Source organism: Lontra canadensis, unplaced genomic scaffold (genome assembly GCF_010015895.1).
Source record: "Lontra canadensis isolate GAN:19392208 unplaced genomic scaffold, GSC_riverotter_1.0 scaffold56, whole genome shotgun sequence".
NCBI lineage: Eukaryota > Metazoa > Chordata > Mammalia > Carnivora > Mustelidae > Lontra > Lontra canadensis.
The window spans coordinates 5,760,923-5,821,870 of record NW_022631050.1 but is presented as its reverse complement, the minus strand read 5'-3'; the positions used below and the strand labels follow the sequence as shown (position 1 = coordinate 5,821,870).

Below are 60,948 nucleotides of genomic sequence, written 5' to 3'. Positions count from 1 at the left end.
AGAGAGCCATTAGATGCTAAAATCAAGTGAAGGGAAGAGGGAAAGAAGGTTGGATAGGAACATCCCGCATTAGCATGTAGTTTAATAAAGGTTGGACAAAGTAGAATGGGAGTCATGGAGCCAAAATCCACCGTCAGGAGAGATCTGTCTTGGGACTCCTGGGTGGCTCAGTAGGTTAGGCCTCCAACTCTTAATTTCAGCTCTGAGATCAAGCCCTGTATTAGGCTCCGTGCTGGGCAGGGAGCCTGCCTAAGACTCTCTCTCTCTCTCTCTGCCTATCACCCCCCTATCCTTCTTAAAAAAGAAAGAAAGAAAAAAAAAAAAGAAGAGAAAAGAAAAGAAAAGGAAAAACCTATCTTTCAGGAACACATGTGCCTTAAGTAGCCCTACCACAAGACATTGGCTGGGAGCAGCTGGTGTGAGGTGTGGCCTCAGTGCAAATGTAAGACAGATTTCAAAGCCACCAGCTGGGGCCTTATTTGGTCAGTTATGCTCCTTGTAGTTGGAGGCTGGCCAGGCCCATTTCCATGGCTGCCATACCATACAAGAAAGCTTTTTGAAGGGTTGCTTTTGCTTTCTCTTTGGTTTTACTTCTTTTGTTCACAGGGGACCCTGAATTCCTGTAAAGCCCTACCATCTTTGGTATCATCCACCAAATCCCAGCAGGATGGAGTGTGTGTGTGAACAAATACATTTGACCAACGAACACACCTTCCTTCCTTCCTTCCTCCCTCCTTTTCTTCCTTCCCCCCTTCCTTCTTCCCTCCCTCTCTTCCTTCCTTTCCCCTCCCCCTCCTTTCTTCCCTTCCTGAGAGAGAGAGTGGGAGGAGAGGCAGAGGGAGAGAATCTTCAGACTCCCTGCTGACAGCAGAGCCTGACTCTGAGTCAGGGGTTGATTCCATGACCCGACAGATCATGACCTGAGCCAAAACCAAGTCAAGGCTTAACCTACTGTACCACCCAGACACCCCTAAATGTGAACTTTTAAAGTCTTTTCTTCCCCCATTTGGACAAGATGCCTCCCTTTATCATACTGTCTCTTAATAAAAGGGTATCAGCACTCAAAGCCTAAACTCTTTGGACTGATTCCTCTTTAGCTCTTTGGTTACAGTACACATGCACTGATTATTATGTTTATCAAACTATGACTCAAAAATCCTGTTTTAAGGTCTACTATTCTGAACAGGATCTTGTATTACCATAAAAAACAGAATTAATTGGTGCTTTTACTCACTAATACATTAAGTCCCTCTGTGCTTTGTGAGTCTTAGGTGACTAACAATACAAAGAGATAAATACTACTGAGATAAAAGTTTAAATGTTACTCATAGTTTCTCTAGAAACAAGAGGCACAGTATGTCATGCAGAGCCATGGAGAAAGCACCCGTGTCAGGAGGCAGAAAGAAATGAGGGGAGAGCTTAGGTTGGAGGTTTTATTGGCGTTTCCATGAAAAAGTCACGGCAGGGCAGGGTAAACAGTTTAAGATTGACTAGTTTTAATAATTCCAGTAGGCTTCAGGACAGAGCAGCTGTTCTTAGTTGTTTGGTACCTGACCCTGGAGTGACTCAGAGTAGGGGAAATATTGGCCTGGTGTGTGAGAGTTGGGGTGGAGGTGGTTGGGGGAATAGAGATTGTTTGGTTTATATATGAAAGGTAGGTTTGCTGACAAGTTGGTTACTGTTTCCAGGAATTAGCTAGTTTTAGGAAGGGCAGTTTCTCCCAGCAAAGTCCCCTAAGATGTCAAAATATCATAAAAACGCATGAAGCAAAAAATAAAGGCCTCAACAAAATTAGGAGGAAAACCATGCCTTTTTTGATTTTCTAAATCTCCATTAAAAGTTAATTACCAGGGGCGCCTGGGTGGCTCAGTGGGTTAAGCCGCTGCCTTGGGCTCAGGTCATGATCTCGGGGTCCTGGGATCGAGTCCCGTGTCGGGCTCTCTGCTCAGCAGGGATCCTGCTTCCCTCTCTCTCTCTCTCTCTGCCTTTAAAAAAAAAAAGTTAATATCAGAAAAGCAGAAGGCAGGGTTAGCCCATTTTTTCCCTCATTCCATTAAGAGTGCACGTGATTTTTTCCCTTAAAGCAAGCTCTATGTGGGGTGTCTAGGTGGCTCAGTCAGTTTAGCATCTGCCTTCAGCTCAGGTCATATCACAGATCCTGGGATTAAGGCCCCACTGGGCTCCCTGCTCAGAGGGAGTCTGCTTCTCCCTCTCCCTCTGCCCCCACCCCTGCCCCCCTGGCTCATGCTGTCTCAAATAAATAAACTCTTAAAAAAAGAAGAAATAAAGTAAGCTCTCTGTGTTCAATGTGGGGCTACAACTCACAACTCTGAGATCAAGAGTCCCATGCTCTAGCGACTGAGCCAGCCAGGCGCCTCAAGAGTGCAGGTGATTTTTTAAAGATAAAATTGAAAGTACAAGAGGCTTCTATTCTTTACCCACTGTCCAAATATTTTTATTTTTTTTCAACTCCTTCCCTGCTTCTACATATTGCATTTTTGTCCTGAACTAGCTACATGGACAAGGAACTGACATTTATGTTCTCTTGTGCCAGAACTACTCACCCTTTAACACATATCCCATTAGCTCATCTCCGTACAACAAGCCTATGAGGTAAGTATCATAGCCTTTCCTAGAATAAGGAAAGTATGGTTCAGAAGTTAAATGGCTTTATGGTAGAGCACTGGTTGGAATCAGGTCTGATGAAGCCATGTACTTTCCAGGGGTGACTACAAAGGGATTGAGCAAAGGAAAAATTAACATGGATTATTTAAGAAGCACTCTAACGTGCCATCTGATTTTGATGGCACAATTTAAAAACTAAATCTAAAAAGCTAAGCATTACATATGCCCTGTAACATACTTACAGCTTTCCAAAATTTTACTTTTGTTAATGTAAAATCAGACATTACCTATACTGTAAATAATATGTCCTTTCTTTGACATCTGAAAGAAAAAATCTTTACTCTTAATATTACTTCAGGGATACTTTTGAGAGTCAAATCAAAGAACACTAGAGTACACATGTTATGGGTAACTTTCTGGTAATTAAAAAAATTTTTTTTGAACATTTTCACTTTTTTTTTTTATTTGAGAGATAGAACACAAGTGGGGTGATGGGCAGAGGGAGAAGTAGACTCCCCGCTGAGCAGGGAGCCCAATTCAGGGCTTGATCCCAGGACTCTGGAATCATGATCTGAGCCAGAGGCAGATGCTTAATCGACGGCACCACCCAGGCATCCCTAAAATTTTTTGTGGATAGGTTAACACTTCCATGTGGTTCAGACTAAAACATTGATTACATGCATTTTTATACATAATTACATATAATTATATATAAATATGCAGTGGCATTTCCTTTTTACCTGTTCTTCAGCCACCATTTCATTTCTTCATATACACTAATGTTTTATTTATTCTTCTAATTAATTTATGGACATACCAGTAAATATTCACATATACTAATATGAATCTCCCTCCATCCCTTTTTTTTTTAAAGGTTTTATTTATTTATTTGACAGACAGAGATCACAAGTAGGCAGAGAGGTAGGCAGAGAGAGAGAGGAGGAAGCAGGCTCCCTGCTGAGCAGAGAGCCCGATGTGGGGCTCGATCCCAGCACCCTGAGATCATGACCTGAGCCGAAGGCAGAGGCTTTAACCCACTGAGCCACCCAGGCGCCCCCTTCCATCCCTTTTTATGCATAACCTTTTGGATGTATTTAAAGTAAAACAAAACAAGGTTTTGGTAAACAAAATTTAATACAACTGTATAGTCAAATAATAATGGTTAAAGGACATTTTATTAGATACAACTTAAAAAATTAAACTATGCACAAAGTATATTTAAACAAGACATGTAAGTATTAATGTGCTACAACCAAATTGAGAACAAAGTACAAAGCATTTTTTTTTTTTCCACCATGAAGATTCTTGGAGCCTCTCACTGAAAGCAAATGACAGTTGGCTACCATAGGTCTGTACAAGTTGTAAAGCATATTATGCTTTTTTTCAACTCTGTAATTGTTGTCTTAGCTCCAGAAATTCTAAAAAATTTAAATAAAGAAACTCGGGGTGGTGGGGGGGAGGATGATGAGGAAAGCAAGAGTAAGAAAAAAAATAGTGCATAAGGATGGAACAAAAGTAAATATATTTACTTTTCTGACATTAGATGCAGATACTGCAAATGATGTTTTCAAAGGTTTAATCAATGTTAGATGTTTGTCTAAATATCCTAAAAAGCACCTTGGTAACCAAAACAAAACCCTCAAATATAATAAAACTCCAAGCACTCAACAACATTTCTTAACATTCTTGTTCTGCCAAGTAATCACATGGTGCTTATTAAAACTTTTAAGAAGGGGAGTTTACTTACTCTGTAGGAAACAAATATGAAACACATCTAAGGTAAGCTTTATTTAGAATGAAAAAAAAAAAAAAAGCTGAAATAGCACTAGAGAACTTAAGGCACATAAACAAATTCCGATGCAGTTATTCTGAAAACATCAAAACAAATTTTTTCTCTTTGGAACAATATATAAAATAAGTTATGACTACTGCTGTTTTAAAAAAAAAATTATGATGATCATCTTCAGCACTAAGTAAATTTAATATCTAAGGCAACCACACAAACATAACACATTCATAAAAAACATTAAAAAATGTGAAGTCTGTTGAAAATGTCTCTGGAATTATCAATTCACACTCTGGCTCAAGTGGTTTCTGATGTCTAGCATTAAATGTGACAATGAGTAGAGCTACCTAGTCAAACCTACTTAAAGGCCAACCAAATCGCCCCCATTCTGGTTACTTGATATGGTGAATTTATTAACTAAAAAGAATAATGGGGTGAGGTGATGTAAACCTGGATTTTGATATAATGCACAAGAAATTCTAGTAAGGCCAAAATTATGTTGAGGTTAACTTGTGTCTTGAGTTTAGTAAAATAAAGGCTTCCATAGGAAACCTTTAAGAGACATTATCTTATTACTTGGCACCACATAAATAGCTATCTCTTCTCTTTGAAAATATAGTCTGGAGATGTCTTTTCCACACATAAATTTCAAGACACAAAAGGCACACACAACAATTCAAACCCTCTCTTTTCATGTATGGGTTCTCACAGCAATTTCTTCTTTTTTTTTTTAATCTATTGCCATATCCAGACAACAGGAAAACAAAACAAAACAAAACAAACAACACACACCTGGTTTGCATATTGACAAAAGTAGTATAACTGAACCTTTGTCTTTCCTGAGTTTCAAAAGGGTATATGACAGTAGAGATACATAAACAATTCGTATTCACTAAGAGAAAAATGTATCAGTCCACAAAACATTTTCATTTTTCTAAATATAAAAGAATGAATGTTCAACCACCGCCTGTGTGAAGCCCCTTTACCAAATTAAATTTACTCTAGGATCACGAACTGAAGGTTATATAGTTATGGCACTTTAAACACCCCAATAGGCCAAAATGACAAGTTAATACCCTCCCTGAGTATTTACATCACTCTTCTTAACACCTGGTTTAAATGGAGGAAAATATCTATATTTCAGTCATCTAGGAAAACAGAAGGTTACTGAAGACTCAATAAGCTACTATTTCATACCTGTGCAGTAGTCAGTGGGGAGATTAAATTTGAAAACAAAGGTCTACTGTTTTAAAAATTAGACCACTTTATAGCTCACTCATAGACAGGAAAACACACGTCCATGGACAAAAAACAACTATACTTTCTTGTTAATCTACTAAACATATGCTTGAATTCCTTTTCCCACTGAGGTATCACAGCTGGGTTTAGCAAACTCATCTCTACCTCCAATTTGTTTTCTAATCTTGTGAAACCTTACGTATTACACAGATTCTGACTGTATATAAGTCATTATACTAATACTCATCATGTACTTCAAAATTTTTTTTAAGTAATCATTATACCCAATGTGGGGCTCAAACTCATGACCCCAAGATCAAGAGTTGCATACTCCACTGACTGAGCCAGCCAAGTGGCCCTTATCATGTACTTTCAAATGTAAAAAAGTATTATAGAAATGCCCAAATAAAAATTTCTGGGATTGAAATTAAGTCAACTAATTCTTATGTGTTTTCTGATCATCACAACTGATCAAATTCTTGGTGTTTGTATATATGCATGTACATGACTATGCTATCTACCTATACATGTATATACATACATACTAATCCAAAGGCTTATATGAGCATCTCCTATCAAAAGAAAACCTGTCAACTATGTGATGACAGTATAAATATAATCTGACACAATTTGGCTGATGAATCCCTTTTGATATATACTAATTATATCCTAAAATTCTTTGATCAATGCTAACACTGTTATCAACAATCAATAAAGGAAGATAACTAGAGTATATTAAAATATCAGCTGAGTAATTTCAAAAACTGTTAATTTCATAGAATTCAAGTGAAGTTCTTGGTGGCCTACTTAATTTACACAGTTTTTAAATTATGTAGAAAAAAATGAAACAATATTGGCATGAGGTCTATGTTTAAACAAATTGTTTTATAGGATTTCATTTCAAATTTAGTACAACACACGGATAGTAAAAATAAATGTATAAAGAAATACAAGTAACTAGTTAATATTTTTACAATAGACAAAAGTACTACAATACAAGTGATCTTGAGAGTTTTTTGTGTGTGTGCGGTGTCTATTTACGTATGGGCATGATCTTATGAATACACATGAAAATAACAAGTATCATTTGTATAATCCTCAGCATTTACAAAACACTTCTCATACCTTATCCCAACTGCTGCAAAGAATCTCTGAACTAAATAGGTTCCATTATCTACAATAGGTATAATGCAGAAGTAGATGTTTACTTCAGAATTAAAACAAGTATCCCAATTGTATTTACAATTGTCTTTTCAACGAAAACAATAGAAAACTGTTTCCTGAATTGCTCTGATAATTATCAGGAAAAGGTACATGTCATTTCAAATTATGATTTGAAAAATTTAATTCCCTAAACATTTATAAGATCTTTAGAGTTTTCCTCAGAATTCAGATTCCAGCTAAATTGATGCTGATGCCATACAGTTTATTAGAAATCTCTGTATCATCCTAAGATGAGAAAACAAAATGATTTATCTATGTTAGGTTTTTTATTACGAACTTATTTTTAACAGATATCGGGTGGTACTATGATCATACATTTGCATCATCTCTCCTGTGACAAAGAGTATATAATTATGATCTGAGACAACAATAGTGCCTGGGCAGTCGAAATCCAGCAGGCTACCCGGAACACCCCTGGAATATCCCCTAAAATGTTGTAAATTATGTCTGTTCACCCAGGAATAATAGTAATCACTTATGCTACAGTTCCTGTCATTCCATTTGCCTTAGAAAACATTTTACATTCCTCACTGAAAACTAGTAAGCTTATCAACTAGAGTTGAAAAATCTAGACAAAGGCAATTTGAGAATGTTGACCAGTATTTTCCACAATGGGTACCAACTGAAAGATTTATCTTCAAAGACTGCAAATACCACTGTTAGTTTTTTTTGGATAGCTAATTTTAAAAGAAAAATGGACCCACTGACAGGTGGTCCCGCCTTTATCCTTTAAAGATAACTCAAGTGTGAAGACTCCAAGATTTTTACCTGTTCACTGGAAAGGAGGATAATGAGGGAAGAGGTCCTCTCCCAAAGCACCATACTAATGAAGTCAAACCCTACTGGGCTAGGGAGAAAATTTTTCCCTGTTTTCCATAAAATAATATTGCAAAATGGATTTCAACTCTCTTGCCAGGTTCTAAAAAGGTGTTCTTTAGAGGATTTAGAGATGATACAGAGGTATTTTGAGAGCCACAGTGGGTTGTTTTTCCCTTCAAGGTCTTACATTATTTTTCTTAGGAATTAACCTATAATTTTATTCCCCACTTTAGGGGCACTTGCTTTTCTATCTCCTACCCAATGTTCTTCCAAAAATAGGTTTAATATAAGACAGCAATTCTAAGAAGTCATGATAATTCAGTATTTTATCATATTCAAATTGTTGTCATTACATTTTTATCAGTTATTGAAAAAAACCTTCAATAAAATTTATCAGTTTGGATGTATTTTTAGTGAAAAAGATTTTTTAAACTGATTTCTCCCCTTTGTAAGCATTCTAAGCATTATGTGATTTAACCTAAATGAAGCCTAAGTCATGCAATTTTCTATACATATATGACAAAATAAGGAATATACAGGCTTACAGATAAACGCATATCAATGGAGAAACCATTCAGAAATTCCTAAAGGTTACACAGGCAGACATTATTTCCTATTCCACATGAATTTCTTACAAATACTTACAAAGTATTTTTTAACCACTATTTTATATATTATATTATATTTTAACCACTATTACCTTCAACAACAAAATTTTTTTTCCAATTACAGGAAAGACTTTATTACAGTTTGAAAGATCGATATTTCAGGGGGAAAGGCACCACAATTATTGTCTTTACTTTTTTGTGTACATGGCACAAAAGGAGATATGTCAAGTTCCCACTCTGGAGTTCTTAAAACCTCTCATCTTGGATCAGTGTGGCTTCTTGGGTGAGGTATCCTGGCTTTAGAGCTTAAAGCATTTTTCATTGTATCTATGTATAGTCACACAACCATGATAGGACACTGGCCTGGGCATTGCAGCCACCCCTGTGATGATACTTGTTGCAGGATCATAACAGAGAATAGTGTCTGTGGCTTCTCCATTTTCCCGTCTTCCACCCAGGATATATATTTTACCATTACACACAGACATACCACAGTTTTCCTGTTGAACCAAATACATAAAAAAAAAAAAAAATTAACTCTGGAAGGCAAGGGATTTAGTAGCAAGCTGAAAAGTAAAATAAGACAAGCTTTAGCAGACAAAAGTCATGAAATAAGCTCCCTTTTGTTGAACTCCTGCTCTGTGTGTGAGTGCTAGATAATTTTGCATGAATGAAATGTTAAAATAAAATGTATGTTATGATTGGGGCCAAACGCAGGAGGTGAAGTGGGGGTAGTGGACTGAAAGAAGGGTTTTAACTTAACAGTAGTTGAACAAAAATATTTTCGAAGAGTGTGGCTTGCTTCTCCTATTACAGGGAGGTCCTTTATTACAGCAAGTGGCTATTACATGACCAAGGAGTAGGAACATTATTCAGTATGTGGGATTACCCACAAGCTAAATGAATGAATGAGAGAAAGACTCAAAAACAAATTAACAAAGCACTGTTATTAGGGGCCTTGGCTGGGTTATATAAACTCCCCCAATAATATTTTACCTTTGCACAAAATGGGATTCTTAGCTGAATTTTACTCTTCTCTGTCAATAACATAATTACTATAAGAAACAAATATTCTTGCAAGGATGAGGGTGATTCTTCCAAGAAAGAAATTACACTAAAACTGTCTCCCTATCTCCTGGATCTGGTTATGCTGCAGGTCAAACATTCTATTTACATTATTATAATTACTCAATTACTTTAATTCAGAAAGTTATTGCAAATTACTATCATCCTGTTCCTATATAACTAACAATGAGATGGGTTCTACCAATCAATACAATAAACATTTTTACTTAACTAGATTTGCTGTGTATATAAGTTTTGCTTTTTTTTTTTTTTAAGATTTTATTTATTTATTTCAAAGAGTGAGCATCAGCAGGTGGGGAGGGAGTGGAGGGAGAGGGAGAAGCAGACTCTCGGGTGAGCGGGGAACCCAACATGGGGCTTGATCCCAGAACCCTGAGATCAGGACTGGAGCTGAAGGCAGATGCTTAACTGACTGAGCCACCCAGGAACCCCTAAGTTTTGCTCTTAAAGAAGAAATTAAATCTTGGTAGACTTGTATAACAGAAGGTAATATCTTCAGGTCTAAAAGAATTCATGAGTACTTGAAAGTACCTATATGAGAGTTTATACATACCCAGAATAACTTGCCCCATTATCATTAATGAATGACCAACTTTTATCTGGAATAATACCCATGAATTATACCAATTATGTGCCAAACTACATTTTTCATCTAAAGCACAGTGAGCCCTTTCTATAAACTCTAAAAAGTTCTGAATACAATAAAAAACTGCATCATCCTCAGTTTTCAGATAGAACCTAGCCTACAGTATTGAACCTTACAGTCACTTTAATGATGATTCTTAAACTATTATAATTATAGGATCTTATTACAATGTCATTTCAGGTAATAATGCTCAGAAATAAATGAAGCAAGCAACCTTGAAATCAGTTATTCCTTCATATCAGGAAATTACTTGTATTAGATACAGTAGCTTATTTCACTCTATTAGAATCTCAAAAGTTGTGACAGCTAGTAAGAAAAATAATTTATTGGGGCGTGCCTGGGTGCCTCAGTCAGTAAGCGTCTGCCTTCAACTCCCAGGGTTCTGGGATCAAGCCCCATGTCGGGCTTCCTGCTCAGCAGAGAGTCTGCTTCTCCCTCTCTCTCTGCTGCTCCCCCTGCTTGTGTGCGCTCTCTCTCTGTGTCAAATAAAGTCTTTTTTTTTTTTTTTAATGGAAAAATTGGGGCGCCTGGGTGGCTCAGTGGGTTAAACCTCTGCCTTTGGCTCAGGTCATGATCTCAGGGTCCTGGGATCGAGCCCCACATCGGGCTCTCTGCTCAGCAGGGAGCCTGCTTCCCCTTCTCTCTCTACCTGCCTCTCTGCCTACTTGTGATCTCTGTCTGCCAAATAAATAAATAAATCTTAAAAAAAAAAGAAAAAAGAAAAAAGTTTGACTCAAAAAACTGTCTAATAGGAAATTACAGTTGATTTTCCCTTTTTCACCTATAGCATTAAATGGTAGGCAAACACTTAAAGATGGTTCAATAATTACCTACCAATAATGCTTACAAAGATATTCTTCGATTCTTTTTTAAGGATTTTAAGATCTTTTTTAAGATTTTACTTACCTAATTGACAGAGAGAGAGAGTTCAAGCAGGGGAAGCAGCAGAGGGAGAAAGAGCAGCAGGCTTACTGCTGAGCAGAGAGCCCGATTCACGGGCTCGATGTGGGCCTTGGATTCCAGGACCCTCGGACCATGATCTAAGCCGAAGGCAGACGCTCAACTGACTGAGCCACCCAGGCGCCCCTACACAGATATACTTGGGGTACTGGTAGTAAGAATGGACTGAGGAGAAAAGATAATCCCAGAAATCTCAGTATTTTTTGCTTCAAGAAATTTGACGTAGAATATTTGATTTGGATTTCAATGATTTTGTCATCATAGATTTAATATACTTCTGAGCTAAGTGTTTTTCCTTTGAAATTTTCAAAGTCACTGTTATTAATTAGAAAAAAAATGTACCATTTGTCCTGTTGCTTTTTCATAGCTTTATCTCAACCATGTAGTTAGAAATATATTCATTATATGCCCTGTATTATGATAGATGCTGGAAATTATCTTCCTAAATTGTTATCATTTTCTATAGTATAGTCAAGTTCTGAATGAACAGTACTTCTTGGTGAAAATGCATTGTACTTTTGGGGCGCCTGCGTGGCTCAGTGGGTTAAAGCCTCTGCCTTCGGCTCAGGTCATGATCCCAGGGTTCTGGGATAGAGCCCCGCATTGGGCTCTCTGCTCAGCGGGGAGCCTGCCTCCTCCTCTCTTTCTCTGCCTACCTCTCCACCTACTTGTGATTTCTGTCTGTCAGATAAATAAATAAATAAATCTTAAAAAAAAAAAAAAAGAAAATGCATTGTACTTTAAAATATCCACTGTAAGGGGCACCTAGGGGATTCAGTCGTTAAATGTTTGCCTTCGGCTCAGGTCACAATCCCAGGGTCGTGGGTCCCACATCAGGCTCCTTGCTCAGTGGGAAGTCTGCTTCTCTCTCGCCCACTCCCCCTACTTGTGTTCCCTCTCTCGCTCTCTCTCTGTCAAATAAATAAATAAATAAAATCCTTTAAAAAAATACCCACTATAAGCCAATAAAGATTAGCTTTCATTAAAGAATTCAGAAATTGGGGCATCTGGCTGGCTCAGTTAGCAAAGCATGTGACTCTTGATCTCAAGGCTGGGAGTTTAAGCCCCATGTTGGGGGTACAGTTTACTTAAAAAAAATTTATAAGTGTAAACACTTGTCACACAGATGAATGTGACTATAATATGGGTTTCTATACGGTAGGGCACACCTCAGCTCTACGGACTGTTCTTTCCAGGAGAGGCCACTCAGCTAGAGAAATGTGATTCATTTTTTCTTAACTGTGATATATGAGGGATAGAAGATTATACTCCCTCTGTACCATGAAGCTGAAGGTCATATTATATTTCCTCTGTACCATGAAGGTCTTATTATGTCCCTTTCATCAGGTGAGGCAATGTTACTTTGAATACATTACTAATTAGAGATTATACCTCAATGTCAAAAACTTTAGAAAAACGGTGTTACATTCAAACCCTATTCATTTTCTTTATAGTCTATATCTCTTACACATCTTGCATATAAGACTCTTAAAATCAGGTCCCTTGTTACTGCACTGTCTCATTTGTTTACTTATTCAATAAATATTTACTGAGCACCAATTAATGCAAGATACATAGAAAATGAGTTAGAAAAAACAGTATTCTCAAGAAGATGGAATTCTGATATGGAAATAAACATTTATACCCATAACAGATTATGACTGCCATAATATAAATGCAAGTGCAGTGACAGATCAGAAAAGAAGGAGATCAATCCTGAACAGGGAAACTGCAGTTTGTTGTAACTATGAAGTGGTCCTTTGAAGAGGAGTAGAATTACAAGTAGAGAAGATAGAAAAGACATTAGAGTCTGAGAGGGCATCATGAACCAAGTCAAGAACACGTAGGCTCTATACAGCAAATGCAATTTAACAGACACTTAACATAATTGGGATGAAGTTGCAGAAAGTGAATCTGAAGAGACAAGCAGAGGTCAGACGACAGAAGGCCTAGAATGAAGTGGGGGAAACTTGGATTTTATTCAGTATGTTTCCAATCAGAGAGAAACATAGTAAGAATTATGGGAAAATAACCAGTGGCAAAATGGAGAGAGAAGCAAGACATTAAAGAACACTAATTAGAATATTATTATTTTTGTTTAGGGAAGAACTGGTAAGAACTTGAACAAAGCAGGAACTACAGGAATGGAAAAGAATAGGAAACACTCTTGAGGACACAGAACTGATATACTGAATTCAATTTAGGAGAAAGTGAGGTAACTCTAAGAAATTAAGTCTAGGTATGAAATAATAGAAAAATACATATTGGTCTTGCTCCTAGTTCCTGATATAGAGCTCCTAAATCCCTTGGAATTTCCCAAGTGGTAAGTCTTTTGTTCTAAGGAGGCGATTGTTGGTAGGCTTCTGGATGGGAGGGCTAGTCAACAAAAAGATCAAGCCATAATTATTATCTTAAAACTTTCATCCCCACTTGCCATTCTCTGGAGAGGGGAAAGGGGCTGGAAATTATATTAATAACTACATGATGAAGCCTCCATAAAAATTCCCCACATACAGGATACAAACAGCTTCTGGGTTAGTGAACATATCCATGTGCTAGGAGGGTGGTACACGTCAGCTCCAGGACAGAAGCTCCTGTGCTTGGGACTCTTTTGGACCTCACCCTATGTGCCACTTCATCTGTATCCTTTATGATATCCTTTATTATATAATAAACTGATAAACACAAGTATTTCCCTAATTTCTGTCAACTGTTCTAGCAAATTACTGAACCCAGGGAGGTGGTTGTGGGAATGTTAATTTAGAGCCAGTCAGTCAAAAGTACTGGGGGACAAGCTGGAACTAGCGGCTGGTGTCAGAAGCAATGGCAGTCTGCTGGAGAACGGAGCCCTCAACCTGTGGAATCTGGCGCTAACTCCAGGCAGATGTGTTGGAACTGAACTGAACTGTAAGACATTCAGCAGGAGATGGAGAATTAGTTGGTGTGGGAATAAATCCACATATCTAGTGCCAGAAGTGTTGTGAGAGTAAGGAAGATCAATCCTAAACAGGAAACTGCAGTTTGTTGTAACTATGAAGTGGTCCTTCAAAGGACCTTTCCATTCACTAGGTTTTCCATTAACCAGGTTGTTTGGAAACAGAAAAAGCAGGCTTGGGGAAGAAGTTGAATTCTGTTTTAAGTTTGAACTCTTGGGACACCATAAAAAATATCAAATAAGCTGGGGCACCTGGGTGGCTCAGTGGGTTGAAGCCTCTGCCTTCTGCTCAGGTCATGATCCCTGGGTCCTGGGATCAGGCCCCACATCGGGCTCTCAGCTCGGCAGGGAGCCTGCTTCCCCCTCTCTCTCTGCCTGCCTCTTTTCCTACTTGTGATCTCTGTCTGTGAAATAAATAAATAAATAAATCTTTAAAAAAAAATCAAATAAGCAGTTGGAAATTTGAGTTTGGAGCACGAGAGAGAGGCTTTAATGAAGATAAAAGATTTGAAATTAGTACTGGGCAATAAATGTGACCGCTCAGGAATGGAGTATAAACTAGGAAGCAGGCAGGGAAAAGAGACTCAAGGAATATCCATATTTAAGGGCTGGACAGAGAAAATAAGAGAATATGGATGAGACTGAGGAGATTATTAGTAATGACCTCTGAGAAAATAACTCTAGACTAGTACATTGGTAGATCTAGATTTCCAGCATTAGAGCCATCAAGCATTTTGGTGGTTAGAAGGAGGGTAGGGCCATGAATCAAAGGCTGAGCAGAGGCTTTTTGGGAGGCAAGGGGTGGAGGTGGAGTAGGGGTATAGGTAGTGTGCATGGATGAGACCTAAGTCCAGCCATTTCTTTCTTTTTTTTTTAAGATTTTACTTATTTGACAGAGAGAGGCACAGTGGGAGAGGGAACACAAGCAGGGGGAGCAGGAGAGGGAGAAGCAGGCTTCCTGCTGAGCAGGGAGCCCAATGCAGCACTCGATCCCAGGATCCTGGGATCATGACCTGATCTGAAGGCGACACTTAACGACTGAGCCCCCAGGTGCCCCCAGCCATTTCTTTCACAATAAAACCACAGAAGGAAAGAAACCAGTTTGGGAGCATTTCTTCTCTCTGAAAATACATAAGAGATAGGGATAAGGACTGGAGTAGATTCTGAAAGAGGTCAGGGGAAAAAAAAAACCGACCAGCCCAAGTACAATGGCTGCTTCACCATGGGATGGTAAAAAATAAGGTATTTCAATAAAACAATTCCCTGAAACAAGTTTAAAACAGGAATACCATATGCTTTATGTGGTTTTAAAAATTATGAAATAATTCCAGCATGCATGAATGATATTAACAGTGAAATTACAGTATATTTATAATGGTCATGTATTTGGTCCCTCCTAGATTGATTTCTCTTTTGGACTATTTTATGTCATTACCTGTCGGCTGAATGTATTCTGTACATGCATCCAGTAATCTTCAACTGGATCATAGCAGTATATTGCCTTGGTCAACCCACCAGCAACATATATCAAGTTGTTTAAGGATACAGCTGTTATACACCTCTTGGCAATTGGGATAGCTGCACGAAGTAGCCAAGAATTGGTTTCTGGATCATAAGATTGAACCTAGTAATATATAGAAATATTTTATTGAAATTTCTAAACCAAAATGCAAATTTACTTAATAAAAGTCTACTTATAGAAACACAATTAAAAATGAAATCCCATTAATTACATTAATTCACATTAATTCACAGAATTAAGAGAGGTTAGCTTGATAGAGAAATGCCTGAATTATAAAATTCTCAAAAGAAAAGCAAATTTATTACTATCAAGCAGAATAGAATAATAAACACAAGCTGTTTCCAGGATGAATGGATACTACACTATCATGATAGGTTTTCTTTACTTATTTCCACTGAACAGTCTACATTTTTTTTTAAGATTTATTTTAGAGAGAGAAAAGAGGAGAGAATGTACATGAGTTGGGGTGCAAGAGGGAAAAACAGAGGGAGAGAGAGAATCTCAAGCAGACTCCCTGCTGAACATGGAGCCCAATGTGGAGCTTGATTTCACACCCTGAGATCATGACCTGATCTGAAATCAAGAGCTGGACACTTAACTGAGCTATCCAGGTACCTCAACAGTCCAGATTTTTAAAAAATTGTGTCATACAGGATAACTATGCCTCAATCTGTATACAATTTCTTTATGCTTTTAGGAAGTCCTTTCTGCAAAAGAACACAAGAAACTTCAGTATACTCTGAATGATCACAAATTCTGAATTCTAAAATAGTAACATTTGACCACATTATATTAAATTTAATTAAAAAGATAACTGACTGGGCGCCTGGGTGGCTCAGTCAGTTAGGTGTCTGACTCCTAGTTTCAGCTCAGGTCATGATCTCAGGGTTGTGACATGGAGTCTGCGTTGGGCTTTGTGCTCAGCACAGAGTCTGCTTGTCCTTCTCCCCAGGCTCCTCCCCGTGTCCTCTCTCAAATAAATAAAATCAATAAATAATTGACAAAATTTAGTTAACAATTGCTAAACAGTTTGGCATCAGACGGTAGTTTCCAGAATAACAGTATTTTCTAAGGTGTCAGGAAGGCAAATATTCTTTTGTCCCAGGGATTCAATGAATTGCAGCAACTCTTAGCTGTCCTCTATTGACATTATAGATGTTTCTCTTCCTCTTTTTGGCTCTAAAAAATACTTATAAAGTATGCAGAAGATGACCCAGTAGAAGCAGTGTAGTTACTGTATCTTATCCTCTGCTAATTCACTTCCCAACTGTGTTTTTTGTGAGTAATGTTTTGATTCTACAGGAATCAAACTGTAGCAGGAAAAGGTTTAAAACTATTTAGTAGAATATCCCATGCTGAGATTAGTTTTGTTTCAAAAAGATTAAATAATGCTTTTTACAAAAAATTGTTAGATATATTAGGACTTCACTTCAGTAACTTGAAACTTTGTGTTTTCCCCCCAAAGTATAAAGTACTAGACAATTTTTAAAAGGCTCCTCAAACTAAGGGACCTTGCTATTTATTTGATAAGCTTTCTGTATTTTTCTTCCCGTATACATAATTGGTAATTTCTGTAAGAGAACATGGCTTACCTTATCAGAACAAGTATTATCATCAGGTCCTCCACCAATCACAAACAATTTGCCTACACAGCTAGTCACGGCAGGAGAACTCACTGCTTCCTTAAGGGGAGCAACTTCAGTCCATCGATTTGAAAAGGAATCATAACATTCTACGCTGCTAAGTCTGTTTTGTCCATCATAGCCTCCAACAACATATACCTATATGTGAAATACATGGAAAAATCTTAATTGTCAAAAATCTGAATTTTTTAACTAGTTGGCTAAGGAATTAAAGGATCTGTTCCCTTTAAAAACCCTTGGTAACTATAACTGCAATAAATTTAGCTTAGTTTTTGAAACTTTCATTAGCACCCTCTCACCACAGAGGAGACTTTTTAGACTTTTTTTTTTCATAATAGCCCCCGCCAATGAAGTTTTAATACCACCATATATTGTATATCCTTTTATGTCCTATATGTATATCTGTGTTTTACATATGGAAGAGTACAGTTTTTTTCACCCCCCAAAATAATCTTCACCCCCTTAAGGGCGATACTGCTTGCACGGAGAATTACATGATTGTTTAAATGCTCACACTCATGGATGATGAAAATGTTTGATTATTATGAAGTAATAAAGCTACAAATTTAAAATATTAGATAAGGAATGCTAGACTGTAAGACCACTGAAGGCAGTGCCTATCTTGTTTTTCATTTTAGTATCAAGTGTGCTTAGCTAAGTATCTAACACACAATTAACTCTATACTATGTATTTCAAAGGGCTTCCACAAATCTAAGGAAGGCAGACATATTAATCTTTATGTGACAGCTGAACTAATCAACAAGTCATTTATTAAATTACCTATATGTAGTTAATCCATTAATAATAATGAGATACATAAGAAACTTTTAACTTGGGGCGCCTGGGTGGCTCAGTGGGTTAAAGCCTCTGCCTTCGGCTCAGGTCATGATCCCAGAGTCCTGGGATCGAGCCCCACATGGAGCCCCGCATAGGGCTCTCTGCTCAGCAGGGAGCCTGCTTCCCCCTCTCTCTGCCCGCATCTCTGCCTACTTGTGATTTCCCTCTCTGTCAAATAAATAAATAAAATCTTTAAAAAAAAAAAAAAGAAACTTTTAACTTAAACGAGGTTCTTCAGTTTAACATCCACAATTCCTTTGACAGTCATTATCAACTATTCCCTCCATATGAAGTAACTATTAAGTCCCACTGAGTCTTCTTTCACAGCATCCCACATCTGTCCTTTTTGTTTCTCACTGCCACTATCCTACTTCAGGATCCATACCATTTTATACTTCTCAATTAATCTCCTGGTCTCCACTCTTGTGCTTCCTCAACCACAGATTAATCTTCCTAAAATACTTCATCAACTCCTTTTAATAGTTCAGCAACAGATGCCTAAGTGGTCAAGGCCAAACATTATACACCTACATTCAAGTCTGTCCACAATTTATCTTTCCGTATGCCTCCAAATTTCTAGAGCAGCCAATGCTATTTTGTATTTCAATGTTGTACTTCTCATATTATGTTAAAATGATCTCTTGGTGGGTTTGTTCTCCCAACACTAGGAAGTTCAGAGAGGTTAAGTAACAACTCAAGGTCACCTAGCTGGAAGAGTATATGGAAACTGTGGCACAATGTAGCAATTAAGGGCATGGCTTTGAAGTTAGTAGAAGCAGGGTTCAGTATCTAGTACTGCTATGAAATGTAAACCTTGGGCAGTTTACTTATCCTCTGAGAGTCAGTCTTCATTTCCTCAATAAAAGTGTAGACAGTAATAGTATCTATCACATGATATAATTTTGAGGATTAATTTTTTTTTACCATTCTCTTGCATTCATAAATTAAAAATGTATGTTGTGAGCACCAAGATGAAAGTACTCTAGATTAAGAAAATCTTGAACTTTGCTTTGCCCCTGCTTTATTACTTTCTGTGTAACCTTAGGCAAGTGACTTGATTTCTCTGAATTAGGTTTCTTTAAAAACTGAAAAAGTTATACAAAATTTTCTCTAAGATTCTTTCCTACTCTTAGATTCTCTATTCCAAATCATCTTACCTAGGTTTTCTTAATAGAGACCATTTATAAACTTAAATACTTTTATAGGTTTGAATTCAGTTTATATTGCAATTTTTTAGGATAACAGTTTCCATGACATAAGTACTTGCTTTTTAAGGTATGAAAGATTCCTTTCATGTCTTGATTTATTGCTTCTAAGTTTTAGGTAACTTCAAGTCAAGTATACTAACATTAATCTCTGCTCACCAATCCATACACGATATTTGAGACATCAATCATTCGCATTTGCCTTTGTACTTCCAGACTAAATAATTACAATTTTTTTTAGTCAGATCTCTTCTCTTTCCAACCACTTCAATATTTTAGCTGCCCTTTCAGTAATATTTTATCATTCTTAAGGGATGGCTACCAAAACTATATATAATATAGTAATTACTGACACACTAGTGATTTCAGAAAATAGCCAAACAGAATTAGTTTATTTCCATTACACCTATCTCAAGGTCCCCATTATTTCAGTGACCTAGTCGAGAGCAGCAGCACAATAGATCAATAGCCTTAGGAAGTAACAGAAGTTTTCCAGCTGTGCTTTGAGAAACTCTTAATATTCTGTAGTATAGAAATTTCAAGCAGGCTCTATGGGGAAACAGGGGGAGGGGACCAGGCTGAGTAGGAAGGGTTCCTATACCATCTCTGTTTCTATTAGGGCAGCTCTGTTTCCTCATTCGTGGCTCTAAAATGTCTCCATATGAGGGCCCAAGAGGTAGCAATCTTTTTAGAAGGGGGTATCAAGGAACCAGTCAGAAATACATATGTAAGCAAGTATACTGCTTTTATTCAGATTGCCCATTAATATAAGGTAGCTTTGAAGGAGCTAATAGAGATGGAGGCAAAGAAAAGCTAAAGGGTCCTTGGTATACACTGCTGTATTTTTATCTGTTCTACATAATGGGTTTTTATGTTAGATTTAACTTTTTAACTTTAAAAAGGATGTAGCTGCTTTTAAAAAGCTTGGAAACCACAAGTCTACAAGTGTTTCTCAAGTTCCTAAGGACAGAGAATGGTTCAAAACCAACATATAATTATTTATTTGTTTTTTAAAGTAGCCTCCCACAACCAGCATGGAACCCAACACAGGGCTTGAACTATGAGATCAAGGCTGGAGCTGAGATCAAGAGTCAGATGCTTAACTGACTGAGCCACTTGGGCACCCCCACAAATTATATATTTTTAAAATATTTATTAGCCACAGTCAATAATCAGTTTTCTTTAAAATACACTGGTGAATTTATCTTAACACTATTTAAAATTTGTTTTGTCCCTAACTTGTATAAAGAAAAAAGATAAAATAACATCAGTCTAGATAAATATATCTTTGCCAGACTGCCAAAGTCAGTAAAGGGAAAAAGATTGCTTGGATTAGACATTGGCCTGTTTTTGTACTCAATGTAACTCCTTTATTTTCCAATGCTTCTTAAGCTTTCAGAATGCAATGGAGCATGAAAAGAGAAAATGTGCTACACTGCCACAAATTCCAAATTGGGAGAACAAAATATCCATTCAAAAGTACAGTGTCAAATTGTTTATATCTTTAGTTTGTCTACTGAGGTTAGAAATGGAAGGAAATACAATTTGAATCCAAAATACCCTGAGACTGAGTAAGATGAAGGATTTAACTGTGGTATTTATTTTGGAAATGTGCCAGCAATAGTAATAAAAAGTGGTTTCTCTTACTTTACCAAGGAGGACAGCCATTTTGTGACGCCATCTGCCTTTATTTAGAGAAGCAACTCTGATCCAAATATTTAACTGTGAGTTATAAATCCACACATCACGGCCATTGATTCTTCCACCTTTAAATGCAAAACAATGTACACACAGTATGTATGTCACCAAGGGATTTATGCTCAAGGCATAGATAATTATAACATAGGATTTATTTACCCAGTCTAAGAATTTGTGAATTTAGTTCAATGAATGAAAGAATGACCCTCTTAAAGCTTAATGAAAACAGTTCTACAGACCCGATTTAAACCTTGCCGATTATTATCTTGAGAATCATAGGCCCTAAATAATAAAATGCAAAATACAAATTTTACAAATGTATAAGGCTATTAATTTGAATCAGACATCAGAAGCAACCAAACAACAGAATTATTTTAAAGATTTAAAAAAATCACCCATTTATTCAAAAGCATACCACTGTACAAAATGAATTATGTCTTGTTAAATTGTGTAACATGTAGTAATAGAATAACTCCAAAGCTGGTAAAATTATTAACCAAATAACAGACTCAGGACCAATGATAATGTAGTTATACTCTATATAAGTCTGTCATTCTATTGTCTCAGATTTTAGATATAACATCAACATAAAAGAATTTCAGGTTAAGAATTTTAAGGAAAAACCTATTTCATAAACTTTGGTGAGAATTTCAGAAAACCTGGGTGGATCAGAAATCCTTTTTTTTTTTTTTTTTTTTGCTTTTTTCGCTTGCTTTTTTTTTTAATTAATTCTATGAGTAAGTTTCACTTTGCATACTTCACAGTGTTCCTTAAAACAAAGTTAACGTGTTCAGGTTTTAAAAATTATGCCATATCCCATATGCATTTGAGAGCATTTAAAATAAGACGATTAAAGGCATTTTTCTGGTGGATCATTTATAAATCATTCTGGATCATCCTGAGCCTGTTTTTAAGAGAAAAAGTCATTCTCGGTTTTATTTGTTGTATAAACTGATCTGCTGAAAGCGGGACTATTCACTTTCATGGTTTTCTTCTGAGACACTACTACTGTTTAAAATAGCCAAGCTATGTTCAAATTAAAAGTAGCTACAGTACGAAATAAGTCAATCAGAGAAAGACAACTATCATATGATCTCCCTGATATGAAGAAGTAGAGATGCAACATGTGGGGTTTGGGGGGTAGGAAAAGAATAAATGGAACAAGATGGGATTGGGAGGGAGACAAACCATAAGAGACTCTTAATGTCACAAAACAAACTGGGGTGGGGGCACGGGGAAGGGAGAGGGTGATGGGGTTATGGACATTGGGAAGGGTATGTACTATGGTGAGTGCTGTGAATTGTGTAAACCTGGTGATTCATAGACCTGTACCCCTGGGGCTAAAAATACATTATATGTTTATAAAAAAAATTTAAAAATTTTTTTAAAAAGTAGCTACAGTAATAATAATTCTTTATTTACCTGAAACAAGAATGTCATTCCTTAGAGCACAGACTGCATACTCTGATTTGGTAAATTCTGGAAGCTTAGCCAAAGACTTCCATTCTCCTGTCACAGGATCATAGCACTCGGTGTATGGAAGATTAAATCCTCCAACTCGTTCACAGCCTCCAACAACAACTATCACCTCAGAATAGCCAGTTGACCTAAAACAATTATTTTAAGAATGTATAAATAAGAAAATACACTCAAGATTGTTGAAAACTCTAAAAACATACCATGAACGTAAAGAAAGTAGAAAGTAAACAGTTGTTTATTCCCTGAGCACGTGCCAAATAATACAGGCTGCCAAAGACTTTAAGAGACATTTGCAAGGGATTTAGTTATGTCGTTTTCCACAGAAAATTTCTATGGGTATTTTTTTTCTATCAGTTTTGCCTTAAAAATTACAAAGCAGTCCAAAGTCCTACGTAACTCAACTGGAATCCTGGTAATAGTAAGGATGACTTCCAAAGGTAGTTTTGTAGTAATTCAGATGTGTGCAGCCATACTAAGGTAAGATAATGAAGAAAAATGGTGATTTTTCGTAAGATTGCTAGTCCTTTTTTTTTTTTTTTGAAGATTTTATTTATTTATTTAAGAGAAAGAACAAGAATAGGAGGAGACATAGAGGGAAAGGGACAAGCAGACTCCCTGCTTATCTGGGAGCCCAATGCAGGGGCTTGATTTAAGACCCCGCGATCATGATCTGAGCTGAATGAAGTCAGATGCTTAACATACTGAGTCACCCAAGCACCCCAGATTGCTAGTTCTAAAAAAACTAATTCATAGTATAATCTAAGTACCCTTTAAAGGAGTGTCTGTATTTGTTTGGAAACTATTTCTTAAAATAGTTTTTTTAAAGTTGAGTACATTAAAGCAATCCAAATCAAAACACTGAGCAATCACCTAAAGTGTTAACAGAGTTTGTAACAAAGAATGTTAAAGGAAAAAAAGCAAGACCAAAAACTGTACAGAAGTTCTGATCAATACTATGTAAAAAATGTGTGTGGAAAGAATATACCTATACCACCAAAGGCTAATGATGGTTATCTCTGGAGAGCATGGCTTCTTTCTTTCTACCAACACAAATTTCCACAATGATGATGAGCATGGACTATTTTCAGAGTAGAAAAAACAACATTTACAGCATTAAGAGAATCCTAAGGTTTATGTTAATCATGGACTTCTTTTATTTTGTAGTTTAAATTTAAGACAGATACAGGGCACCTGGGTGGCTTAGTTGGTTATGCCTTCAGCTCAGGTCATGATCCCAGGGTCCTAGGATCAAGCTCCATATTGGGTTCCCTGTTCTGTGCACCCTCTGCCTGCCCCTCCCCCTCTTGTGCTTTCTTTCTCTCTCTGTCAAATAAATAAATAAATAAACCTTTAGGGGCACCTGAGTGGCTCAGAGGGTTAAACCTCTGCCTTCAGCTCAGTTCATGGTCTTAGGGTCCTGGGATTGAGCCCCACATCCCGCTCTCTGCTCAGCAGGGAGCCTGCTTCCCCCTCTCTGCCTACTTGTGATCTCTCCCTGTGTCAAATAAATAAATAGAAATCTTAAAAAAACATAAAACAAAAAAAAACCTTAAAAAAATTTGTTGTTGGGGTGCCTGGGTGGCTCAGTTGTTAAGTGTCTGCCTTTGGCTCATGTCATAATCCCAGGGTCCTGGGATCGAGCCCTGCATTAGGCTCCCTGCTCCGGGGTGGAGGGGAAGACTACTTCTCCCTTTCCCACTCCCCTTGCTTGTATTCCCTCTATCGCTGTCTCTCTCTCTGTCAAATAAATAAGTAAAATCTTAAAAAAAAAAATTGTTAAGATAGATACAGGAAAAATTAAAAGCTTATTCAAGTTTTTTGTTGTTCATAAGGCTCAATAGAAAGCTTGTAATTTTAAAATTATTTGACTTTTATATTTTTTCACAAATATAACTGAAATGAAAAAGGTCCTGTAACTACATTTTATGGTTGTTACAATTTTAATCTCATGATGCAAAATGCTAATAATCCCTCTTCTCTTAACTTAAATGTGGAAGGAAAAAAGACCACATCGGAACGTTAATTTGTAGTTTTAGTCAGTATGATGTTTCACAATTACACTAGGAAAAAAAATTAAGTAATACTGGTATGTCACTTTAACAAAGATACTATATTCTAGCTACATTTACTCATAGCTTTTTCAACTAATAATCATTTACCTGTTCCAGGCCAGGCATACTTTTCCTTTACAAAATCAGAAAAATATATTGTAGAAAAGAATTGTATTCACAGATGTAATAAAAATTACTTTTAGGAGCCTAGCAAATCATATAACTGTAATCTAGTATATAGTAAGACATCATCAGAAGAACTGAAATATTATCAATACTATTTTCCACATTAATTCCATAAAGAAACTATTAAAGTAAATCAAGAGTAACACCAGATACTTGGTATAACTAACTTATCCTTCTTTCCATAAAAGTATCACTTCCTAAAATTACCATTTCCTAAAATTACACTTAAAATACCTCTAAAACAAATCCATGTGATTTTCCTCAAAGCCTTACTTATTGACTGATCAAAAGTTACTAAATACTGTCACTAGGGTTCAACGACTCCCAATTATTTTAATATGAAATCAAGGTAACTATTATATATTATAAGAATTGTGTTTTATACACTTTCCTTATAACATTTTATTTTTACTTTTTTTTTTCTGAAGAGACAGAGAGAGAGCAAAGGGGCATCACAGGTTGGGCGGGGGGCAGGTCAGAGGGAGAGAGAATCTTAAGCAGGCTCTACACCCAGCATCAGGCTCAACATGGGGCTCAATCTCAAAACTGAGATCACAACCTAAGCCAAAACCAAGAGTCAGACACTTAACCAACTGAGCCACTCAGCTGTCCCACATTTGATTTATGTTATAGCTTCTCTTCACTTAAACTTGCTTGCTTTTTTCAAGACTTCTTAGCCTAATAAACATATGTTGTCTGTTTTTGTACTTTTGAATAAGAAGAGAGAATAGCACCAAAAACTAATGGCTAAAACAAGTAGCCCCACTAAATAAAGGATCTTTTCAGTGTCTACTGGAAATGTGTTTTTATCTGAAAAGATCAATAAACTGGTAGTTTTGCCTGTACTAAAGGTCTTATTTGCAACCAAATGGCTTTTAACTTAATTGGAGACAAGCCTGGTGTTCTCATTAAAGACTGTGAATCCACCAGAAGTTATTTTTAGGGATGCCTGGGTGGCTCAGTCGGTTAAAGACTCCTGGTCTTGGCTCAGGTCATGATCTCAGGGTTGTGGGATCAAGCCCTGCACTGCGCTCCCAGATCAGTGGGGAGTCTGCTTGAGTTTCTCTCCCTCTGCCCCTCTTCATGCTTACATGAGGGCTCTCTCTCTAAAATAAATAAATCTTTCTTAGAAGTTATTCTTTATTTCTTGAGGTTGGAAAACTTTTATCTAAGGCAGGGAGATGACCGCCTTAAAGGAAATATGTTATTCCAGCTAATAATGGCAATTGGAACAAAAAGGCAGTCAAGATAATATAGGACGAATAAAAGTCTGGATACCCCAGTTCAATCTATTTTTTAGAGTGAACATTATTTTATTAATATTAAAGTGAAAATCCCGATTCTGCTGTGATAAAATAAAAAATATCTGCTGTTTTAGTATTAAATCTTACCATTTGTTCCTGGGAAAGTATTACAACTAAATTATCCTTTTTTTTTTTTTTTACTATGGCAAGTATTGTTTTTAAAAAAAATCACCATCCTCTTTTATCATGAATTAAAGAAAAGATCAAATTAAAAGATTACATTCTTTGATTTATGTGAAAGATTTAAAATAATTCTCTCCCTCTGGCCCTCCCCCTGTGTGCTCTCTAATAGATAAATTTTAAAAATCTAAAAAAAAAAAAAAAATCTCCTAAAGGCAAAATACAGGACTTGTTGGCTGAAATAATAGACTCAGTTATTATTAATGCCAAATATGCCAGAGATAGGCCAAACTCATTCTCATCAATAAAAGGGGTTACTGGGAATGGCTAATGGCTAATGGAAGAATAACTGAATGTATTTAAAAAGCACAATAGGAAAGCCATTGTTTCCATATAGCAGGAAACTAGAAGAAAGGAATGATATTAGTAATATAATCTATTCACCATTCCAAGACTCAAAAATATCTGAAAACTGAGCCATCAAACAAAATAATTAAGTAGAATAGAGATATGAGACTTGAAGCCCTAAGAGAGAGAGCCACATGGCTCTTTAGTCTGTAAGGTATGACCGTTACTAAACTTAATGTATTAATATATCTAAAGAAAGAACTAGGGGCACCTGAGTGGCTCATTGGGTTAAGCCGCTGCCTTCGGCTCAGGTTATGATCCCAGGGTCCTGGGATGGAGCCCCGCGTCGTCGGGCTCTCTGCTCAGCGGGAAGCCTGCTTCCCCCCGCACCCTGCCTGCCTCTCTGCCTACTTGTGATCTCTGTCAAGTAAATAAATAAAAATTAAAAAAAAATAAAGAAAGAACTATATATCAAAAGAGGGACTGGTTAATCACAAAAGCAATAAGTAAATGAATGAGAAAGTAATCACAGAAGGTCTTATAAGAACAAACATCTCCTGTGCCCATTCAAGTTCTTGTCTAAAAAAAAAAAAATCTTAGCTTAGCTAACCTGAACATTACTGGTTCTTTGGTAAGAATATTTTTATGGTGGGTGAGATTTCCTTAAGCTGTACTAGCTGAGAGGACTCCAGTTCTAAAGATTGACTAATTCCCTTTGTTTGGATTCCATGCTTGCAAAACAACCTTTGGGAAAACTTTGACTTCCCGCTTAGTGATTTGTCCATAGTAAAAGAATATGGTGAACAGATTGGCTTAAAGATCTGTATGTGTCGATGTGGAATAATCTCCAAGATACTTATAAATGATAAAAACAAGGCGCAGAACTGAGTGTATAAAGAGAAGCTGGGAGGTATGTGTGTGTATACACATACGCCTATAATATATACACACAAAGAATATTTTCAAAGAGTTCAAGAAACTGGTAACAAGTATCCTTTGGGGAGAACTGATGTATCAGGGATCAGGTAGAGGGAAACTTACATGTATACGTTCATGAAAGATGTTTGAGTTAAGAATAAAAATGAACGACACCTGGATAGTTCAGTTGGTTACACATCTGCCTTTGGTTTAGGTCTTGAGACCTCAGGCTCTCTGTTCAGCAGGAGCCTGCTTCTCCCTCTCCCTGACACTCCCCCTGCTTGTGCTCCCTTTTTTTCGTCAAATAAATAAAATCTTTAAAAAAAATCGTAATTATAATCTTCATGTTCTTACTGATTTTCAATAGGAACTTGAACTTTGTCTTCCTTATGGACATAATTTTCATTATATAGTAACGGTTAGACAAGAGGTAGTAGAAAGTATTAGAAAAGTACTTAATTAATTCCAACCTCAAAATGACAAGCTTATTAAATCTTAGCTATCTCTGTTGCTCAATGGAATGTGGCAAAGAGCATCATTTTTTCCCATAGAACTGAATAAATTATTCTTAACATAAACCATTTGATATCAAGCATATCTGTCTTTCAAACCAAATTTCCTATTCTGTAAAAGTAGAGCACAAATTTACAATGTATTCTGATTATTTTCTTTATGAAACCAGCAAAAATTCTTATTGCGCATTTTTTTTTTAAAGATTTTATTTATGTATTTGACAGACAGAGATCACAGGTAGACAGAGAGGCAGGCAGAGAGAGAGAGAGGGAAGCAGGCTCCCTGCTGAGCAGAGAGCCCGATGCAGGGCTCAATCCCAGGACCCTGGGATCATGACCTGAGCCGAAGGCAGAGGCTTAACCCACTGAGCCACCCAGGCACCCACTTATTGTGCATTTTTGTGTGTAATACTAGATTATATATACTAGGTTATATACTTTTCATATCGTATTTCCAATCATCACAATCTTACAAGGTAGTATTATGCTTAATTTTGCAGGTGAGAAAATTGATACAGAAGTCAAAATGTTTTGTCTAAGGTCATGGTATTAACTATTTGTACGGAGCCACATCCCAGTCCAGACCTGATTCTGAAGCTAGTACTCTGAACACATCATGGTACTTCTACTCGTCATTTATTTAAAAATAGTCATCATGTAGTAGTACAGAGATTTAAAGTTGCATAATATATATTAATCAAAAGACAACTATTTGTAAGATTTGCTCCTATGATTGATTTCTACTGTTTTTTCTCCCGAGGGTTTACAACTGAGAGTGCAGATTACCAAAGCTTTTGCGCTCTTAGATCAGCCCATATCCTCTTTCTAGGTAATCGCTACCATACCTTGTTTTTTTCTTTTTTCTTTTAAAAAAGATTTATCTATTTATTTGACAGAGACATAGCGAGAAAGGGAACACAAGCAGGGGGAGTGGGAGAGGGAGAAGCAGGCTTCCTGCCAAGCAGGGAGCCGGATACAGGGCTCACTCCCAGGGCCTTGGGATCATGACCTGAGCCAAAGGCAGACTCTTAACAATGGAGCCACCCAGGCACCACTCATACTCTGTTTTTAACATATGTTGAGGTTTTCTCTCTTATTTAAGATATATGTGGGTATGTATAGGTAGAATATTCAGTATGGATTGAACTGTGGAGAACACTTGGCACAGGATAAACACTGAAGAAATACTGGCTGATGTGAGGACTATAACCTAATTAACAGTGGTAGTAACAGGCTGTTATCACCCTAATCCAAAGTTAATCTTTGTATCACTAATGGTGGGACCATCAGATATGGTGTGTCTCCTAATGTAATGCAATACAATATACATATTACCTAGGATGAATTCTAACCGAAAATATTTAACTTGTCTCCATTAAGTGGAAGCTTATAGAGCTAACTTCCAGTTTTCAGAAAACACAGCTAAATTCAGCTAAGTGACAGCGTAAGGCAGCAACCTAATACAGAAGGTGGACTATTTTTCTGGACAACCTGCCCATTAACAAGTTCAAATCATGAAAAAAAAACCAAAACTCTTCTGGATTTAGAGACTGCATGGGAATAACCAGATGCAATGAGTGGTACTGAATTGGATCAAGGTTCATTAAAGAACAGTTTGGAAAAGACTGGGGAAATATGAATACAGATTGGGTATTAGTTAATATGAAAGAAATATTATTAACTTCAAGTGGGATGTTATTTAGCCTATGTTATTGTTTTAAAGATGTGTCCTGAGGTAAAAATAAACAAACAAATAAATTTTTAAAAATGGCTGAATGAATGGATGAATAAATGAAAGAGAAAGTCTGGGCTAGAGTTCTAGGTCTGATAGCCAATAACATGTATGGTAATTAAAATCAAGAGAACAGATGAGATCACCTAGGAAGATGGGATATAAGGCAAGACAGAGAGGTGTGAACCGAGGGGACATCAACATTTCAAAGGCCAGATAGAGAACGATCAAATGGAAAAAGAGCAGTTGAAGAGGACCATGAGGAAATGGTGTTCTGGAAGCTAAGGAAGGACTTTCAAGAAAAAGTAAAGCAACTGATAAAATCAAATCCTAAAGAGAGATCAAGGTGAATAAAGACTGAAAAGAGGCTAAGAAATAATAAATAGAAGGTCAGTTATGGCCTGATTGAGAGGAGTTTCAGCTAAGTGATTGGAGGGAAAGCAGAGGAGTGAACTGTAATTGAAGTGGAGATATCACTCCTCTTTCAAAGAAGTTTGGAATTTCTCAGAAAGATGAGAACCTGACAAACAATACACATTGTTCAGATAATGAAATTCCTAGTGACTGGTACTAATATGCAGTAACAGGTAAGTGAAGGAATATAAGAACAGGAGGTGATGATAAGAGTTGTAAAACAAAGGATTTATCTTTATATTCCTTATGCAATGCCTACATAAAATAAATATCTTTTATTATATTCACAACAGTCTGCGAGCTCAATATAACTATAGTTTGTTTTTTTTCTTATTTGCCTCCTAAAGAAAGATAATATCGAAATCTTATATATAGATGTGCTTCACTGTATGAAATGGATTGACTCTCTTAAAAATTGGATGTAAAATACATTTTTACAAATCAAATAACTAAGCAAAGTAGAAAATTATCTCTGTATTATCTAAGCCTAATTACCTTTAGAGGGCAATCTGATTTCACTTAGTTCATATTTTTATAAATAATGTTAATAATAACTTACTTGATTTGACAACATACATCCTTTGGTTCCTAATTGTAATCCTGTACATATATAGGAGATACATGCTGGAAAGTTATTATTAGCCCTATTTGACCCAAAGCCGTTCTGTCTGCTAAAAGGGGACGAGTCTGTTTGAATAAAACACACACTTTTCCCCTTAGAGGGATACTGTGTTTCCAGAAAAGTTCTGGAAGAGCCCCAAAACTGTTCAACATTTTTTTTGTTTTTAAAGATTTTATTTATTTGAGAGAGAGTGAGAGAGCAGAGTGAGCAGGAGGAAGGGGCAGAGGGAAAAGCAGACTCCCTGCTGAACAGGAAGCCCCATGTGGGACTTGATCTCAGGTACCTGAGATCATAACCTGAGCTGAAGGCAGAGCTTAACTGACTGACTGAGCCATCCAGGCACCCCCTGTTCAGCATTCTTCTGGCTCAGGTCATGATCACAGGGTCCTGGGATTGAGCCCCACATGGGGCTCCCTGTTCGGTGGGAAGCCTGCTTCTCCCTCTCCCACTCTCCCTCCTTCTGTTGCCCCTCTCACTGTGTCTCTGTCAAATAAAGAAACAGAATCTTAAAAAAACAAACCCTGTTCTTTCACATTTTTAAGCTCAGCCCATGTTTCTTAATAGCCCTTAAAAAAAACAAAACACCACAAGTGGGGCGCCTGGGTGGCCCAGGGGGTTAAGCCTCTGCTTTCCGCTCGGGTCATGATCTCAGGGTCCTGGGATCAAGCCCCTCGTCGGGCTCTCTGCACAGTGGGGAGCCTGCTTCCCCTCCTCTCTGCCTGCCTCTCTGCCTACTTGTGATCTCTGTCGAATGAATAAATAAAAATCTTTATTAAAAAAAAAATTCATATATTTATATAATAAAATTTTTTTTGTCCTTTGTTAAAAAACAGAGTCAAATACATTTCTTTCTTACAAAGCAATTATTTTTCACTTAAGTCAGTTGACTTTGAAGAAAAGAATGTGCTCTAACCTTAATACAAAGAAGTATTAATTTTTTATAATAATAATTACACAATATTCTATCTAATATATAAAAAGTTCAGATTGTCGGGTGCCTGGGTGGCTCATGGGTTAAGCCTCTGCCTCCAGCTCAGGTCATGATCTCAGGGTCTTGGAATCAAGGCCCCCATTCGGCTCTCTGCTCAGCAGGAAGCCTGCTCCCCCACCTCCCCTCCCCGCCTCCCTGTCTGCTTGTGACCTCTCTGTGTCAAATAAATAAATAAATAAATAAATAAATAAATCTATCTATCTTTAAAAAAAAAAGTTCAGACTGTCAAGTACTGGGAGTTTTCTTTACAGATTTATTTATTTGAGAGCGAGTGTACATGCGCACATGCATGTGAGCACACAAGTGAGGTGGGGGAGTAGAGGGAGAGGGAAAGAGAGTCTTAAGCAGACTCTGAGTTAAGAGAGGAGCCCCACTCAGGCCTTGATCTCAAGACTCTGAGATAGGACCTGAACTGAGACGAAGGGTTGGATGCTTAACCAACCACACCAACCAGGCACCCCTGGGAGTTTTCTTAAGTGGGTCAGACCTACACTACACTATATAAATAATAACAGCTATTAATTTTTAATATTCTATGTACCACTTTCGATGGTTAGTACCTTAATAGTTTCAATGGCAGGGGCGCCTGGGTGGCTCAGTGGGTTAAGCCTCTGCCTTCAGCTCAGGTCATGATCTCAGGGTCCTAGGATCGAGCCCCACATTGGCTCTGCTCAGCAGGGAGCAGGCTTCCCCCTTTCTTTCTGCCTGCCTCTCTGCTTACCTGTGATCTTGATCTTTCTCTCTCTCTCTCTGTCAAATAAGTAAATAAAATCTAAAAAAAAAGTTTCAATGGCAGAACCTGTGAGGTAAGTACTATTTATTATCATTCTCACTTTACATATGAGGAAACAGATATCTTTCTATATTCAAATTAGTGAAGATTTTAAAGACATACTATCTCATCATATACTAAATTTTTAATCACATCCCAAAACAATAATAATCAAAAGCAAAGCTAAAATTTTGGTTTGAGAGCTACACTCTAATAAATTTATAGGAAAAGTGGAGATGATATGAGAAAATAAAAATACCAGTTTTGCAACAATGTGAATATATTTAACACTACTGAGTGGTACAATTATTAAAATTAAGATAACAAATTTATGCCATTTGTTTTTTTACCACAATTTAAACAAATTAGCTTTGTTAGAAAAATATTAGGTTCTTTTTTTTTTTTTTTTTAAAGATTTTATTTGTCAGAGAGAGCATGAGAGAGAGCACAGCAGGGGAAGCAGCAAACAGAGGGAGAAGCAGGCTCCCTCCTGAGCAAGGAGCCCATTGTGAGACTCGATCCCAAGACCCTGAGATCATGACCTGAGCAGAAGGCAGATACTTAACCAACTGAGCCACCCAGGTATCCTGAAAGATTCTTTACTATATATCTCACAATAGCCATTTCTCGCTTAGTCACAGTATAGTACATTTAATATTATTCCTTCAAGTATTAACATGAGTATTTTTCTATAGCTTATAAATTAAAATGTTTTACTGAAATAATGCACTATAAAAAGATACAAGTCTAATACTGAATTAAATTCCTACCTCTAAATATATTTTCCAAATTCTCCCTAATGATGATATAATTTTTATAATCAGAAAAAAATTTAAAAATTAAGATTGACATTAAGTAACTGTGGCAATAAGAAGAGATCTGAAACCTGGGTTTTACATCAAGAATCCACTCAATATATACTAGTTTACTTACTTCACCTTTATATTTCAAGTTGCCTGTTAGGAAAAAAGGAAGTCTGTGAATTTGCCAATTACATGTATGTGTGCGTGTGTGTGGTTTTGTTGTTGTTGTTGTTGTCTTTTTAAGATTTTATTTATTTGACAGAGATCACAAGTAGGCAGAGAGGCAGACAGAGAGAGAGAGAGCAGGAAGAAGGCTCTTCGCTGAGCAGAGAGCCTGATGTGGGGCTCAATGTGGGGCTTGATCCCAGGACGCTGAGTTTTTTTTTTTTTTTTTTTAAAGATTTACTTACTTATATGAGGGAGAGAGAGAATCTCAAGCAGACTCCCCACTGAGTGCAGAGCCCAAGGCAGCCCGTGATCTCATGACTCTGAGATCATGACCTGAGCTGAAATCAAGCCAACTGGGCACCCCTGCCAATTGTTTTTTATATGCAGAAGCAGTACAGAGAGTCCGAGTCTACCACAGTCTTTAGTCTACTTTATATCCAAAGACCCTTTAGAAAGAAAAGTGGAATTATTTGGGATCCTACAAAGATTAAAAGAAATAAGCAGAAATATACTGAGATGTTCACAGTTGTGAAGACACTCTGCAATAACCTTTCACAGCTCAGAATAACAAAGAACGATAGTGTTGAATCTAGTCTTCACTGAGAAAGATTAAAAAAAAAATTTTTTTTTTGAGGGGGAGAGAAATTTTAATGATTTATGTAATCCAAAACAAATCTTAAATTATGGAAAGCCATATGTAGACAATGCATATAAATGACTACACTGAGATTTCACTCAGGAGGTTTAAAAATATTTAAAAAATAAAAACTTTTGTTAATTATGTTGTAGTTCATTTATAAATAGTTCTCTCACCTGCGTGGCCTAGTCCTTGGAGACATCATTTCATTCCCAAGTATGTGGTACCGTCTTGCTTCATGCAATAGCTGATAACACTCAGGAGAATTCTGGATCAATTGGTCCACCTCAACTGTTTGGACAAAGTAGTTTGGATGCAACAGAGGGAGTCTCACATGTGTCAGGAGCTCATGTAACAGTGGTCTTCTCAGATCAACAGCACGATAGACCCAACGCATGACGGCTTCAAAAACCATTTCCTCTTTACCAATAACAAGTTCATCACTACAAATATAATCAATAAGTTCATCCTTGTCAAGCTCAAGAAATTCTTCATGCTGTGACACATCCTCAAAAGTCTGTAATGCAAAATTCTTGCATTTTGTGAAGAGTGTTTTGAGAGAATGGGTATCAGCAAAGCGCTGGATTCCTAAGCAGTTACAAGGATCAAGTTGCTCCTCTAAGAACTTGGCACAAGCATCACGGAGAACACTAATCTGAAAGAGGCTTGACGTTTCAAAGAGATATTGTACATTCTCTGTAGTGATCTTTACCTTTCCAGTATAAACATACTGCAAAAAACATTCCATAGCTTCAGCTAAAATACCATTGATCTCAACCAACATTTCTCTGCTTTCTCTGTGGTCATTACAAAACATAGCTCTGAAGTAGCTACTACAGGCTGAGAGAACAGCTCTATGGCAAGGAAATTCTTTGCCTTCCACACAAATGATGACATCTGTGAATAAGCGGCTGTCTCGGAATTCATTGAATATCTGAAGTATGTTTTCAGCATGGGATGATCCTGAAGAGAAGTCAAAAAACTCATGGCCTGTCAGAGATTTAGGGTCCATTTCAAAAACTTTACGCTTAGTTGCTGGGGAATCACGAACCCCGAGATCCTCTCTGTTTAGTCTTCGTCCCAATATTAGTACCATTGTTACATCAGTTGACTATATAATTGTTGAGAAATGTTAATGCTTTTCTTTATGTGGCTAAAAATAGGGGGGAAAAAAAACATTTCAATATATAAAAAATTCAGCACTGAAACGACATAGTCTCATTTTGATGTAAACATTACAATAAAATCACACACTTGATGTATCTTATAAGGAGTATAGAGTACTATCTCTTTTTAATAAGAATTGACAAATAAAAATTTGCATTATGGGTACAATTTGCCAATAGTACTTCTTAAGCCCACCCCCCAAAGACACTATATACTTTTTGAATTACTAATAACTTCTTTCTCCCCTTTTACACAACTGGGTTCTATCTACTGACTGCAGAGTTAAGTTTGAGTGCTATAAGACAAAGAATTTGACCACATTCAGAATCTTAATATAAGTGTTTATTATCTTAATGTAGTATTGTGAGAGAAGAATTCAATTATACCTATCAGTAGCCTTTAAAAATATGTGTACTGGCGGGGGCACCTGGGTAGCTCAGTGGAGTTATGCGTTAGGCCTCTGCCTTCGGCTCAGGTCATGATCTCAGGGTCCTGGGATTGAGCCCCACATTGGGCTCTCTGCTCAGTGGGGAGCCTGCTTCTCCTTCTCCCTCTGTCTGCCTCTCTGCCTACTTGTGATCTCTCTGTCAAATAAATAAATGAAATCTTAAAAAAAAAAAATGGGTACTGGGGCTCCTGGCTGGCTCAGTCAGTACAGGATGTGACTCTTGATCTTGTAGTTGTAAATTGGAACCTTATGTTGGGCACAGAGATTATTTTTTTTAAAAATGTGTACTGTTTGACCAGCAAGTCCCTTGCTAGCAAGCAATCCCAAGGAAATAGGAATATGTGGAAAGATTTATCTACAGTGATATTCAATGCTCTATTAATAGAAAATACTTATAACAATCTAAATGCCCTACAATAGGAGATGAGTTAAACCACACTACATCTTAATGACCGAAGACAGTCTATGCAGCCATTTAAAATTATGTAGACTATTTAATGACAGGGGGACTTATTAATCAGATAATAAGTGAAAAGCAGATCATAAAACATATGCTCAAAATTGAAAAAATTAATCAGTGTATCTTAGGGATAGAAAAAAGGAGGCACATATGCCAAAATGTTAAGTGATTTATTTATCTTCTGGTTTCCTCTGTTTCACCCAGTTTCCACTATAAATATGCAGTATCTTGTTTTGAGATCTTTAAAACACATGTATCTATGCCCTTCTCCCTTTCACTAATAAGAAACATCCCCAAACTTCTCTCAGAAATGAATAGGTAAACTGACTAAGCCAACAGACTGAGACAATGGGCTATAGCTATCAATTCTCTTTAAGTTTTGATTTTTAATGTGGTTCTTCTGCTGCCACTCTCTTTTCACATCTCCATAAATTAATATGTGATCCAAAAGGTATCTGTAACTGGCTTAAGAGCACTCAGAATAACTCCCAACTATTCCCATGCTCTCATAATCTCATACACACAATTGCTTCTAAAGGTCCCAGCTTCCTTCTGAAATATTTCAACAGTTAGATATCCAGGCTTAACTAAGCCTAATGAAGGTTTAAGAAGATCAAAGATAACCCCCTAATGAAATGCCATCCTACATTCACAAGCCACAAATAAAATGGAGACCTGAGAGTTAACAAACTAAATTTAGAACTGTGTTTTGTGGGGCTCCTGGGTAGCCCAATTGGTTAAGCCACTGACTCTTGGTTTCAGTTCAGGTCATGATCTCATGGGTCTTGAGACTGAGCCAGGGCAAGCTGAGCAGGGAGTCTGCTTGACCAATTCTCTCTTCCTGCCCTTCCCCCTACTCATGTACGTGCATACGAGCACTCTCTCTCTAAAAACAAATTAAAAAAAAACCACCCTGTTTTTTGTATAACCCTCACATATTAAACTGTACCCCATTTTAAAAATCCTTATGTGAAATAATATGAAATACCAAAACCAAGAAGCAACTCATGCTATTATATTCTCTTTCATATTCTAATTTATTCTTTTTTTCAAGATTTTATTTATTTGAGAGAGAGTACATGCACATAAATTGGGGACACAGAAGGACAAGTAGACTTCCCACTGAGCAGGAAGCCTGATTTGGGGCTCATTCCTAGGGCCCTGGGATCATGACCAGAGTTGAAGGCAGACACTTAACCGACTGAGCCACCGTGGTGCCCCCTAATTTGTTCTTACATTTGCCTTCTTTTCTCATCACTCTAATGACCCAGATACCCTAGTTACAATATTCACTAGATACTTCCAACTTTCATCAATTCCTTCACTGAGTGTATTTAATCTTGTCACTTCCATTTTCTAACATTATCAACAAATGTTTATTGCCTGTCTACCATTGCCAGGATACTGTGCTTAGCCTATGGTTTTCGGAGATGTAGGATATTACTAGATCTTGCTGCTGAGTTTTTTTTTTTTTTTTTTAATATATAGTTGAGACAAAGCATATTCATGAAAAGATTAACAAGGTAGCACAGGCAATATGATACCACACTGGTATAGACAGTTCCCACTTAAGGTTCTATTAAATATTTTTTACCTCTTCATATAAATTAGCACTTAATCTTTCTTAAGTCCCAGTGATAGGATTTTCCCTGGGCAGATGTACACCAGGCTATTCTAATTAGTAGGAAAAAGTACCTGGTTGTAATAACATTTGAAGGATGCCTAAATGTTTGCATGTACAAAATCCTTTCTCTTCTATCCCTCTCTTCATCTCCTAATTTTGCAGGTAAAGTCAGAAAAAAATTCAAGCAATGTTATCAGTCAAATGGAATAAAGATGCAAGTAAAATAAACACTATTTTTATTTGGGATCGATCACCAGGTGGGGATTTAGAGGCAGTATGCTAATAGTGACATTCCTATTGTGTTTATGTGGATTTAAAACGTCCTAAAATGACTGAAGGAGGGTCATTTTGGTTCCCTCTAAGAATTCTGGCTAAAACTAAGGAAGTTCTTGGAAATCTACCAAGTAAGGCTGTAGGAACTATTAAGAGCCAAATCTGTGTACTAATTGTGTATTAACTGGTTTGACGATGCCATGGGGGCTATATTTCCTTAAATACATTAAAAAAACAGAACACTAATCTTTTTAAAAAACTGCTTGCTATGTGCCTGGCACTTTCTAAATTCTCTTATTTTTTATTTTTTTAAAGATTATGTATTTGAAAGAGAGAGAAAGAGAGAGAGAGAGAGAACATGAGAAGGGGAGGGTCAGGAGAAGCAGACTCTGCGCTGAACAGAGAGCCCGATGTGGGACTCCATCCAGGGACTCCAGGATCATCACCTGAGCCGAAGGCAGTCACTTAACCAACTGAGCCACCCAGCCATTCCTCTCTCTCTTTTTTAAAGATAATTTATTGGGGTGCCTGGATGCCTCAGTTGGTTAAACAACTGATTCTTGATTTTGGCTCAGGTCATGATCTCAGGGTCACAGAGCCCCACAAGGGGCTCTCAGTAGACAGTCTGCTTGAGATTCTGTCCCTCTCCCTCTGCCCCTCCTCTGCCCTCCCTTAAATAAATAAATAAATAAATCTTTTTTTAAAAAAGTGAGATTTACTTATTTATTTGAAGAGGGAGGGGCAGAAGGAGAGAATCCTCAGGTAGATTCCCCTCTCAGTGTGGAGTCCAACATGGGGCTTGATTCGACCACCCATGAAATTACAACCCCAGCCAAAACTAAGAGTTGGATGCCTCACCAATGAACCACCCAGGTGCCCCAACTGTCTAAATTCTTCATACAGATTTAATTTAAACCTCCCAACAATCTTATGAGGTTGTTACTACAATTAACAAGAAAAGTTGTTTATAGCCTTAGGACTTTATAGACAGGATTAAGACAGATTTTTCTAAATAGGCAGGAACTATTTGTAAAGCAAGCGAAAGACTGACAGAGATAATTTTTACTCTCACTTCTAAGTTTAAGAAAACAAACAGAAAATTTTAAGTATTCAAATATTATATATTATTTTCTAAATGTATAACAAAGTTTATAATATAATGAAACTGCTATATAGCAGTGGAAACTCATGTATAAGGCCTATTTAAATAAACACACAAATAAAAATAAACCTAAGAGAAAAAAAATAAACCTGAGAGAATGCTTATGAATAACTGGTTTTTGGAGCAACGTCAATTACTGGATATTTAGTTAGTAAAATTAGTTTTTCTTAAATTTGAGGAAATATTTGTCTACACATACATTATGGTCCCAGAAAGCCAGATTTTGAACTGTAATCTAATTATGTTTTGGAGGTTTTAGGTAACAGATTTGCCTAAGAATAAAAATCTTCTTTTGTTCGTTTTAGGCACACCTGGGTGGCTCAGTCAGTTAAGCATCTGCCTTTGGCTTGGGCCCTGGTCCCAAGGTCTTGGGATTGCGTCCCTCATCCGGCTCCTTAATCAGCAGGGAGACTGCTTCTCCCTCTGCCTGCAGCTCTCCCTCCTTGTGCTCATTCTCTCTCTCTCTGCCAGATAAATAAATTAAATTTAAGAAGAAAAGCTTTTTAAAAAAAATCTTTTTTTGTTCATTTTAATACCTAAATGAATAAGATTACATATTTAAAATATTTTAAAATGTAATATCAAGAACATAAATGTATTAAATGTATTATCAAGAACTAAAAAAAAGGGAGATGTTTCCTCCCATCTCTCTGGAGATTTTCCTGACTAGAGAGTTCAAGTTTGCCTTATTGTAGGTCATTCAACTTCTTGGGTTATGGCTGCCCATGCAAGTGTGTGCTACCCACAAATACATGCACATATACATGGGTTAAAATGTAAAAATTCACTTATAGGGCACTTGAGTGGCTCAGGTCATGATCCCAGGGTCCGGGGATCAAGCCCCACATCAGGCTCCCTGCTCAGCGGGGAGCCTGCATCTCCTTCTCCCTCTGCCTCTGCCTGCAGCTCCCCTTGCTTGTGCCCTCTCGCTGTCAAATGGATAAATAAAATCTTTTTAAAAAGTTCCCTTACAATACATATCACTTCTAAATTGCAAGCTCCCAGACATGTGCACATATCTCAAATACACTTTTTTTAAAAAAAGATTTTATTTATTTATTTATTTGAGAGAGAGCAGAGACAGAGAGAGCACGAGCAGGGGAGGGGCGGTGGGAGAGGGAGAAGCAGACTCTCCACAAAGCAGGGAGCCTGATGTGGGGCTTGATTCCAGGACCCTGAGATCATGACCTGAGCTGAAGGCAGATGCTTAACTGACTGAGCCACCCAGTGCCCCTCAAATACACTTTTAACATGAAGTTATCTCGGTAATGGTTCAATACACAGAAACCTATCTCCCATAGATGAGAGATCACTACTGTGCCTGAATGCCAATTTTTGTTGTTGAAACTGAAAAAAGTTCAAGCACGTAATATCACAATTGATAACCATTTGATTATAATGAACATAAATAAATATGATATGGAATAGAGCTTACTTTAACCTTAATGCTTTACCAAGCTAAATTCAAATTATGGTTGAATCAGTCATAAAACAGCTTCCCAAATAAAGAATTTATCTTCAAATCAGCTTACTTAAATTCTTACTGCGTTTTAGATTCAAAAAAATTCACAAATTATTGTTTTTGACTAGTGATATTATTACTGGCATTACTGACAACAAAAATTTTCAACTTTATGCCTTTTCTGTTCTACATTTTTGTTCTCTCAGTATTTGAAGTTTTTTTTTTTTTTTTTTAAATTTATTCACTTATTTTGTGGGGACAGGAGCTCATGAGCCAAGGGAGGGGTAGAGGGAAAGGAAGAGACAGAATCCTAAGCAGAATTGCACCGAGCTCAGAGCCAGAAGCAGGGTGCAATCCCACAAGGCCAAGATCACGACCCAGGCCAAAATCAAGAGTCAGATACCCAACTGACTTAGCCACCCAGGTGCCCCTTCTCAGTGTTTAAATGAAGCAAAATAATGCAACAGAATACAAACAAAATGCAAAACAAAATAACAGACTGTAAGAACTAAGAACTTCCCTTTTGGCTAAAAGGGACAAGAAAGAAAACAAGTGAAAAGATACTCTGCTTTCTGTATCCAATAATCTTACTGTGTCTGGTATTTGTTATCTAGTATCTCTATCTGATAAATTTGGAGATAATAGATTGAGCAAGTTATGTATTATATAAGGCTGATTAGACCTTTATAGGAATTAAGGGTTTGTCTTTTCATGCTATTTTCTGCCTCTTATGCTCGTAGCTGGTTCCTTGACTGTTGACTGACAAGGTCTTCCAGTGCTTTTGCCCAGTGGAAAACTGAAAATCCTGATTTTAACAGCTATAAAATCACCTGCTGCTATTACAAAGTATTCAACAGCAACAAGATACTTGTTTACCGCTTTGTACATGCGGAGGCTATCTCACAGATCTGGGCTGTTTCCTTCCAAGCAGCTTTGGCCTAGCTTTTTGTACATCCTCACTTTTGCTAGACTTTCTGACAACTCTCCCATTAACCAGTGTCCACAACACGAAATGTAAACTCTTCCTATTGATGACAGGGTAAACAATTCACGCAAGAAGATCTTAGAAATAGGAGAAGTATTTCAAAGTGTATCTTTTGGGCTTCCAGATTTAATTTACCAGCTTTGTTTTCCCATTTTACACAAAGTATTTTATTTTAACTAGTAATGGTTGAAAATGTAAAGACAAGTTTAACTACATCTCAGAGTACAGTATCTAATATAGGTTCAAGATTTATAATAAACGAATTTATATACAATCAAGCAAACAAAACATAAATTACAGGTAGAATTCTTCTAAAAATTTAACAAATATCAAAGCATCATCATTCCTTTCAGGAAAAAGTAAGCAACTAAATAAGCATCTCTAAACAAAGTAGAGAGAAAATGTTTGTTCCAAAGAAATACAATGACAAAGTTTTATCTAGATAAAGGTAGCAAATGCAAGGGTGATCAGACTGTCATGTCAGTGTGTCTGACTGCCAGTTGCATGATTTGTCTAGAAAAGGTAGTATCTTTCTTTCCCTTGCTTATTTCTTCAGGAGCTTTATTCCTGAAGCAATACTCTCACTTGAAAGGAAGATTTTTAACAGAAGGATTTTTCTGGTTAAAGGTACTCTAGGGTTTATTTCCAACTGCAGAACTCAAGCATGTTGTAGACCTAGTTCCTGACTGCTAGGTAGATTTAAAATTATTTTTGGCCTATGTCTCGGAAAAATGAGGAGAATTTCCTTAATATCTCCAAGGCTACAGAAAAATGTAGAAGAGGGACTGTTTTCTTTTATGATATTGAGGATAGAATTGCTTCCCATTACTCTGACTGGCTTAAGAAATCCCTGGTTAAAGAAAGGAAAATGGTTAGGATTCTCCAATAACAATGTTTAGTTGTGTTTTTCTTTTTTTAAGATTTATTTGAGAGAGAGAGAGTGAGAGAGCATGCAAGTGCGAGGGGTAGAGGGAGGAGGAGAAAGAGAATCCCAAGTAGACTCCTCACTGAATGCACAGCCTGACACAGGGCTCAATCTCAAGGACCCTGAGATCACAACCTAAGCAAAAGTCAGACACTCAACCAACTGTGCCACCCAGGCACCCCTTAGGTATTTTATAAATATTATAAATGTAAATATAATATAAATAATACCTTTTTAGCATTTGTTTGACCAAATCCCCAGTCAAAATATTTGTGTTGTTTTAATTTCCACACCTAAAATAAATGGAGAACAGCAATGTATTATCGGATACTAATCACTTAAAGCATAGTTGGCTTTACTTGCTAATATGTTAAAGAAGTTTTTAGCCTTCAGTTTCTGACTTCTACATAGTTTAAAAGTTTACTTTTGCATAGGAAATCACTACTGAATAACAATTCCTTAAAGCAAATTAATAATTTTATGCTCTTTTACATACAAATTACTTTCCTTATTGGTCAACTTCCTTACTTGACAATATTACCTTGGAGTAAAGTTTCTTGAAAGATGAGTAAACAAAAATTTGTGTCAATAGCAAGCTAATTGATGGCACTGAGATGACAAAATATATATCCTGTGACTATTCTACAATGGCTATTTGAAGAGTAGCTGGTAGTTGAGGTCTCATCTGAGTTTGGGGCCATTAAATAATTCCGAGTTTGTCTATCAATACTACAAAAATTGACAGTTTAGTCATTATGTATTATAAAACTATGGAATCAGTTTGAGAAAATCAGAAAATGTCTTGGTAATTCAAGAAAAAATTAGTTTTTAATTCTTAGTTATCTAGATTATCCATATAGAATCTCAAATATTTTAGAATATATAAATGTATTATTATACATGCATTTTAATGCATTAACATATATTATTTCTTGTGCTTTGTTAAACCTTATAAACTTAGTACCTGTGAAAACCAACTAATTCAGCACAGTTCTTTTTTTTCTTTTGGTGGGTGGGAAGGAGAGGAATGCTTAAGAGAAAGTACTAGAACCCCTGAACTGTGCAGAGAACAGCAATAGTAATTAAACACAAGTGGTTCTGGTGTCTGGCCCAGATATCTACAAACAGAACTCATAAAGTATTAAAAAGGCAAATTAAAAAAAGTTGATCATGAAAACAAAGATATGAACTACTCATTTTTCCCTACATATGTACACAAACACATCTCTATGTCTTGATTATGCTACAATTGTAAAATAAAAGTTATTTTGAACGTTTCCTTACTCCCAGAAGTAAGTATAACTTGTGTGTACCCCTGGTAAAGAATATTTCAACTTGGTCAAATTAGGAGATTGTTAATCCTAGCTAAGTAAGTGGCTTTCTTCCCAATGGACAATAAAATCCTGAGCCAATGTAGGCATCCAAGTCAACTGAAGAAATGTTTTTCTGTCTGGCACTGGGATCATAAATACTGGATTCAGATCCAATTCAAGACTCTATAGGGCTGGGGTGCCTAGCTGGCTAGGCAGAGCATGTGACTCGATCTCTGGGTTGTGAGTTTGAGCCCCACACTGGGTATACAGTTTGTTTAAACAAACAAACAAACAAACAAAGGAGAAGAACAACAACTACTCCAGGACTGATGCTAAAATAGATTCAAATTTTTAGTGTTTTGCTAGTAGAAAACACAGATTGGAATAGATTTTTCTCATGATTGACCTGGTCTAGAATTATTACCTTAAGGAGTAGAAGGGCAAAGCAATTCACTAGGGCATTCTGAGTGAAGTTTTAAGGAAATACTTACCAGCCTAATAGGTAAAGGCAAAGGACAGAGGAGGTCAGTGTACAAAGCCCAAAGGAGTTATAATATCAGAATTGATCTAGAATGTAGCTGTACTGCAACGAAGCCTAATTTTTCTTCAGAATGCAGGAATCCTACACAAAATAAAGAAATTACCATCAGTCTTAAAGATTGTGTGGATTAAGGAGGAGCTTTTAAGACAATACACACCATATATCAAAGGAAACCAACATTTTCACTAATGTGGTCCCTACAACTAGTGATAGTGAACTGTCACATACTATGCTCACACTACATTTTTGCAAATTTAACTTTGAGTGCAGAAAACAGCAATGAGAAGACTAACCAAGAAGAGGTTTATTTTTAATATAAATCTATACAGATATAAAGCAAAAGAAAGCCAGAAAACTATAACATAGTAAGTCCATTATTTAAAAAGGACTAGAAAATTATACTTAACATGGTACTACATAAAATCATGCAGTTTTTATATATTTTTATATATTTTATACATTTTTATACATTTCATACATTTTTATACATTTCAAATACTTTCACCCGATTTTCTCAAAAGCTAATTTATTTATTTGAACCATTCTATTTAATGACTTTTTAAAAACTATAAATTTACACTCTTAAAATTTCAATTTAAAGCTTTACTTTGGGAGCATTTGTAAAACTGAACCAAGTTTTACAAATTCAGTATTTAAAGTCCAGTCTTCAAGGTGTTCTTTTCTTTTGAGGGGAGGAAGAAGAGTTTCTTTTACATAGCTAAATAAATGTTTATTTTACACAGCTAAATAAAAAATAAGAAACAGTAAAAAACAAGATGTTATTTCCAACATTTTAAATGTAGAACCAAGAACATATTTACCAACAGACATCAGAAACCAACTGACACTTAAATTTCTTTCCCTAAGATTAGAGTAACAAGTGGTTATCCCTTGTTGACTAGAATTCAAATGGTGAATACATTCTGATTAATGAGAGAGAAAAAAATAAGCGTCTAATGATGAAAAATTTAGCAGTGCTTAAACAATGTGTCAGACTTAACAATATGGTTCTGTAACTAAAAAAGAATATGATCTTAAATCACAGAACAAAATAATCAAATATCTTCATTCAGTGTTTCTCTCCCTTGCCTTAAAACTTTCGCATACTAATATTCCCCAACCCACAAAGGAGGAAAAAATGTTAATTATCAAACATCACACCTACTATCAAGCTGCCTGTTGAGCCTATTCATGCTTCTCACTAGACTTAACCTGTAGACTTAATGTCATTTGGTTTTACCCTGCTAACATGTTTCTTTTAGAAACATGGTATTTAATACATTGTTCCATATTAAAATCAAATTAAATCTGCAAGGACACTACCTTCTGCTCTGCCACTCGACCAGACCAAGTTTAAGATCTAGTATTTTGGATGACTTCTCTATGTATAAAAGTATCTTTGTTAGTGATTTTTATTTACCTTAGGGGTGACAAATTATCTACAGAAATAACTTTTAGAAACTATTGAGTAAAGAGTAAAACCTAATCACTCTTTTTAAAAGTAGGCTCCAAGCCCAGCTTGGAGTCTAATGTGGGGCCTGAACTCACAACCCCAAGATCGAGACCTGAGCTGAAATGAAGAGTCGGACACTTAACCAACTGAGCCACCCAGGTGCCCCAGGCCTAATCACTTTTAAACATCAATTTAGTAGACTTTAAGATGTGCCAAATGCTGAAAAATTATAAACCCTTGGGTGATGAATTTAGGCAGAATGACAAACTCATCAATTAAAAGTTTAGCTATTGTGTTTTTAATAGTAGAAGGAAATAAAGGTTTTAAAGTATCAAGTTGTCAGATGGCCACATTTTGTTTCAGTCACACAATTAGGATCATATAAAACTTCATTTAGTTAGATGGATATACTTATAAGGCTATTTTATTTACATTTGTCAGCATACAGTCCATACCTAAATATTTATTGAAAAAGGATGTCTCAAATTTCTAGGCAAAAGTATATACAGGGGCACCTGGGTGGCTCAGTCGTTAAGTATCTGGCTTCCACTCAGGTCATGATCCCAGGGTCCTGGGATTGAGCCCAGCTGAGGCCTCCAGCTCCCTGCTCAGCGGGAAGCCTGCTTCTCCCTCTCCCACTCCCCCTGCTTGTGTTCTTGCTCCCTCCCCACCCCCGTCTCTCTTTCTCTCTGTCAAATAAATAAGTTAAAAAAAAAAAAAAAAGTCCAGTCATTAAAGAGGTGGAGTGTACAGATTTTTTTAAAAAAAGTATATGCAAAAATAACTGCTGTCATTTATTTAATAGTATTTATTTTTCACAGGCTTGACTTTTGGGTTTTAATGAAATGGCAGAAAAACAAGGAAGTTTTTCCTTTTTTTTTTTTTTTTTTTTTTTTAAGCATTAAGGTTTTAGCAACCTGAACAAAAGCTAGGAAAGTTTAAATTAAAGCTTAAGAGCCTTAATGCATTTCTTTTTCCTGTTCTGAGACAAAGTTACAGGCTTTGTCTAGATAAGCAGGCTTCTGAGTGTTGATTTTAAAAAAAGGTTAGAGGTTTGCAGTTTGTACTTATTTAGATATGTTAAGTGCCCTCAATGCACAAGTGATGAGACAGTTTGGGATCACAGAAGCTCCCCTTCTGGTGTAGTCATCTCCACTTGAATATTAAAAATATATTAAGAATGCATAACAAATGAGAGCTGTTCATATTCAGTTCCTGCTTCACCCAGGGAACTCCATCTACCTTCTGCAAATATGCATTAGGTCTTGGGTGAATTCCTACAAATTTACAGGGAAAGAAAATCTGATAAAGCCCAAGTACACTATTAACTTATGAAATTTGGCAAACTGCATCATATTTTCTTGGAGATTTTACTAACGTCCTCTTAATTCACAATTTTAAAAATACATTTGAAATTCACTCAAATGTTGAATCACCACGGGGTAAATATATGAGTGTGCCATAGTCTTCTTAAACACACACACACACAATTCATCTAAACTGGGGTAGAGACTTTCTGACTTTTAGTAAAATATCCTTAAGTTATTTATTTTTTTTAAATATATTTTTAAAGATTTTATTTATTTGACAGACATCACAAGTAGGCAGAGAGGCAGGCAGGGGGTCGGGGGGTGGGGGGGCAGGGTCGCTGCTAAGCAGAGACCCCGAGGCGGGGCTCGATTCCAGGACCCTGGGATCATGACCCGAGCCAAAGGCAGAGGCTTTAACCCACTGAGCCACCCAGGCGCCCCTAAGCTATATTTTTTTAAAAGTAGAATTCTAATTTTAATCTTGGTCGACGCAAGGCAGATTTTAAATCTATTTTACACTCCTTATAAAAATCAAACTCAGCTGGTGGACCTAAAAGGCTATAGCTGCAAATACTAAGCGTAATTCTTAAAAAGCTGCTTGGAAGCAAGTGATTAACTACTAAACTCAATTGTGAATAGTCATTGCCTCAGGGGGAGTGAGGCATCCTAAAATATGGCTTTAAGCTCCTTATTTCGCTACTTAAACCTTGTTTACAGAACCAGCAAAGACAATTTCGCAAGAGAACTTCCTTCCCACCATCTCGATAATAAAGCGACACTAATTAAAGGGGGCTAATTTTCCGGTCTTCGAAGGGCGGGCAGCAGCTGCCGTCCGCGGCAGTCCCAGAACTGCCTAAGGCTCAGGCAGAAGCGGCGGCGGTCAGCGAGGGACAACAGGGTGGCTCGTCCTAGAACCCCAGTCCTTCCGCGCGGGAACGCGCGCCGTAGGCTACAGTTGGGCCGCAGCAGCGCCAGAGGCGAGAGCGCGCGTTTCCGCGCGTCCTCCAGATCACCTTCAAGGGGGCGGGGGAGAACAGCTAAGGGCGCAGCGACTACACATCCGCCAATAAACACTCGGAGCTTGCCCCGTCGTCCCGCCCGCAGTCCGCCGCAGGCGCCCAATCCCAGCTGTAGTAACCGTCTGCGCCTAGAGTGTCCAGAACTTGGGGGCGGGAACATTAGGAACTAAATTAAGAATCCGCGTCCGGGACTGGTAGGAAGGTGGGGAGGTTAGGCGGGGACTCTGCCGGCTGAAAGCCTGCGCCCCCGCCCGCCCCGACTCCCCGGGGACGGTCGCTCTAGGGCCGGGTTCCCGGCGCTGGCTCAGCCGCCATCCGTGGTAAACAAAGGCTCGCGAGGGGTGGGGGCGGGGGTAACGGTCAGGTGACGGTGCCTGGCACATTTCGCAACTGCTTTAATGGGGCTTCTCTGGCCCGATGCCCTGAGACCCACCTTGACCCCGTCAGCCCTCCCGAACAGGACCAGTGGTTGCCCCCACCAAACGAAACTGCTTGGCTCGAGACCTTCGCATTCTTAGTGCTTCCTTCGATTAAAAAAGAGCAGCGCCTGGTTCAAAGCCCATTGGCAACATGCGGGGGCCGTCCGCCCAGCCCTGTTCACCAGCTGCCCCTGCCCTGGGGCCGTGCGGTGACCCGCACCTGCTACCCCCCAGCCCCGGCGGCCATGCTCCTCCCAACCCGCCCCCGGAGTGCCGCGCCAGCAACGCCGCGGTTCCGGGGCGGTAGTGCCAGGAGGCGGGGGTGCCCTCCCTTCAGGACTGCCGTTACCATGCCGGCACTGAAGAGCCCCCCCACCCCGGGGTGCCCTGGAGACCTCGCGCCCCAGAGAGAGACGCTGCAAGTCCCGGCCTCAATCTCTCCTCAGACCCCACGTCTGGCTCCGAGACGCCGGCCAACGCCGGCTTCCCTCCTGCAGACACCCCCATGGTAGCGACCTCAGCCGCCCCTCCGCCCCCGGTTCTAGTCGGTTCCTCGCCTCTCGGATAGTTCCGGAGCTGTCATCCCCGGGTACCTCTCGGCGAAGGCTGGAAAGAGCCAGCAGCAGTGGCCAGCAGCGGCAGCCCCTACGTTCCCCTCAGCGGCTGGCGGCGCAGCGCTCTCTTCAGCGCCGGCGTCTCCCTCCAACCACCAGTGTTTGCAGCAGCTCACAACAAAGGAAACATGTGACCGTCGGGGCCAAAACACTGAGCGTCACCGACCCCTGGCCAATCCGAGTGGGCGCCCCCCGCCCTGGGGCACCCTGGGATATGTAGTTCCCACTCCGGGGGCGCCCGCCGGGGTGGCTTGGATTTCCCGCTATAGCGCGGGCGTCTGTGCGGAGTATGAGGAAACCCAGTCCAGGGGTTGCTGATTGGGAAACACTTTGCTTTAGTTAGAGACGGGTTAAGGAAATCCATCCATGTTAGGAGCCTTAGTGAGAAACCTGAGTCGTTTGTTTATTGCCACGTCCCAAGGCAAAAGCACATTACCAAGAATTCTCAGAATTGGGCCGAGGACACAGAGATCTTTTTATTTGACCCTTTGATAAACAATCGGGAAATTTGAGGGCCTGAGGGTGAAAAGGACTAGAACTCCGGTCGCTAGACAGCCCAGGGAAACCGCCTTTCCCTGCAAATCTGTTCTTGTCGGTCATATCAAATCCTAGGTTACCTTTTAATTTTAAACGTGAATGCAAGTGTAATAATGTTGCAAATCCCTATTTTCCAAGGTAGATAGATTCCTTAAAGCATATTTTGTTCCTTTGTTTCTACAAATATTTTTTTTTCAAGGATGAATATACCTCCTGATTTTGAAACATTTAACTAGTTTTTGGCTTCTGATACCGGAATTATAACTTCTCTCTCTTCTATACTTTATGAATACAGCCATGCCCTTGTTAAATAATGGAATGTGTTCCAATGACCAGTGATGGAAATAATAAAGAAAGCATTTAAAATATGCTTTTTAGGCCTCTTTTCCATCTCTCATTATAAACAAAAGTGCTCAGGGGTGCTTGGCTGGCTCAATCAGAAGAGCATGAGACTCTTGATGTCAGAGTGGCGAGTTTCAGCTCCCACCTTGGGTGTAGAGATTACTTAAATAAATAAACTTTAAAAAGATGCCTGCTGTTTATTAAGTTTATATATTAAATAATATTTATAGAATATTAATATTATTTATTAAGCTCCAGACTCAGTGCTAAGCATTATATATATATTATTTAGTCCTCTTAATAACCCTGCAAAATAGGTGTTATCCCATTTTACAGATGAAGAAACTCAGCTACAGAGAGGACAAAGAATTGTCCCTTGGTCATCAGTTATTGAATGGTGAAGCTGAGGTTCACACACTGATACTTAAAAAAAGTTTTTATTTATATTAATATAGGCACATGATTATCTTTCTAAAAAGCTTATTTACAAAGTTACGTATTACAAGGCTAGTGGTGAAAAGCAGTCCCATCTCCCATCCTTCCCCACTCCTGATTCTCCAGAAGCAAACCACAATTATTTGAGCGATTCTGATTGTTTATATCTGTATTTTCACATTACATGGCTATTTCCTATTAAGAAAGCTCTTATCCCTGTCCCCCATCCTTCCAATATTATAATTTCTGGTTAAGTCGTTATTTAATGTTTATGTTATTAAGACTGTGTATTTATTATTCAGTGCTGAGTCAAATATTATACAATTTCCTTTCTTGTATATATTTTTTGTTTTTTCCTAGAGTATGAGGCATGGCCCTTACTGCCTACATGAAGTCCCAACTCCCTGGGAATGCATACAAGTTCCTTCTTCTTTTTTTTTTTTTTTTAAGAAAAAAATTATTAAAGATTTTTAAATTTATTTATTTGAGAGACATAGAAAGTGGCAGAAATAGCCACAGAGACAGCCACAGAGAGCAGGAGCAAGGAGGAGAGGAAGAAGCAGGCTCTCTGCTCAACAGGGAGCCTGAGGCAGGGCTCTATCCCAGAACCCTGCGATCATGAGCTGAGCCAAAACCAGATGCTTAACCTACTGAGCCACCCAAGCACCCCAAAAGATCCTTCTTGATGCACCCTAGGGTCTACCTGTGCAGCCTGAATGAACACCAGCTTCAATGAACTACCCGCTGTTGTCCAAAGGACTTGCTCTTCAGGCCATTCCCATCCATATCCGTTCCCTTTGCCTCTTATGCCACCTCCATTCCTTCATCCTAATCACTGGCTAACTCCTGCTTTTCCTTCCAAGAATCCTGGGAAACTCTCCTTTCCTCTTCACTGCCATCTGGATTAAATATCTCCCCTCTGTCTTCCCACAGCAGCATTTCCTTACCTCCTTCTCAGCAGTTATCACACTAATTGTCCATGTGTATTTGCATGTCTCAACTGAGATCCCTGAGGTCAGGGATCATGTCCTTTGTTTTTCCTGTTTAAGATTGTATTTTTATTTAAATTCCTTTATTTTATTTTATTTTTTTTAAATTAACAAGTATTATTTACTTCAGGGGTACAGGTCTGTGAATCATCAGTCTTAACACAGTTCACAGCACTCACCATAGCACATACCCTCCCCAATGTCCATCACCCAGCCACCCTGTCCCTCTCACCCCCACTCCCTCAGCAACCCTGTTTGTGCTGAGATTAAGAGTTTCTTATGGTTTGTCTCCCTCTCTATCCCATCTTGTTTTATTTTTCCCTCCCTACCCCCCTCAACCTCCCATGCTGCCTCTCAAATTCCTCATATCAGAGAGAACATGTAATTGTCTTTCTCTGATTGACTTATATAGCTCAGCATAATACCCTCTAGTTCCATCCATGTCATTATAAATGGCAAGATTTGGGGTTTTTTTGATGGCTGCATTGTATTCCATTGTATGTATATATAATACATCTTCTTTATCCATTCATCTGTTGGTGGACGTCTAGGTTCTTTCCACCGTTTGGCTATTGTGGACATTGCTGCTATAAACATGGGGTGCACGTGCCCCTTCAGATCACTACATGTATATCTTTGTGATTGCTGGGTTGTAAGGTAGTTCTATTTACAACTTTTTGAGTAACCTCCATACTGTTTCCCAGAGTGGCTGCACCAGCTTGCTTAAGATTTTATTTTTAAGTAATTGCTACACTCAATATGGGGTTTGAGCTCACGATCACAAGATCAAGAGTTACATCTCCACCAACTGAGCTAGCCAGGCCTCCCAAGGATCGTGTCTAATTAATTTTGTATCATAACATCCCTTGTAGTTGTTCAATATTTATCTTTTAGCTGATGGAATAATCTCTACTTCTTGGGGTTATGGGGACTGGAGTGGAAAAAAGTTGCCACCAGATGCCCTAGGATCCACTTGGACTTATCTACATGAGGAGGTCCTCAGACTCCTCTTGGGACAGGTGGGTGTGCAGGGTGAACAAGCACGCTTTTGAAAGTGGAAGAGATTGAGGGTACTCCTAGAACAAGCAGCCCTGAAGACAGGCAGAGGCCTTCTGGTGAGTGTGGGAGCTCCTTAGGTAGTTTCAGTGAGAATATAGGTAGTTTGAGCATTGGTGGAGGGTCCTGGGAGTTAGACCCACCCCATAAATCAGTGAGCATGGCCGGGTGGCAGTCTTTTCCTCAGGTAGAACTGGAATAGGAACAGAGCTGTCAAGACCAAGGGGAGCCTATTGAAGTTGAGCGAGACTAAGCTGTAAGGTGATTTTTAAATTTATTTTCTGCAGTGTTTACAATCCAATGAAGGAGGCAGCTACTTGGAGTGGGGGGATCAGAGGGTCTTCAGACCTATTTCCTCTCCTTTCAGTGATATAGCAAATTGTGCCATATTCTCTTCTTGCAAATACCTGATTCCATTCCAGTCCGTATTTTGCTCTCTAGCGCATCTATGACAGCCTTTAAGGTTTGAAGGTGGCCCATCATCCGTTGTTCTTCCGTCCATTCTTTTCTTTTTTTTCCCTCTCCAGCCTGCTCCCCTTCTTCATGCAGACAACAATCAGGACAGAGTAAATCATCAGTGGAACGCTTTGAGACCTCTCTGCCTCCCCTCTTGGCCTCTCACGTGTAGTCCCCTTACACTATTGTAGTAGAAATGTTGGTCATTGGGTAAGGGTCATCTCTCGTGCCACCTCTCCTATGGGGCTTCCTCTGATTCTTTCCTCTCTCTCTGAACTGCTGTGAGGCTGGGCATATCTCTCAGGTCTTTTATTTATTTTTTAAAGATTGTATTTATTTATTAGAGAGAGAGTGAGAGCACGAGTGGGGCAGAGGGAGAAGCAGACTCCCCACTGAGCAGGGAGCCCCACGAGGGGCTCAATCCCAGAACCTTGGGATCATGAACTGAGCTGAAGGCAGGTGCTTAACCAGCTGAGCCACCCAAGGGCCCCTCTCAGGTCTTTTAGAATGTGACACTCACACTGTGTTTATACCCAGTCCCAGAATGCAGCTGGGTCATTTGATTTCCCCTGCAGCAAATCCCAGCTGCAAAACCCTGAAGAATGGACATTTTATTGAAGGTTTCACAATGAGAATCATATGGCATTTCACACTACAAAACTACATAACAATTCCCTTCAAATATTTCTGCTCCTTTATCTCAGCTTCTCTGTTGGTACAAGCTACTCCTCTTTTCCCACCAGACACCCTCTCTCTGGGCCTCTCTTCAGCCACAAACTTGGGCTTCTTCCCTTTCCATGCTCTCTGCCACCTTCTTCTGGAACACCCCCATCTCTTTTTCTGAAATTAGCATTTTCACACTAATCATCTTTCTTTTTTTTTAATTTTTAAAAAAGATTTTATTTATTTATTTTAGAAATAGAAAGAGCAAATAGGGGAAGAGCAGAGGGAAGAGGGACAAGCAGACTGCCTGAGCACAGATCCCAACTTGGGGCTTGATCCCACAACCCTGAGATCATGACCTGGGCCAAAATCAAGAGTCGTACTATTAACCAACTGAGCCACCCAGGCACCCCACACACTCATTATCTTTCTTTCTTTCTTTTTTTTTTTTTTTAAGATTTATTTATTTATTTGACAGAGAGAGATCACAAGTAGACAGACAGGCAGGCAGAGAGAGAGAGGGAAGCAGGCTCCCTGCTGAGCAGAGAGCCCGATGCGGGACTTGATCCCAGGACCCTGAGATCATGACCTGAGCCGAAGGCAGCGGCTTAACCCACTGAGCCAAACTCTCTTCAAACAAGAGAGATCCATTCTTCAGAAGACAGAGAATAGCAGGGCACCTTGCTGGTTCAGTTGGAGGAGTGTGTAAATCTTGATCTTGGGGTTGTGAGTTCAAGCCCCATGTTGTGTGTAAAGATTACTTAAGTAAATAAAACTTAAACATATAAAAAGAAGACAGAGAATAACATAAATAACAAATGATTTCTGCCTACCCCACCCCCACCTCATTTTCCTCCACAGACAATTTAACATCTCAGCAAGTCTATTACACAATACCAACTCAGAGTGTTGAGTGAAGGGGAGAGTAAACACAGTACACTATTTGCTCTTGGCACCGGAGTCTCTCCAATCTTGAGGCCCACCCCTTTCCTCCCTTCTTCTCTGGTGAGGTTAGATGTGACTCATTTCTGAAGCCCTTTGAACACAGAGGTTTGACTCTCCCTGGCTGTATAGTTACCAGAAAAAAATTGAGTTAACCTGGGGAGGTCCCACTCCCATCCCAACCCAGACAGTTTAGTCCCACTAGGTCAGTTAAAGCACAAGATCAAATGGTAGCATTAAGATTCAACAAGGTGGGGGTGGGGCGCCTGGGTGGTTCAGTGGGTTAAGCCTCTGCCTTCGGCTCAGGTCATGATCTCAGGGTCCTGGGATCCAGCCCCGCATCAGGCTCTCTGCTCAGCAGGGAGCCTCCTTTCCCCTCTCTCTCTACCTACTTGTGATCTCTCTCTGTCAAATAAATAAAATCTTAAAAAAAAAAAAAGATGCAACAAGGGAAGCTATAGCCTGGAAAAGTTTCCATTTTGGGATCTGGGAAAAGATGTTAAGTCTGTCATCTGGAAGGTGAGTTCCCTCTCCCCTTCCCTGAGCTTTTTCCTCATAAGCTTTTTCTTGCCTGCCACAAGATATCTTCCCTCACAATTGAAACAAACCCATCTCTTGCTGGTAGGGTGGGGTGGCAATCTTTGCTTTCTTCTTGGAACTATCTCAGATTGAGGTCAATGAGATGCCTGTAGTCGGTGCCTTGATGGATTCTGGATCCTGTTTGTTACCAAACTTGCTACACTTACATGCAGATAAGGGTGACTGGTCATCGCCATGAGTCCTGGGCTCTGACTTCAGAAGGCTGATCCATACTTGCACCCTCCTGCTCTGTGATGCCAAACCCTGGTCTGCTCTTCATTATTCTGCCCCAAGGACATCTGATTTCACCTCACTTTCTGTGTCCTTCATTCATTCCCCAGTAGTGAGAATTCAGGTGGTTTCTTTGGTCTCAGAAGAAACCTTGGGACCCCTGGGTGGTTCAGTCAGTTAAGTGTCTGACTCTTGATTTTGGCTCAGGTCATGATCTCAAGTCATGAGATTGAGCCCTGTGTCAGGCTCTGTCCTGGGAGTGCAGCCTGCTTAAGATTCTCTCTCTGCCTCCCTCCCTCTCTCTCTCTTCCCCACCACCCCCTGCCCCCAAAATGAAGAAATCTGACATTCTGGAAAAGTTTTGTCCTAAGTTACTCCTGCCCTGACTGCCCTAGGTAGACCTGATTCTCCATAGCACCCCATAGCACGTTTTCACATGACCTGCTGCAAACCCTTCTCAGGTCTGAACACATGAAAAGTGTCTTCTCTTGTTTACGGCATCTGGTCCCAGGCTTAGGCCAGTTAAAAAAAAAAAAAAAAAAAAAGACTCTTTCCCACTCTCAGCTCTGCTCAGCAATCTGTCTCACAGATGGCTGTGCGTCCATATAGAAATCCTGCTGCTGGCCCCAGTGGATTTTTACCCCATCTCCAGTTTCTTGCTGTCCTGTGACATTTAAGGGCATATATAATTCCAGCTTGATTTTTCTCTGCTGTCCCTGGCACTGCTCTCCTTCCAAATGACTGCAGTTATTGTTATGAAGACGAAATGAGAAAAGCAAAAAATATATTATAGTGCCTGGAATATAGTAGGTGCTCTATCACAACCAAAGTTGTTACTGTTATGTTATGTTTATTGTCTCCTCCCCCACCATTTCTAGCTATGTCCTCCGTGCTTTGTCCTTTGCTCCAGAACAGGAGGGGTAAAGAAGGAAACAAAGGAAGAGTAATAGAACTTACAACCTCTGTTATCTATATTTGAAAAACAAGGCAAAGCAGGCTTTCTGAATACTCACCAGGGTCCTGTCCTCTAACTTCTTTTGTCTTTGCCAGTGGGCATTTGTAAGATTAAAAGAGAGAGATTGACTACCGGATGTAGGAAAGCAGTTTTCCTCTGCTCTTAAAATATCCACACTCAAAGGCCATATAACCAAGCTTAAATTGAGATTGATTCTGAGTTGCCGATCAAGGGGCTAGTAGTAAGGAGTTGAGGGATACCTATGTCTTCTTCAGTAAGCTTTTGACATTAAAACAAAACAAAAACAAAACCACTATGTGCATATGTTTACTTTTCAAATAAAACAAAAATGTTTTAAAAAACCCTTGCCTCACAAATGTACTCACTATTGTGCAAGCTCCTTTGCTTCCAGCCTCGGATCTCTTTGTGACTGGCCTAGAAACAGCAGGACTCCTAGGTCACCGGTGCATAGGGACAGACACTCTTGACCCTGCTTGTGACAGCATCGCAAGCACATGCCTGACATACTCTGGATAGCCAGTTTGGTTCTATTACTGGTACATGAAAGTTTTGCTCCAGCAGCAAATCTCTAAATTTAGATGCTTTTCAGGATGAACTCTGGATGCTCTTTGTCCTGAAGACTAGGAAGGAATTGGAGGGCACCTTGCTTTTTATTTATTAAGTCAAGTGCCAAAGTAGATGTTTCATAATATAAAACTTATGAAGACTGCCGTAATAATGGAAAATAAAATAAAATACAGGGAGTATCTAAGATTTCTCCTTTACAGTTCTCACAAAAGTTTTATCCTGAATTCCTTTTTTTCTTTTTTTTTAATTAATTAATTTATTTGAGAGAGCAAGAGCAAGAAAGTGTGGGCAGGTGGAGGGGCAGAGGGAGAGACAGAATCACAAGAAGGCTCCATGCCCACCACACAACCCGAACTCATGACCCTGAGATCATGACTTGAACTGAAATCAAGAGTTGTATGCTTAACCAACTGAGCCACCTAGGGGCCCCTCCTTTTTTTTTTTTTTTTCACTTAAGTATCCAAAGCATTACCATATTATAATAATGCATCATAGTAATACTGTGCACACTCAAATGAAATAAAAACAAGTCCAGAGTAAAAATTCTTATCCTGGTTTAACTCTATGGAGGTCTTTAGCGTTAATACAATTTAGGAATTCAGTTCTCATATAATGTCAAGATGCTTAAATGTTGCCATTTTCATTAAAGAAAAAACAATTTCAGAAATGAGAGAACCTAAGGGAATGACGAATTTTCTTTAATAAAGAACCAGCTCCTTGAAAGGCCAGCTACACCAGGGTTTTTGTTTTTGTTTTTGCACAAAGTATTTTTATTTATTTATTTTAAAATTTTATTTTTTAAATTAAATTATTTTTTAAAATTTATTTTAAAATTTCTACAATTTAATTTGACAATTAACATTGTATGTCTTTGAAGTATACAACTCGATGATTTGACATATATATGTGTATATGTATATGTGTATAGCAACATGAGTACCACAATCAAGCAAATTAATGCATCTATCATATCAGATAGTTACCATTTTTTTCAAAGATTTTATTTATTTGTCAGAGAGAGAGAGAGAGAAAGCACAAGCAGGGGGTGGGGCAGGCAGAGGGAGAAGCAGACTCCCCACTGAGCAAGGAGCCCCATGTGGGACTCTGTCCCAGGACACTGGGATCATGTCCTGAGCAGAAGGCAGACGCTTAACTGACTGAGCAACCAGGCATCCCTAAAGATTTTATTTTTATGTAATCTCTATACCCAATGCGGGGTTTGAACTTACAACTTTGAGATCAAGAGTTGCTTGCTCTACCATCTAAGCCAGTCAGGCACCCACTGTTTTCTTTTCTTTCTTTCTTTCTTTTTTTTTTTGAACTGGTGAGAACACTTAAGAGCTCTCTTCTTAGCAAATTTCAAAACTACAATAAAATATTTTTAACTATAGTCATATTGTTGTACATTAGATCTCAGAACTTATTCATTTTCTATAACTGAAACTTTGTACTTTGGTCAAAATCTCCCTGTTTCTTTCTGTCCCCCAGACCCTGACAATCACCATTCTGTTCTCTGCTTCTATAGCTTCAACTTTTTTTAGATTCCATATATAAGTGAGATAATCCAATAATTGTCTTTCTGTGTCTGACTTATTTCACTGAGCGTGATATCCTCCAGGAGGATCCATGGTGTTGTAAATGGCAAGATTTCCTTCTTTTTTGAGGCTGAATAAGATTCCATTATATATATTTATATAACATGTATATACACACACACATTCACACACCCACTAGGGTGTTTTTTTTTTTTTAAAGATCTAATTGTTTACTTTAGGGAGAGAGTGAGCTGTGGGGAGGGGCAGAGGAAGAGGGAGAGAGAGAGAATCTCAACAGACATCCTGCTGAGTGCAGAGCCTGTTGCAGGGCTCAATCTCACCATCCTGAGATCATGACCTGAGTTGAAATCAAGAGTCAGATGCTTAAGTGACTGGGCCACCTGGGTACCCCCTCAACCAGGGTGTTTTTTTTTTTGTTTTGTTTTGTTTTTGTTTTTTAACCAGAGTTGTTTTTTTTTCTTTTAAGATTTTGTTTATTTATTTGATAGACAGAGATCACAAGTAGGCAGAGAGGCAGGCAGAGAGAGAGGAGGAAACAGGCTCCCTGCAGAGCAGAGAGCCCGATGCAGGGCTCAATCCCAGGACTCTAGGATCATGACCTGAGCTGAAGGCAGAGGTTTTAACCCACTGAGCCACTCAGGCATCCCATAACCAGAGTGTTTTTAATGAAGAGTTAAGAAAGTAATTTTGGATTCAGATGGACTAGGTTCAGATCCTGGCTCTGCTACCATTAACAGGGTGATGGTAGATGATTTATTTAAATGCTTTGATGCTTTGCCTGAAAATGCATTCTAATAATACCTTTTTATTATGGGAATTAAATGACAGCTTATAAAAGGAACACATAGGGCTCAATAAATGGTGTTATTCAGTTAGGACATAATGGTAAGTATTATTTGTCAAGATATAATAAGTACCAATATGACAGGAGCTAATGTTGTATTGATGTATCCCAGGAAAGGAAGATTCTTCCTGTTTAACAAGGAACAACATAGAGTAATGGAAAAAAAAAAATAACAGAAAAAAGAGGGATCCTGCGGGGGTCCTGCCATAGCTTATTCAGCCGCCCTGGACAAATCACCTAAACCCCTCAGGCCCTGGTTTCCTCATTTCTAAAAGGAGAAAAGTAGCTTGAGTCCCTGAGGGCATTTGGCTAAAGTGTTTTCAAAGGCCTGTCTAGTTTTAGAAGTACAGGAAGTCTGCATATTTCTTTATTGAAAAGACTTCACTGGAAAAGTTCTTTTTTTTTTTTTTTAAAGATTTTATTTATTTGTTTGACAGAGAGATAGAGCACAAGTAGACAGAGCAGCAGGGAGATGGAGGGGGAGAAGCAGGCTCTCCACTGAGCAGAAGGCCTGATGTGGGGCTCGATCTCAGGACACTGGGATCATGACCTGAGCCGAAGGCAGCCACTTAACCGACTGAGCTACCCAGGTAAAGTTCTTTTAGTCCTTTTAGTTCAAGCACCCATATCAGGACATACCTGGGGATATAAAAAATTCCTTGGGAAGCTATTGGATGAATATAAGACACATGACAAGATATATACATGTGACCAGAAATCAGGTTGCAGGTCTGGGAGTGGAAAACTTGGTTGACAGGCTAACAAGACTGGGGAGGATCACACTGAACTTGGTTCCTCCTTTGAACCTTTGAAACAACTCCCACTGGTGAAGGAGTGCACTCCACAAAGCCTCTCCAAGATGCATCCCTGACTGAGCACCTCCTCCCCATACAGTCCCCACTCCTAATGGGGAGCCCTGAGTCAACCTGCCCTCTCCCAGTCTCCCTGCTCCTGTGCTGAACCCCAGTTTGCCCTGCTCACAGCCTTTCTTTCGGGACTTGTTGCCTCTTCCAAATTCAGCCCCCAGCTCTTATTATTTTTAGCTCCCAACTCGGGACTTTTTAGAGTAAACAATCACATGCACTAGGGAATTTACGACATTACTGACTTGCGTGCCCCTTCTTACCTTCTCGTTAAGAGTCCCTTGCTATAAAAAGAAGAAACAAATAGTTTTTAAAGTTCCCTTCCCCCCAAAAGTATTAAATGCCAAGTAGAAAACTTCAGAAAGGACAAAGAAGAAATTGGGTATTATTTGTGATCTTCCAGCGCAAAGATAGCTACTCTTAGCAATATACTTCCAATCTTTTACTTCCTTATGTTTATATTAATATATCTGTAGCTATTTATACCTATTTTTTGCATATTTGAATTAATGCTATACATATAAAAGAAACTCATATATTAACATTTAATATGTGGCTTTCAATTTTCTTCTCTCTGCTCTGTTTCAATCTACTTCTTGACAGTCCCAACGACACTGACCTATAGCTTGAATGTAGCTTTCATCAGTATGTTATTATGAAATACTGAGATCAATTGGAGTTTTATGTGCAAAAAGAAAGGTGTCTCTCCCCAAGCTGAAGGTCATATAGGCTCATCAACTCTGCAGACATGAATCCCAGGAAAAATTTATTTTTGATTTTTTAAAGAGAATTTTTTAAAGGTTTTATTTATTTATTTATTTATTTATTCATTGAGACAGCTTTTGC

At 38.3% G+C, this 60,948-nt stretch overlaps 1 protein-coding gene and 1 long non-coding RNA gene across 7 annotated transcripts; one reads left to right on the top strand and one right to left on the bottom strand.

The window, feature by feature from the left end:
* Positions 1–8,386: 8,386 nt before the first annotated feature.
* Positions 8,387–49,195, bottom strand: KLHL24 (kelch like family member 24). Of its 6 annotated transcripts, none has more exons than XM_032875461.1 (9): positions 49,046–49,194; positions 44,202–44,332; positions 42,628–42,690; positions 34,068–35,044; positions 22,257–22,441; positions 20,784–20,902; positions 17,043–17,231; positions 15,364–15,552; positions 8,387–8,801 (listed from the first exon to the last, which is right to left on the bottom strand). In XM_032875461.1, the coding sequence occupies exons 4-9, from the start codon at positions 34,985–34,987 to the stop codon at positions 8,601–8,603; spliced, it is 1,803 nt and encodes a 600-aa protein (XP_032731352.1). In that variant the 5' UTR covers positions 34,988–35,044; positions 42,628–42,690; positions 44,202–44,332; positions 49,046–49,194; the 3' UTR covers positions 8,387–8,600. The 6 variants fall into 6 exon arrangements, with proteins under 6 accessions (XP_032731352.1, XP_032731356.1, XP_032731357.1 ...); XM_032875464.1 differs by lacking the exon at positions 8,387–8,801 and adding an exon at positions 10,673–10,711 and having other exon boundaries at positions 49,046–49,195; XM_032875465.1 differs by lacking the exon at positions 15,364–15,552 and having other exon boundaries at positions 49,046–49,195.
* On the top strand, positions 38,546–55,326 carry LOC116878212. The gene is made up of 3 exons (XR_004384796.1): positions 38,546–38,571; positions 39,178–39,185; positions 55,154–55,326. It is a non-coding gene; the product is annotated as an uncharacterized LOC116878212 (long non-coding RNA).
* Positions 55,327–60,948: the final 5,622 nt, after the last annotated feature.

Coding starts and splice junctions, on each gene's coding strand:
- KLHL24 (XM_032875461.1), bottom strand. CDS start 34,987: ATGGTACTAATATTGGGACGAAGACTAAACAGAGAGGATCTCGGGGTT. Junction 22,442..34,067: donor CCAAGGACTAGGCCACGCAG/GTGAGAGAACTA, acceptor TAATTGTTTTAG/GTCAACTGGCTATTCTGAGG. Junction 20,903..22,256: donor GAATGACATTCTTGTTTCAG/GTAAATAAAGAA, acceptor TTGCATTTAAAG/GTGGAAGAATCAATGGCCGT.